Source organism: Schistocerca serialis, chromosome 1 (assembly GCF_023864345.2).
Source record: "Schistocerca serialis cubense isolate TAMUIC-IGC-003099 chromosome 1, iqSchSeri2.2, whole genome shotgun sequence".
Classification (NCBI taxonomy): Eukaryota; Metazoa; Arthropoda; class Insecta; order Orthoptera; family Acrididae; genus Schistocerca; species Schistocerca serialis.
In genome coordinates, this window is record NC_064638.1 from 890,849,388 (window position 1) to 890,921,476 (window position 72,089).

General features: G+C 42.3%; 1 protein-coding gene across 1 annotated transcript; it reads right to left on the bottom strand.

The window, feature by feature from the left end:
- Positions 1 to 7,136: 7,136 nt before the first annotated feature.
- On the bottom strand, positions 7,137 to 50,843 carry LOC126458468 (B-cell CLL/lymphoma 7 protein family member B-A). Its single transcript, XM_050095546.1, has 4 exons — positions 50,607 to 50,843; positions 40,889 to 40,964; positions 17,356 to 17,455; positions 7,137 to 7,668 (listed from the first exon to the last, which is right to left on the bottom strand). Exons 1-4 carry the CDS (start codon positions 50,696 to 50,698, stop codon positions 7,550 to 7,552), a joined length of 387 nt encoding a protein of 128 aa, XP_049951503.1. The 5' UTR covers positions 50,699 to 50,843; the 3' UTR covers positions 7,137 to 7,549.
- Positions 50,844 to 72,089: the final 21,246 nt, after the last annotated feature.

The following is a 72,089-nucleotide window of genomic DNA, read 5'->3' on the forward strand; positions in this document are numbered from 1 at the left end:
TGTGTGTTATCTATTGTCTGATAAAATTTCTTTTGGTTTGTGTCGAATGTTTGGTTTTGTTTCCTTCTATTTTCACTTTTTTTGTATCTTCTAAGTTGTTTGGCCAATGCTTGTAATTTCTGCTTCTTTTCATCTAATTGCTCTATCGCTTCTTCTTGTGAGATTTTACCTAACCTTTTTCGTTTTTGTCTGATATTTCATTTCTTATAAACTGTGTTAGCTGTCCAATGTCTTTTCTCAGTTTTTTCTATTCTGATCTGTAGCCTGTGTTGCCATGATGGTTTTGTGGGTTTCTTCTGTGTGTTAGTTTGTTCTCATCTCTGCCTAGTGTGTATATTTAGTGTAGTGAGTGCTCCTATATAAACCAGTAGTTGTAACTCTTCCATAGTTGTGTTTTCATTTATTTTGTTGTGTATGATTGTGTTGATAGTTGTTATTGTTGTTTCGACTTGTGGGTCATTTGGTGGTCTATGCAAGAATGGTCTAATGCCTGTATTTATGTCTTTGTATTCTATGTATGTTAGCTGAAATTTTTCTTCTATATCTAACATGTGTGTCACTTCGTGTTCTATTTGTGCTTGTTCTGGTGGCTGTCTTAAGATTTCGTTTTCCTCCGATTGTTTAATTGATGCGTGTTGGTCTCTGTTTTTGCTCTGGGATGTTTGAGTCCATTACTGTATTTTCTTCTTCTGATTGCACATTATTTTGTTCCAGTATTTGTTGTACTTGTTTGATGTTTTATAATTCTGACTGGGGTATCCTGTTATTTTTGATTATTACACAGATCTGATCAGCTAGTCATTGTTCTGTTAAAAATTTTAATTCTGGGTATCTGGTAATAAATGTTGTGTATACTTGTGATCTGTATCCAGTTGTGTTGGTTCCTAAGTTTGTTGCTTGGTAATAACAGAACACGAGGTGTTGGTTAACTTCATCTGACCATCTCATCCTCTGTCTTTGTTTTCCTTCTAAAGTGGTTGCAGGAAGCATAGCCTGCAAAACACCTCTATTTGGATTTAAATCATTTTCCATGTGGCTATCAGTGTCGTTACCATTGTGGACGGGCATAGGGTTCAAGCGTCGTCCCCGACCATGACAGCGCTTGTCCGAGGCTTCATTAGTTCTGTCCTGAACCAACTAATCACACTTATTATTATTTCTTTACTTTCTCAGACATTAAGTCTGGTTAAAAATGGAAAGTGATGCCGACCTTGATCAAGCGTCACTTCCTTTTAACTGTACGGTATATGTTACATTGCATTTAGTAACTTTCGGGTAATTGAACATGTATCAATAATTACAGATATTATTATTATGTGCATGTGAACTTTTACAGAATATATCAAACAGTTAAACTCAACTTATTTATGGTCATAGTTCCTGGTCCCAGTAATTAAATAGCAAGGAGGAAATTTTTCTTTCACTGAGCACAAAGAATAGTAATGTGGACCTTCAGACTGGAAATTATGGTCAGCATGTTCTCCTCGCTTTCCGGCCGGCTGCAAAATAGCTTTCCCAATCAAATGACCATTTTCATAATTTGCTCACTGCCCCACAACATTAGTTTTGACTCACCACCACCACCACCACCACCACCACCACCACCACCACCACCACCACCACCACCACCACCACCACCACCACCACCACCACCACCACCATCCCCCCCCCCTTTCCAAGTAAGGATGGATTCTTGGCCCTGACTAGTTCACAGACAAGGAGTAGTGAGCATGTGGTTCCTCATTCATAAACTGCTCCACCACATGCTGCTGGACACTTCCACTTGAGAGTAGTATATGTGCATAATGTACGTGAATTCGAATACACAAGTGCACTTTGTCAGGAAACCTAACTTACTTATACTCCGGGAATGTACAGCCTGCCATTTCTAAGTCTATGAGAGACAGACTTGTTTCATCACTGTCTTTAGTACTTTAGGATGTAAAATTGGGGCAGTTCCTCAAAAGCCCCCTCCCTCTACATTATTAAATACACTTTTAGGCACAAATTATATCTCTTACTGTTTAAAAATTTTATTTTATGCTTTCCAAGTCTTCCATGCAAAGTGCAGCAGGTGCCCCAGAAGTTGTCACTAACAACTGTTTCAACCCAACAGCTATCCACTTCATTGGTAATTAAAAGATCTTGAGGATAAGTATGCACTGCCAGACAAAAAAAGTCAAGCACCATGAAGACTTGATTGAATGTCAAATGTAACACCATCAGCAGGTATGTAAACAATTAGCGTTGTGATTCTCTGTGATTTGTAAGGGAATTACCATCCTACATGTAGTCTGCTGCTAACACCACACCATAAACATCTTCATTTAGAGTGATGCAATGACCGTGTAACAAAAACTGACAATTGTGTCACACTGTTCAGTGATGAATCACTCCCTGGATGACCATCATTGGCAAGTATGGTGGTGACCTGGGAAGTAGTCCAGTTTTCCCAATGCTTTGCAGAGGCACAGTGGTGTTCCTTCTCACAGTGTGGGGAGCCACTGTGTATGGCTTCAGGTCAGAACTGGTAGAGACTGAGGGAACAGACAACACTAACATCCTTTATTCTCACACATTACCTCTCATGCGACAGTACTGTGTTGCCATTTTTGAACAAGACAGTTCTCATCAACACGCAGCACGTTTTTCTGTGAACAGTCTGCATGTGTTGATGTACTCCTGTGTCCACTGAAATCCCCAGATCTGTCTCCGAAATAATGTGGGGACCAGCTCAAATGTAGAGTCCGTTCTAGTGTCACTGCCAGTATGTAGGATATGAAGAATCAATTAGAACAGTTGTGGGCCAGATATCTTCAGAAAAGGCAACAACAGTTTTGTGACCCTTCACAACCTATCAATTTTACAATCACTGATACAAGATCACATACTGTCTCAAACTGTGAAGTTTTATTTCGCTTCCTCCTGCCCTTCTAGATGCATCACTTTTTGTCAGGCAATCCTGTATCCAGCCAAACAGGTCAATTTCCTTGATTTCTGGATTTGATGACCTAATTTTGCACAAGTTCATTTTTTATCCCAAACTGTGACCAACCACCTAACACAATCTTCGACAACTGTAACTTATTTGGCATTTCATTGTTCTTATCCATCACAATCAGGTTTTCATGCAGTGTGTACCAGTTTTTTTAGTACCATAAGGTATAGTTTTATTATTTTGTTAATTTTCTTTATTTTCCTGGGGACAAAATTTTGCACTCTCCCAACAAACTTCCCCATGAAGAATGTTAGTGCAAACATTGAAGAATGAGGTATTAGGAATTTGCCAGATTACATTTAGACAAAATGCCTAACATATACATATACTAACAGGACAACTGCATAGTTTTTAAGGGGAACCAGAAAGATCCATCTCCTAAATATTAATTTTAGCAAATAGAAGGAACATTTTTTTCTGAAATTTGGACTACATGTTCAGTGAATATTTCTCTACAAAGTTATAATGCCATGTTAAGAAATATTTATTGGTTTTTTTAAACAGATGCTTATTTTTTCTCTAAAATTTTGCACTTTTTCTTCTATAACTCTTGAATTATACAATTTGTTATAAAAATGAAGGAAAAGTAGTAAACAATATTGTGTATAAATTTCATTGATATACTGTTAGCTGTTTTTGAGAAAATGTTCCTCAAAGATGAAAATTTTAAAGTTATGGGAAATGGCTTCCAAAGTTTTTTAATACATTCCTGCCCCATATGATGGATTAACAGCATCCTCCTCTTTTTCCAGTGTGGGTGTCCTTTTCACTGGCTTTTTCTTCCCTTTTGCTGCATGTTGTAGGCTTTTGAGTCTTTCCTGCACCTCTTAGTCTTTCTTCATCAATTAGGCACCCTGTGGAAATGGTGGTGTGTCCTGGTTGGAAACCTAAACGTTTCAGCATATTTGATAACGTTTCCTTCACTGTATGTTGCCACTGCATCATACACACGCCGAAATGCAGTGTTTTTATCTGTACAAACACTCTTTTGGGAATCCTAATCCAAATTAAATTATTTACACTTTCATTTGGATTTTGTGTTTTCCCATGTAAACAGTTTTCCAATAAACTTGGCTGTGATAAATCTCAGAATATTGGCTTAATTACATCAATTACAGCATTTAGCAAACTGTTTTTATGGGCCTATTCCTTTCCCGATTGGTACTTACACAATGAGTCATCACCTGTGGGGCACAGTGCATGTTGTGGGTGCTCATTTGTTGATGCAGTATGAAAAAATGAAGCCTATACTGCTCTCCTCATCTGCTCAATGTTTCTTGTATTTTGCCTAATTGCATACCCATAATACCTGTGTGCAATCTATCAGTTGCTTCATCTGTCAATCTTCCTCTTCCTCCAAGGGTCTTACCATCACTAAGCTTTTGGGATCCTGATGTCTGCTTTAGTTTGCGCAAGCGAGCCCCCGTGCAGAAGTGCATATGTCCAATGCACTCCTGTTTTTTTAATGTGAATTTGATTGGCATAATGTTAGAGTTCCTCTACAGCTTTTTATCCCTTAGAATCACTATCTCCTAAATAGTTAGTGTATCGTACATTATACCACTCCTGTGATCTGTGAAAAATTGCTTTTACTCCCTCCACTTCCATCACGCCACTCGCGCCGTGAAAATTTGCTTCACAACTTTCACTATGTTCGTCCTTGGTATTGCCCTTACATCTACAATGTTACTTTGCAACTGTCTCCACTGGTAGCTGTCACAACTCCATTTAGAGATTTATGACCTCTACGTTGGCATGATCCATCTAAAGCAACAGTTAAATCTCTACAATTCCCATTATCTGTCACAGCTTCTTCAACTACTTTCTTCATTGTTGCTTGAGCAATATCTTTAGCAGAAGATCCACCAATTCATTATAAAATCCAAACTTGGTTGGTGGTTTTGGCAAGTTCATAATTCCACATAACATTGTCCCTGCAGCACTGCCCTTGCCAATGCAACGCAAGCCATACACTAGCCTAACATTTATATCATACACCTTCTTTCCACTATTATCAGTACAAGGAATACTGTTAGAATTAGAAAACAGAACTTCTGCAGTACATTTGTTACACTTCGATAACATTCTACATGCCAAACCAATGTATGAAGTTATTTTCAATTCCAGTCCTCTTTCTTTGCAAACTTGGCATAATACGTTGTGTTTCAAAATATTAGAGAGCAAGGAAATGTTAATTATTTCATTCACATCATTATTGTCACTTTCAGAGTTTTAAAATTTTTCTTTGCTGTCACAAGGTGTCTTGCAGGAAGAAGTTCTATCACAGTCATTTGGAGTAGTCGGTGAACCAGTCTGAGCAGTATCTCCCTTTCAAACAACAAAAGATTTCTTCTTTCACTCATTGTGCCTTTTCTTAAACACTCGATTGCTGAAACGGGGCATATTATATCCACAAACCAAATACGTAAAACAGGTATGAGCAAAATTCGCCAAAACACGCAAAATTGAACAGCTAAACAACACAAAGCAAACTCCACAAGTCAACACACACGATATAGCATTTATGTTTACCGACTGGAACAGTCACTTGTCACAGAGATAAAGCCATACAATGCTGGAAAACAAAACACTGTCTAATTCCACAAAGATACCCTGCTTGCAGCCAACGAGCGGCGCCGTCAGAGGTGACACACCAAGTCGCTACAACCATTTACGCGGTACGTCAACTTTACAGTGATTAAAAAAATCACTTAGAAGGGTGAAACTTGATTTGTTTTATTCAGAAAACTCTAAATAATTTTATAATGAAAAAGCCAAAAAACGTTAACTCATTCCTTAATATAAGGGATGGCTTTCTTTCACTGCTAACAGATAAATGCAGAAACTGATATTACCGAAGCCTGTAAGGTACAGAAACTTGCAATTAAATTTTAGAAGACATTAACTTCAAACAGTTTATACAAACAGACAAATATCTGCAAATATATTCCTTGACCGCTAAGCTCCAGCTGAATTTTTCACTTATCAAAACAATGCTCTACTTTGCCATAGTTAAGAGCCACATTAAAAATTGAGGTTCTTCAAACCTACAGACTTTCAATACTTTGTGAAGATTAATACAGTGCAAAATCATCATCTCTACTCTGTCTGGCAATTCAGACCACAAATTACCAGTTGGATCATACCAGTAAATCCCTGATTCTTTAACAGACTCGGACTCCCATGTATAAAACAGCTTCAAATGCCCTATTACAAAGAGTAAATGTGTTAAATATCTGCCTTTAAGCATGAAAGCAAGAGAAAAATTATGAAAGTTTTGAAATAAGTTTGTTGGGAGACATTGTGAAACATTGGATGAATATAAATTGAGTAATTTGTCCTCCACTTTAAGCAAAAGCTAGTTTTTCACAAATCTCCATGTTTATGATGTCACATCTTCTGAACTATGTGGTGTGTAGTGATAATTTTGTACATGTGGTACGAGACTATGTAGCTGCTGCATGCATGGCGTTGCAAATGAAGTTTGTAGAAACGAAGTAATAAATTTAAAAGTTATTCCTGATGCTCAAGTTTGACTGCATGAACAGCCAAAATGTAGTAAGTGATTAATGTTTTGCTTTTATCTTTTTTTTTCTCCTTTGGAGTGTCAGTGAGAAAAAGTTTCATAGAAGTCTGAAATGTCTAAACTTTGTTGATAGTTGCTAGGTGCTCTGATTCTCAAATACTGGATGAATGAAGTCCATGTATTTGTGTGCTATGCTGCAACTGGTACCAATTTACTCTCAGTGGTAAAGATACTGTCTCTTTATCAAAGTTTGCCATGAAATTTTCTCCAGGGTCCCTTTCTTTTTCAACTGTGGCAGAAAAATTATTTCTCTCTATAAAGTTCACAACACTGAAGCAATATTGTAGAAAAAAAGAGTTTTACATAATTCAGCATGGGTCTGAGATAGCAAGCTCATTGCACAGTTTTCCTAAAGTTACACTGAATATAATTTGTAAAAGCAATCAAATGAGCCAATATTTGCAATGTTAATAACTAAGGCACAAATGGAAACAGGTTTTTCCAGTACTGTAAATCAATTTGTAAACGAAGTTTTGAGATTGGGGTTGTGGAAAGTCAATGGAAATTTTTCTTCCCATCACTGATTATTAATCTATTAACTAATTCACACAATTCCAGGCAAAAGATATATATTTACAGATCTAATATTGCATAAAAAAAGACACACAAACATTGCAGCATGTTTCTCATACATAGATGTTCCACAGGTCAATATGTTATGACTAATGCCACAGAAAGTATAAATACAACAGGCACAAGCATGTGCCAGGAAAGTAATTATTCACAGATTAAGTATTGCTTGCAAAGCAAATGTTTGAACTGTTCTCATTCTCTCACAAGAAGGCTAAGAAATCATATAATCAACAGGAAGAGCTTCCAATAGAAAATAGGTATATCACTTGCAAATATTGCATCTAATAGTTTGGAAATACAACATAGTGCAAATAATATCTGTCGATTCACTTTTGAAAGCAGCACAAACAAGTGTGTGACCACATCTTTGGGGTGCAGCAACCAGTCCATATTCATTCAGTTTTTGTTCGTTTGCTGCTTGGTTCACTGCTCTGAGAGTTTGAGTCTTCAGAAAAACCGAGCTGAGCAGAGAAGTCTGTGGGCCCTTGAGAATCACTAACAACAGAAAAACCTGCAACATGAAATACCAATGCCAATTCACTAAGACATTCTACCTCAGTAATGTTTTATCACAACTGCAAGACAGGATAAACCATCAATAGAAGTTACACAGGAAAAAGATAGCCATTGTTATGTAATGGTAAACACTGTGTTAAGCAAGTATCTAAAGTTTCATTAGTAAATTAATGATGGGAAGAACCCTTGAGAGCATCTATTTCAGCAGTTTTTTGGCTTCTCCATTCCAAATGCCTAATGCCTTAAACCTCAGCAAAGGTAACAACCTATGTCAAGAGGAGTAAATTGAGGCCTGCATTTTTTGACAACTGGAAAGTCTTGTGACTGGTGGCCACTACAAAGGAGTACAGAATGAAAGGACCATAAAAATTAAACAAATTTATTATAGTGATGGAAGTGGAAAAAAATTCACAGCAACAATGACATTCGTACATGCAGACAATGGAAAAAAGTTAAGATATGTATTTAAACATATTACTTTCTTGTTGGGCTATTTGATCCCAAGTGGTCTAATTTTGGAAAAGTTCCCACATGACCATCCTGGATTTTGCAGAAATTGTGTGTGAACATTTGCATATGTTTCCAGTGAACACTAGTAAAATTTTAGATTCAGCAGTTTAATACTTGCAGATATATAGTCACTGCTCTCAACAGTGCACCCGTGAGTTTTTGGCAATTTCGAGACAAAATCTTCAGTAATATTTTCTTGAAAGAAACCAAACTACACCCTCTTTTACAACTTTTTGTTCTCTCCTAAGCGATTTCCTGGGCAATTTTCATATAAATAGTTTGAAGCAAAGTATGCCAAAAAATTTGAAGTTTAGTTTTTTATATTTCCCACAAGTGAATGCGGGATGAGCCTGGAGCTTTGCTTGTAATAACTTAGCAATAAATGGTATTAAAATATAAAAATTCATTCTCTTACTGCTTTCTAATAATTTACAAATTGAGGGAATAGTTGACAATTTTTCTAAAAATCAAAAATGGCTATTTTTGGCCCACTTTTTTTTATAAAAGAGTGTACTGTGAACTCTTTCCACTTTCATTAGAAGACCCATGTTCTAAAACTAGTTTTACGCCAATGTGGAGGTACATTGAAAATGGTCCTATATTCTGCTGATGTGCAAGTCTGAAATCTTTTATTATGTTCTACAATTGTTTAGTACACACTGTGGAAGATAATATCAAAAGTCTTGGTGACTAGGAAATGAGTGAGTGACAAAAACTGCAAATAAGTAGTGTTGCCAATTTTTTAAATGTCTACAGCATTTAGTGCTACAAAATTCTTTTTGTAAAAAATAGAATGGAATAAGGAATCCAGCAAAACTAATAGTTTGCTCTTTTTGCGGCTTTAATAATTTGAAAAGTGTAATTTTCTGCATCCTGTCTTATCAAAATTTCTTTCTGAACAAACCGATCAGCAACATCATCTGACTGGCAGTATAGTTTTCCTTATTACATTCTACAGCAAATTAAAGAAAGCTGTAAAAAATTCAAGTAGCTTCAAGTAAACATATGCTTTGGGTCTTAAACTTCTTCCAGCTCTGACCTCTGACACTTATAGAAATCTATCATCAGGTTGTAAAGAAACAGGCTGCAGTTGCACAGGTATCAGGCATGGGCCCTATCATGGCGGGGATGCTGCTTTTCTCACTTTAAAAGGAACCAGCAGTGGTTAATCCACCTTGGACCACTGCAGCACTAATGCTCTACATAAACTGTAAACTATGCTAACACTAAGTATATTATACCTTAAATCAGAATTAAACTTTTACTTCACTAGCATTACACAATAAAAATATACTAATAATTCTCTATAATTTGAATCCTTTCCAAAAAAAAAAATGTCAGGACAACTGCTACGAAATTCACCAAAATTTACACAATGTGTCAACGGTGTCAAACCTGAAGGCAATTTATACGCCTGATCTCCTCTGTCTTGGTAATGCATAGTTAAATTGTGAAAGTCGTTTGGCTGGATACTTGAAGGGACCAAACTACTAGCTCCCGAGTCCCTTCGTGCTCTAACAGACAGATCTATATGACTGTAGATCAAGGATAGCCAACTGCACACAATAGAGGGGAAGAAATCCCAAAGTCTACAAATGTCAGCAAAGCTGAGGTAAGTGACAAAAACAGGGAGATGGAGGAAGAAAGGTAAGCAAGGTGCCCCATCTAGGGACCAGCCAGTAGCCCCTGAGAGCAGAGTGCAATGAGGGGATAAAGACATGCCCCAGCCACTGCCACTTACTAGAGGTACTCGACTCTTAAAATGCCTTGGAAGGACTAGAGACAAGGAAAGAAGGACTAGAGACAAGGAAAGAAGCACAGAGAGGCAAAAGACAATCAAGCCCAGACAGCAGCAGCCTTGTCTGGGAAGAGGAGGCAACTGTGTGTCCTCCCAACCCCTCAATTTATCAATAAGGTTAAACAGCCCTCCCTTAAGGAGAAAGGTAGAAGCCCATTTCACAAATAAAATGTAAAACTAGGTCAGCCATTGGGACATCGTCTCCTAACACCAGGGGCTGCAAATCAGGGATTAAGAGTCTGCTGCAGGGTGGCTAGGTTGGGATAGACCAGCAAAATGTGTACCACCATCGGGTCCTCACTATGGAGGAGATGACCATGAGTCAAGCCAAGGGCAGCCAATGTGGAGATGGCAAAGGATGGTAGAGTTCTTGCAAGAGGCTTCCATGGAGGGCATCCAAGAATACGTAGTCTCCTTTACCACCTGTAGTTAGTTTGATGAAATCAGAGTGAGCCATTCCATATTTCAGGCACCTAAAACTTGACAGAATAATACATATTGGAGGTCTGTTTCTGGAATATTTATCAAGAGTCAGTTTACTGGTAGCCTACCAGCAAGTTTATTCCTCAGGTTCCCCATGCAGTCCGGGGTCCATACAAAGGTCACTGAGCATCCACACTGTCCAAGGGCACACACAGAATCCTGGATAGCAATGACCAAGGGATGGAAAGGGTAGCACTAGTAGAAAGCTTGCAAACTACTCATGGAATCACTGCAGATGGAAAAGGACCCCACCAATGCAGAAAGAGAGATGCTCAAGAGCATGAGGGATGGCTACCAACTCTGCAGTGAAAACACTACAGCCATCCAGCAAAGTGAGTAGTCCAGTATGTCCTGCATGACCATAAGCAATGCCTGTATGACCAGCCAGCCTCAGCACTGGCTACCTGGAAAATAATCCTTTGCTCAGAGTCCCCAAGCCCCAGTCACAACAAGCGAATACTTCTTGGCATGCAAGGGTAGTTTTCAACTCTGAGGCACCAACAATGCAATCCCTACATGGTCAGGAGCTACCATGCATTAGGGGAAACAATGGCTTTCTGAATACCTTTTGACTAGTTACGCCATGAAAAGGAACCAGTGATATGTTCATCAGTGGCAGCTCACATGAAATGTTTTTCCATAAATGCTGTAAATAGTATCTAGATTCAGATTTTCAGCTGTGTTACCCAGGAAGGAATTTGAGATAACCAGAACCATTTCCACACTTATATATCTACTACAACTTTATATATAATGAACAAAGTATGAATGTTGATGTTGTGGTCTTCAGTCCTGAGACTGGTTTGACACAGCTCTCCATGCTACTCTATTCTGTGCAAGCTGCTTCGTCTCCCAGTACCTACTGCAACCTACATCCTTCTGAATCTGCTTAGTGTATTCATCTCTTGGTCTCCCTCTACGATTTTTACCCTCCACGCTGCCCTCCACTACTAAATTTGTGATCCCTTGATGCCTCAGAACATGTCCTACCAACCGATCCCTTCTTCTAGTCAAGTCGTGTCACAAACTTCTCCCCAATCCTATTCAATACTTCCTCATTAGTTATGTGATCTACCCATCTAATCTTCAGCATTCTTCTGTAGCACCACATATCGAAAGCTTCTATTCTCTTCTTGTCCAAACTATTTATTGTCCATGTTTCACTTCCATACATGGCTACACTCCATACAAATACTTTCAGAAACGACTTCCTGACACTTAAAACTATACTCGGCATTCACAAATTTCTCTTCTTCAGAAACACTTTCTTTGCCATTGCCAGTCTACATTTTATATCCTCTCTACTTCGACCATCATCAGTTATTTTGCTCCACAAATAGCAAAACTCCTTTACTACTTTAAGTGTCTCATTTCCTAATCTAATACCCTCAGCATCACCCGACTTAATTCGACTACATTCCATTATCCTCGTTTTGCTTTTGTTGGTGTTCATCTTATATCCTCCTTTCAGGACACTGTCCATTCCATTCAACTGCTCTTCCAAGTCCTTTGCTGTCTGACAGAATTACAATGTCATCGGCAAACCTCAAAGTTTTTATTTCTTCTCCATGGATTTTAATACCTACTCCGAATTTTTCTTTTGTTTCCTTTACTGCTTGCTCAATATACAGATTGAATAACATCGGGGAGAGGCTACAACCCTGTCTCTCTCCCTTCCCAACCATTGCTTCCCTTTCGTACCCCCTCGACTCTTATAGCTGCTATCTGGTTTCTGTACAAATTGTAAATAGCCTTTCGCTCCCTGTATTTTACCCCTGCCACCTTCAGAATTTGAAAGAGAGTATTCCAGTCAACATTGTCAAAAGCTTTCTCTAAGTCTACAAATGCTAGAAACGTACGTTTGCGTTTCCTTAATCGTAAGGTCAGTATTGCCTCACATGTTCCAGTATTTCTACGGAATCCAAACTGATCTTCCCCAAGGTCGGCTTCTACTAGTTTTTCCATTCGTCTGTAAAGAATTCGCGTTAGTATTTTGCAGCTGTGCCTTATTAAACTGATAGTTTGGTAATTTTCACATCTGTCAACACTTGCTTTCTTTGGGATTGGAATTATTATATTCTTCTAGAAGTCTGAGGGTATTTCGCCTGTCTCTTACATCTTGCTCACCAGATGGTAGAGTTTAGTCAGGACTGGCTCTCCCAAGGCCATCAGTAGTTCCAATGGAATGTTGTCTACTCCTGGGGCCTTGTTTCGACTCAGGTCTTTCAGTGCTCTGTCAAACTCTTCACGCAGTATCATATCTCCCATTTCATCTTCATCTACATCCTCTTCCATTTCCATAATATTGTCCTCAAGTACATCGCCCTTGTATAGACCCTCTATATACTCCTTCCACCTTTCTGCTTTCCCTTCTTTGCTTAGAACTGGGTTTCCATCTGAGCTCTTGATATTCATACAAGTGGTTCTCTTATCTCCAAAGGTCTCTTTAATTTTCCTGTAGGCAGTATCTATCTTACCCCTAGTGAGGTAAGCCTCTACATCCTTACATTTGTGCTCTAGCCATCCCTGCTTAGCCATTTTGCACTTCCTGTCGATCTCACTTTTGAGACGTTTGTATTCCTTTTTGCCTGCTTCATTTACTGCATTTTTATATTTTCTCCTTTCATCAATTAAATTCAATATCTCTTCTGTTACCCAAGGATTTCTACTAGCCCTCGTCTTTTTACCTACTAGATCCTCTGCTGCCTTCACTACTTCATCCCTCAAAGCTACCCATTCTTCTTCTACTGTATTTCTTTCACCCATTCCTGTCAATTGTTCCCTTATGCTCTCCCTGAAACTCTGTACAACTTCTGGTTTAGTCAGTTTATCCAGGTCCCATCTCCTTAAATTCCCACCTTTTTGCAGTTTCTTCAGTTTTAATCTACAGGTCATAACCAATAGATTGTGGTCAGAGTCCACATCTGCCCCTAGAAATGTCTTACAATTTAAAACCTGGTTCCTAAATCTCTATCTTACCATTACATAATCTATCTGATACCTTTTAGTATCTCCAGGGTTCTTCCATGTATACACTCTTCTTTCATGATTCTTAAACCAAGTGTTAGCTATGATTATGTTGTGCTCTGTGCAAAATTCTACCAGGCGGCTTCCTCTTTCATTTCTTTGCCCCAATCCATATTCACCTACTACGTTTCCTTCTCTCCGTTTTCCTACACTCTAATTCCAGTCATCCATGACTATTAAATTTTTGTCTCCCTTCACTATCTGAATAATTTCTTTTATTTCATCATACATTTCTTCAATTTCTTCGTCATTTGCAGCATGAGTTGGCATATAAACTTTTACTACTGTAGTGGGTGTGGGCTTCGTATCTATCTTGGCTACAATAATGCGTTCACTATGCTGTTTGTAGTAGCTTACCCGCATTCCTATTTTCCTATTCATTATTAAACCTACTCCTGCATTACCCCTATTTGATTTTGTGTTTATAACCCTGTAGTCACCTCCTGCCTCCTTCCTCCTGCCACCGAACTTCACTAATTCCTACTATATCTAACTTTAACCTATCCATTTCCCTTTTTAAATTTTATAACCTACCTGCCCGATTAAGGGATGGGGCATTCCACGCTCCGATCCGTAGAACACCAGTTTTCTTTCTCCTGATAACGACATCCTCTTGAGTAGTCCCCGTCCAGAGATACGAATGGGGGACTATTTTACCTCCGGAATATTTTACCCAAGAGGATGCCATCATCATTTAATCATACAGTAAAGCTGGATGCCCTCGGAAAAAATTACGGCTGTAGTTTCCCCTTGCTTTCAGCCGTTCACAGTACCAGCACAGCAAGGCTGTTTTGGTTATTGTTACAAGGCCAGATCAGTCAATCATCCAGACTGTTGCCCTTGCTACTACTGAAAAGGCTGCTGCCCCTCTTCAGGAACCACACGTTTGTCTGGCCTCTCAACAAATACCCCTCCGTTGCGGTTGCACCTACGGTACGGCTATCTGTATCGCTGAGGCACGCAAGCCTCCCCACCAATGGCCAGGTCCATGAGGGGAGGGGGGGGGGGGGGGCGCATTATGAATAAAAGTAGATAATTCAGCCACCACAACACACAAAGACTCAACTGTCAGCCTGGAACTTCAAATTTTGTAGATGTTACAAGAGAGAGCACATTTTATTTAAAAATGTCAGTGTAAAATATTTTCCTACTACGAGTAAAGTTTTTATTAAAATTTATAAATAAATATGTAAATGCGATAATTAATACTCCAGACATAAAAATGTCACCACTCAAAATGAGATACTATCTCATTAATCTTATTGTGAAACAGGCAATGTTATTCTCTAAGTATCAGTTGGCAAGGACACACTTGAGTAAAGCCAGATTTACATGGGCAACCTCCTGTTCAAAATCTGTTACTCACGATGTGTGCATGTCTCATACTACAATGTATATTAGCCACTAAAAAACATTGTAAGTAGATCAATGATCAGCTGATCATGCTAAGTGTAGAGTTCTCCAATGCCAAATACACTGAAGAGCACACATGCCCAGAAACAGTGTGCCATCATCTAGTGACAGTGGGACTAAAAAATTAACCACCTTCATGTTAAAGGAATATATTTTGTGCTTTTTGTGTCTTCTTAACCTTCAATTTACTTTTAGTTCTGCTTCTGTGATACAGTGCAAAGGTTGTACGAGAACTTTTTCCCCTGAGATTTGTGCCCCACAAGAGAGACCCAATATTTTAATGCAGTGAAATATTTAGGTTTCACAATAGCGGGACAAAAAAGAATGCAAATAAATGACAGTTTTTAAACAAAAACTTTTTCAACAGTGACAAAGTTAAACCTATTATAGAATATAGTTTCTGATACTATTCGGCACCTAGACACAAGAAACGAAGGGTACGGTAAAGTATGCTTATAAATAATGTTTGCTGTGTGTGTATGTAAATATTTTCCTCGGGCAAATAAATGCTGATGCTCTGATATGTTTGGACAAAGACTTTTTCTTTGAAGTCTCTTCGAGTTTGCTACTGGATACTAAAATCAATTCAATATTTTGGCGATCCAACTGTTGATCTTCAGGAAAATACTGCTTCTGCTGCTGAGTCCCACTGAGAACCGATACCAAGGCTGCAAATCAACGTATTGTATAGGCCTCTATACCATACACTACACATGCACCGCCCATCACACTTGCTGCCCTCCAAGAATGGGCAGGTGGTGCTACCCTTAGTAGAACACCAGCAGCTATGATGTATCTTACTCAGACAATTTTCAAACACACTGACTGACGCACAGAAGAATGTTCTGTTTTGATGCAGGTTGGTACAGGGTTCCACACCCTGCTAAGAGGGAACCCATTGTCTCTTTTAATCAAATTAATCACAACCTAATTTCAATTGCCTCTTTATAAACACTGTTCCAAAACCAGAAGCATTGGCAGCTATCACAGTCGGAAAATTTCATACCATGTCCCTCATTTAAGCAACGTTCTGCTACCGCCAATTTTTACAGCTGTTGCAGCCTTGTATGACGGCAATGGTCCACGCATGTCATGAACTGTGCAAATCTAACAGCCAATGTAAGCCTTCCCACACTGACACAGGATTTTGTATATACCAAGCTTCCAAAGTCACAAATCATCTTCCACAGGGCCAAGTACTGCCCTAATCTCTGAAGGTGGACGGAACACCATGTTAAAACTCCTTAAAATTCTTCCAATCTTAAGACGCCCCCAGCATAAGGAATACAGGCCACCGAGCTATACTCCTCTTCATGCAACTCCAGTGATGCTCCAAACTCCATAGCCTGACAGATCTGCTTTTCAGAGTATCCATTTTCCTTAAAAATAGCCATCCAATGCCCAAGTTGTCTGTGTTGCAAATGGCATATGCTCTGCATATAAGGGTCCACAGGATGTCACTGCATTAGTATGGTGGATGACAACTCTTAGCATCCACACACAAACAGTGTGCAGCAACTTTCGGTGAACACTGTGTCCCAGAGTACAGTCCGGTTTTTTGTAAACCATAACATCCAAGAATTGAGGCATCCCATCACTTCAAACCACAATGGTAAATTTAATCCTGGGATGAAAACAGTTGCAGTGGTCCAAAAATCTGTTGAGAGCATCACATCCGTGCAGCTGGACGAAAAAGGTATCATCTACATACCTTCAGCAGCATGTTGGTTCCAAAGCCGAAGTCCTCAATGCTATATCCTCGAAGTCCTTCATAAATAAATTTGTGATTACAGGTGATAAAGGAATGCCCATAGCCACTCCATCATCCTGTTCAAAAATGTTGCTGTTAAAGGAAAAATGGTCTGCCTAAGTTACATAAGGAAATCCTATTGTTAGCAATTTGGGTGCACCCACTTATAACCTGGCAAAGAATTTAGAATCTGTTCTCAGTCCATACATTGGCAAGTGTGAACACCATACCTCCAACTCTGTGGATTTTATTCGATGACTGAAATCTTTGAGGCTGGGTCCTTCAGATTTATTAGCAGTTTCGATGTGGTATCTGTTTACATGAGATCCTCTGGAAGAGTCCCTTTGATCAGTGAAAAACTGGATAGAGTGTTAGTGAAGCTTTGTTATGTGCTGACATCCACGTATTTTTCATTTTAACTGTTATCATTGCTAGTTGATTAAAAGTAGTCATCTGGGACAATGTTCCTATGGCGAAGAGGATAAACTGTAACACCCTGCCCTTTCTACAAAATGCTCAAATAATTTCCTTTCCTTCCTCCCCCCTGTCCCCCTCCCACTAAGCCTTCTACTTTCAAGTAGCAAATTCTACAATAAAAATCTGATCCTAAAATGGAGGGCATCTCTGTGGATTGTACAAATGAATTCCTTATATCTCCTTATAGTCCATTGCTCACCTAAGTGGAAATCTATTGTACTTACATGTGTTAGAATCTTCAAGTCCAAAGTTGGAATTTGAGGAATCCAGGGCTGCTTTCCGTGAAGGTGTGTTCTCTTTGTTGTGGTCTTTCATCTTCTTTTTCTGCAAACAGAAACACAACATTGAGAAGAGTTTGTATAGGCTAAATACTGTTTAACAGCAAAGGTTGTAGCAGTTTTCCAGCACACTTGACAAAAGCTGTTAACTCTAGAAAGCTCTAGCAATGACTGCTTTAGAAATTTCTCTGAAGGTTTGCTGCAAGACAGGGAAGCATCTTTGCCAGAAGAAAGAAGCTTTCCGTGTTAACAGCTAAGCATAATTTGCAGTTCTGATTAGTGGTAAACAATACTGTCGAAGGCATCTATCAATGTGAATGACATTATCTACAGTAAACCCACTATAGAAGCAACACCTTCCACCAGGAATAATGTGAGGACCACTACAGCAAAAAGTAAATAATAATAATAATAACAATAATAATAATACAGAAAGATAGCAAAGCAGATAAGAAAGCAATACCAAAACCTCAAGTACAAAGTTCAATAAGGGATCCGAAGAGAACACAGCCTGCCAAATTGTGACTTTACCCATTCCGCATGCATTTGCAACACTATTGCAGCCAGTTGCAGTAAGTGCATATCATTTAAAAACAGTAGATAAAATAATACTGACAAAAGTTGGGAATAGTGGGATTATTTCCTTAGATTGCCATTATAGAAAGTGGATGTAAAATGTTACAGTGGCTATCATATGATACTCAGTTCACTAGATAGGTTCACAAATTTGCAATAATGTCACCCATATGAAGTCAGCAAGTCTAAATAGGGGCAGAGGTAATGCGAGCATCAAAACTTCTACTGGATCCAGCAAATGGTACATCTACAAGAGAATGGTCCAATCTGACAAGTTGAAATCTACCCTGAAATTTCACACACACTAAGAATACACCACAATAAATGTACTGTCAAAATTTTAGCTGTGTTTTAAAAAAATGTCACATTTACTCAGTTTTGCTGTAAAAAAAGCTTGTTATAACAGCAGTTTGTACAGCATTTCCTGCACAGTGTGCAACTCTGAATAAGCATATGCAGCCATGGCAAGAGAACATAGTCCACATAGGATGAAGTCCAAGGTGCTCACATGCAATTTTAAGCACTTAAACCATACCTAAAATGTCAAGCCATTAATTTTGTGAAGGGCTTGCAGTTCATATTGTCAGCTAAACGGTTCCCTTCTTTAATTTTTGGTCCTAACTTCCACTGAGGTTACTGAAGATGCACTGGCATTTGAAGCTGTGGAAACAGTAATCCACTGACACCACACACATTGCAGACAAATGTGTCCTAACACTCACCAACAGCACAAGCAACTGTCTTTTTCGCTTGAAATGATAAAGCATGGCATGCAGTTCTTGCATAAAACCTGATGATTGGCTTTATACAGAACATTTTAGGCAACAAGAAGCTGCTTAGAATTCAGATCAGCTATGAATTTCTCTGTAGTCTTACCTATTAATGCCATTATCTCAACACTTTTACTTGAGCTAAACATAATTTTGAGGGGGAGGGATAGTATGGTGGGGATGGCGGACAGTGAAGTGCTGCAGGTTGGATGTATTGCAGGGAAAGTTCCCACCTGCACAATACAGGAAAGCTGGTGTTAGTGGGAACCATCCATATGGTAATGACCATGAACCAGTCATTGAAATGAAGGATGTCAGGTTTGGCAGCGTGTTCAGCAAGAGGGTGGTCTGCCTGTTCTTGGCTGCAGTTTGCCGGTGGCCATTCATGCAGACAGACAGCTTGGTGGTTGTCATGCCCACATAGAATGCAGCACAGTGATTGCAGTTGAGCTTGTAAATCACATGACTGGTTTCACAGGTAGCCCCGCCTTTGAAGGAATAGGTGAAGTTCATGACCAGATTGGAGTAGGTGGTGGTGGGAGGATGTATGGGACAGGTTTTGCATCTAGGTCTATTACAGGGTATGAGCCATATGGTAAGGGGGTCAGGAGCAGGGGTTGTGTAAGGATGGAATAGTATATTGTGTAGGTTCAGTGGACGGCGGAATACCACTGTAGGAGGAGTGGGAAGAATAGCGGGCAGGACACTTCTCATTTCAGGACACAACGAGAGATAGTCGAAACCCTGGCGGAGAATGTAATTCAATTGCTCCAGTCCTGGGTGGTACCGAGTTAAGGGCGGAGTGCTCCTCTGTGGCTGGACAGTGGAACTTTGGGAGGTGGTGAGAGACTGGAAAGATAAGGCACAGGAGATTTGTATTTGTTCAACCTTGCACACGTGTGTGTGTGTGTGTGTGTGTGTGTGTGTGTGTGGCCGAAAGTTTCATTTGTTATTTGTGACAGTCTTTTTTGTTGTGCCTATCTGTAACTCAGCATCTTGACTGTATGGTGAGCAGCAACTTTCCTTTTCGTAATATTGTTAATAATACTGCACTAACTCTCAGGAGCAGTTCTAAACCTTTCAAATAGTTTTTCTTTCCTACTTCTGTGAGCTTCATTTTGACATACATTTCTTACTTTGCGTAAATCTTTCTTCCATTTATACAATTCATGTTCAGATTTTACAAAACTGACTTTGAACACTGCACACTACTTAAGTTTAAATTCTCCCTTCTTTGTTTAACCAAAAAATGTACAGCCTTTTCTGTGTGACAAGACTATTATTGTAGGGCCTACATGTTTTCTTGGGCTCAGAAGGTACTATATTTTTGTTTTGGACTTTAGTTATAACAACAATCATTTGAACCACAATTCAAGGAATCATCTGAGTTATTTCCTGTTTCTGCTAATATTTCCACAATTTCTAACAAAATGGTGACATCATTTGAATCAATGTCCATGAAATTAACTAATAAGTAGCAGACATGTAGTTCCTCAGAAAAAGTAGGCTATTTTGACTACATACCAACAAGGTGCACAGGTATACAGGTATTGGGGGGGGGGGGGGGGGGGTGACCTCGTATGAGGGGTGTCCAAACACTCCCATTGGAGCCGTGAAGCTTTTTTTTTGTGGTGTTAAAGTCACGTTAAAATCTAGAAATTATTAGTTGTCATGAATATGAGTAAATTCTGACTGTAGGAGATAGTAACTGAAACATCTGCCACTTATTAGAAACAAAATTGGATATTATATCCTACTAAAAACTAGTATTTCCCCTACTAAAAACTAGCAATGCAGACAAGCTGATAAAATCTCAGGAAAGAATGACAAGGATAACAATGACTAGACAGCAAACCAACAGATGTAAAAGAATTTGAAAAATTAAAAAAGGTGGAAAGGACAAGAACCAGGCTGGACCACCAAGCAAAGGTAGTCAAGGACTCAATAGGTCAGAGCAGGTGACAGTGCAATCCCTCAAGCAGCCAATGAGGCCAATGTGCCCAATCTCACAAGGAAGAGCAGAAACGGCCATGGGTAAAAGTAAAACAAAATCAGCTGCTTTGGTGTCCTCCACTAGCACCAGAACCAGCATGTCACCAAGTTTAACGTTACACCTTAAGGTGATCAAATTAGGGCAGTCCAGTAGGATGTTGGCCACCATCAGACAGACACCACACTGATAGTGGGGTGGATCCTCACATCACAAGAAGTGGCCATGGGGCATACAAAAGCAGTCACTCAAAGTCAACAGAAAGGTAGATTCCCTGGGAGAAGCACAAAGGGAAGATAGCCACATGGCCTTGGTCCCCTTTATTGCTTGCAGTTTGGAGGAATTAAGGCACATCAGTACACCAATCTCCCAAGTCGGCAACCTGGTAGCCTACTTGGCCAACCAATCAGCATGTTCATTCCCGGGATCTCCACATGACCTCGGGTGTAGATAAAGACTAACATCTAGCTTGGTAGAGGTCAGAAAGTAAATCTCAGAGAGTCACAATCAATGAGTGTCAAAGGTAGCACTGCAGACTATTCAGGGAGTCACTCCCTATTAAAAATGTCTCACTGGTGCAACAATGAAGGTGATAGAGGGCTCAGACAGTGGCCACTAATTCTGCAGTAAATACACTGCATCAGTTTGGCCAGCAGTGTTGGTTACTGCACCTCTTATGTGCATCAGCAAAGTCGTTTGTCAACGATAGAGCAGTCCATATATACCACTTCCAACCTGGAAATGCATCGAAGGTGGCCGGGAGAAGGCAACAAAAAATCATTAGTTTAAAAAAGGATAGGTCGAGACAGATCCGAAGACAGTGTCTACACCATGGGGCCATATGCATCTGCTCCTTGGAAAGAGGTGACAGTGGGGAAGTTTAAGTTCAGAGCACAGACACTGTATGAGAACTGCAATTGTACCTCCAGTCCTGGGCCTATGTTGTTTGAGGTGGCTTGCCCTGAAAGGAGAAATGACACAGTAGTTCGGATGCTCAGGGAAACACCAAATGTGTATCACATAATGTAGGGACCTCGGCCTCTGCAAGCAGGCTGTTCACCAGGCTGGTCCAAAAGGCAGCTGTCCAAGTCCAGCCGTACAATCGTGTATTGGGTCCAGCATCTGCCAAGTTGAAGGTGATACAGAGCCATATGCCAAGTTCCCCTCATAGAAATGGGACAGGATCAGAGCTTTGAAGAGCCACAAAAGGGTAGTGAGACCAGCATATTTGCTTAAGTTGGCAAAAGCGGGGAAGCCACATCAACCGGGCATCAAAGACCAGTCCCAAAATGCGATAAGACTTCACCAAATACAGCAATTTGTTGTCGCGGTAGCGTTATGGTTGTGGATGGGCAGTATGATTATGACATAAGTACATGCCTTGGTAGCTAAAAATCTGAAGCCATTGGTGAAAGCCAAAGACTGTACCTTTCATATATGTCACCTGCAGTCAGCAGACAGCAACACCCACAGTGGGGAGCAACAGTAAATTGTCAGCATACAGGGAGGGTGACACCAGATCCCACAGCTGCAGCTACAACAGACAGCCACTTGAAAAAGGGGCACACAATACACAGCCCGGCAGGACTCCATTCTGGAGGGGTACTGAAGAAAGTACCAACTTCGACCTGGGAAGTACGGTAGGACAACAACTTCTGGACTAAAATCAGGACCTGGCCTCAGAGATACCGCTCGTGTATGGTAATGAGGATCTGATGATGCATTATGATACCATAAGCCTTTTTGCAAGTCTAAGAAGACAATGATAGGGTGTTGATACCAAGCAAAAGCTGACCAGACAGACTCCAGGCAGACCAAATTATCACCAGTAAAACAGCCTTGACAATAACTGCCCTCTCAAGGAGCTGAAAGACCTCGAAACTCAATGTACCAAGATAGCTGCCAATTCACCATATGCTCGAGCAACTTGCAGAAAATATTAGGGAGACCAATTCGGCAATAGCTGTCTATCTCAAGGGGTTATTTACCTGGTTTCAGTACTGGGATGATCACACTCTCTTGCCACTGAGATGGGAACTCACCCTCACTCCAGATATTGTTGAAAATGGCAGTGAAATCATGTTGGATATCCACCAATAGATGTTGGAGCATTTGGCTATGGATGCGGTCTGGCCTGATAGCCATGTCAGGACAAAGACCACTGAAGAAATCCCACTCACTGAATGGAGCATTACTTGGCTCTAGGTGATGTGCAGTGAAAGGTAAGTGAACTTGCTCCACCTGCAAGCTCAAGGACAAGAAATTCAGGCTGATAATTCTCAGATACAGAGGCTCTACCAAACGCTCTGAGGCACCATCTAGGTCAGTGTACGTAACACCAATCAGGTATGCACCAAGTACACCTGCGGCGGACTGGTGCCCATAGAGGTGTCAAAACTTTGCCCAAACCTACAAAGAATGCGTACATGGTCCAATGGTAAAACACTATTCGCACAACGTCTGTCGTTTTATTAGGTAGCAGACTCGGGCATGGAGCCCTTTAAAGACAATGAAGTTCTCCATCAATGTATGTCACTTACGGCATTGGAGAACCAATCTGCAATCTCTAATGGCCATGGAGATTTCTGAAGACCACCAAGGTACCGTCTTCCAATGGGCAGGGAGGGAGAGGGCAATACTGAAGAACAGAGGATCAGTAAGCATCCAGCTGATAGAATGGCTGCAGTAGCACTTTGGATGGCCACACTGGTACCTCCATGTGGTGCGGTGTGAAGGGCGACAGTAGAGGCAAAGGCATCTCTGTCAGCATTGTTGACAGCTTATGTGGGCTGGTGATACTGAAAAGGGACAGGACGATCAGAAAATCATAACTGTCATGTGGGTCATATTTAACTCTACAATGGATAGTGGAGAGAAGGTCAGGACAGCAAATGGCAAGATCAATGGCCAAATAAGATTCTTCTGCCACAATGAAGTACTTGAGGACACTGGTATTCAAGAGACTGGGATCAAGCTCCGCAAGCTAAGTTTACTTTGATTTATCTGGCAAGTGGTCTTAGCTCCATCAGAGCTGTGCTCACACGAACAGCCACAGCCTCCAAAGACTTATCGAGTAGCTCATGTTCACTGTACACAGTGTCCAGAAATTATGTGCAAACTCTGGCCAATGCTCTGTCACTATCAGCTCAACTCGTACAGCATCAATGGCTGCAAAGGGTAGGGGTTTACAATGCTGGAAACCAAGTTTCCTGGAAGGCAATGCAGAAATCTGGGGAAGCACATAAGAGATGTCCCAGCTCAGCCAAGTGGTGGAAAAAGACCAGTACAGTTCCACTGGAGGGTCACACAATCGGTATCCGTTGGGAGGCATGGATAGACCAAGAAGGCCACTTATGTCCTAGGTTCGCCTGTTCCACTGGCTGCGAGGATATGGCATCCCTACACATTGGTTCTGAATAAGGTTTTGTGTGTGTGTGTGTGTGTGTGTGTGTGTGTGTGTGTGTGTGTGTGAGGGGGGGGGCACGGGGAGGGGGGGGGGGGGGAAGAGATCTATCTGATGCCACAGGGGCCACCAGGAACTCTGCCTCATGTACATAGGGACCACCAGAACATCCTGTATTTGAGTTTTCCTTTTTGTCCCTCTTCTCCTTGGATGATTTTTATGTCTGCAAGAGCTTTTCTGCTCTAGCTTCTTGTCCGAGAATTACTTCGAGCAGATAGTTAGAGAACCAACTCGTGAAGCTAACGTTTTAGACCTCATAGCAACAAATAGACCGGAACTTTTCGACTCCGTGAATGTAGAAGAGGGTATCAGTGATCATAAGTCAGTGGTTGCATCAATGACTACAAGTGTAATAAGAAATGCCAAGAAAGGAAGGAAAATATATTTGCTTAACAAGAGTGATAGGGCACAAATCGCAGAATATCTGAGTGACCACCATCAAACGTTCATTTCTGAGGAAGAGGATGTGGAACAAAAATGGAAAAAATTCAGAAACATCGTCCAGTACGCCTTAGATAAGTTCGTACCGACTAAGGTCCAAAGCGAGGGGAAAGATCCACCGTGGTATAACAATCATGTACGAAAGGTACTACGGAAACAAAGAAAGCTTCATCATAGGTTTAAGAGTAGTCGAATCATAGCTGATAAGGAAAAGCTGAACGAAGCGAAAAAGAGCGTAAAGAGAGCAATGAGAGAAGCATTCAACGAATTCGAACATAAAACATTGGCAAACAATCTAAACAAGAACCCTAAAAAGTTTTGGTCATATGTAAAATCGGTAAGCGGATCTAAATCCCCTATTCAGTCACTCGTTGACCACGATGGCACCGAAACAGAGGACGACCGAAGAAAGGCAGAAATACTGAATTCAGTGTTCCGAAACTGTTTCACTGCGGAAAATCGTAACACGGTCCCTGACTTCAGCCGTCGCACGGACGCCAAAATGGAAAATATTGAAATAAACGATATCGGAATTGAAAAACAACTCCTATCACTTAGTAGCGGAAAAGCATCCGGACCAGACGAGATACCCTTAAGATTCTACAGTGATTATGCTAAAGAACTTGCCCCCTTTCTATCAGCAATTTATCGTAGATCGCTGGAAGAACGTAAAGTACCTAGCGACTGGAAGAAAGCGCAGGTCGTTCCCATTTTCAAGAAGGGTCATAAATCAGATGCGAATAATTATAGGCCTATTTCGCTTACGTCAATCTGTTGTAGAATAATGTAACATGTTTTGTGTTCTCGTATTATGACGTTCTTAGATAATACAAATCTCCATCATAACCAACATGGATTCCGCAAACAGAGATCATGTGAAACTCAGCTCGCCCTATTTGCCCAAGAAATTCACAGTGCCGTAGACACTGGCGAGCAGATTGATGCCGTATTCCTGGACTTCAGGAAGGCATTTGATATGGTTCCGCACTTACGTTTAGTGAAAAAAATACGAGCTTACGGAATATCGGACCAGGTTTGTGATTGGATTCAGGATTTCCTAGAAGAAAGAACACAACATGTCATTCTTAACGGTTCAAAATCTGCAGATGTAGAGGTAATTTCGGGAGTACCGCAGGGAAGCGTGATAGGACCTTTATTGTTTACAATATACATAAATGACTTAGTTGACAACATCGGTAGCTCCGTGAGGCTATTTGCAGATGACACGGTTGTCTACAAGAAAGTAGCAACATCAGAAGACTCGTACATACTCCAGGAGGACCTGCAGAGGATTAATGCATGGTGCGACAGCTGGCAGCTTTCCCTAAACGTAGATAAATGTAATATAATGCGCATACATAGGGGCAGAAATCCATTCCAGTACGATTATGCCATAGGTGGTAAATCATTAGAAGCGGTAACAACCGTAAAATACTTAGGAGTTACTATCCGGAGCGATCTGAAGTGGAATGATCACATAAAACAAATAGTGGGAAAAGCAGGCGCCAGGTTGAGATTCATAGGAAGAATTCTAAGAAAATGTGACTCATCGACGAAAGAAGTAGCTTACAAAACGCTTGTTCGTCCGATTCTTGAGTATTGCTCATCAGTATGGGACCCTTACCAGGTTGGATTAATAGAAGAGATAGACATGATCCAGCGAAAAGCAGCGCGATTCGTCATGGGGACATTTAGTCAGCGCGAGAGCGTTACGGAGATGCTGAACAAGCTCCAGTGGCGGACACTTCAAGAAAGGCGTTACGCAATACGGAGAGGTTTATTATCGAAATTACGAGAGAGCACATTCCGGGAAGAGATGGGCAACATATTACTACCGCCCACATATATCTCGCGTAATGATCACAACGAAAAGATCCGAGAAATTAGAGCAAATACGGAGACTTACAAGCAGTCGTTCTTCCCACGCACAATTCGTGAATGGAACAGGGAAGGGGGGATCAGATAGTGGTACAATAAGTACCCTCCGCCACACACCGTAAGGTGGCTCGCGGAGTATAGATGTAGATGTAGGAATGCGAAGCTCTATAACCAGCAACTTACAGCTCTTTCAACCACTGGCTGGTGTCCAGTTGCAGATCAGCAGAATCCTGGGATGCAATCAACCTAAAGGACCCCGAAATGATGAGAGGCTGGGGCAAGGGGATTGACATACAAGGTGTGTGGGGGAGTCACTCCCACAATCACTTGCCGTATCAAGCGATTTGAGTTGCTTCGCAACCCCTAAGGTATCTACTTCTAAGAAACTCATGCTAGCAGCTGTTCATGTTTCAAATTCTGGAATATTCCATTTGTCTTCCCTGGTGAAGGAATTTCGGAAAACTGCGTTCAACAACTCCGCTTTAGGGGCACAGTCGTCGGTAACAGTACCATCGGCACTGTGCAGCGAAGGTATTGACTGCGTCTTGCCGCTTGTGTACTTTACATACGACCAGAATTTCTTAGGATTTTCTACCAAATTTCGAGACCGTTTCGTTGTGGAACCTATTAAAGGCATCTTGCATTGAAGTCCGAGCCAAATTTCGTGCGTCTGTAAATTTTAGCCAATCTTCAGGATTTCGCGTTCTTCTGAACTTCGCATGCTTTTTCCGTTGCCTCTGCAACAGCGTTCGGACCTGTTGTGTACCATGGGGGATCAGTTCCATATCTCACCAATTTATGAGGTATGAATCTCTCAATTGCTGTTGCTACCATATCTTTGAATTTGAGCCACATCTCATCTACATTTGCATAGCCAGTTTGGAAGGAATGGAGATTGTCTCTTAAGAAGGCTTCTAGTGACACTTTATCCGCTTTTTTAAATAAAATTATTCTGCGTTTGTTTCTGGTGGATTTGGAAGTAACGGTATTGAGCCTAGCTACAACGACCTTGTGATCATTAATCCCTGTATCAGTCGTGACGCTCTCTATTAGCTCTGGATTGTTTGTGGCTAAGAGTCAAGTGTGTTTTCGCAACTATTTACAATTCGCGTGGGTTCGTGGACTAACTGCTCGAAATAATTTTCAGAGAAAGCATTTAGGACAATCTCTGAAGATGTTTTCTGCCTACCACCGGTTTTGAACAAGTATTTTTGCCAACATATCGAGGGAAGGTTGAAGTCCCCACCAACTATAACCGTATGAGTGGGGTATTTATTTGTTACGAGACTCAAATTTTCTCTGAACTGTTCAGCAACTATATCATCGGAGTCTGGGGGTTGGTAGAAGGAGCCAATTATTAACTTAGTTCGGCTGTTAAGTATAACCTCCACCCATACCAATTCACAGAGATTATCTACTTCAACTTCACTACAAGATAAACCACTACTGACAGACACAAAAACTCCACCAGCAATTCTGCCTAATCTATCTTTCCTGAACACCGTCTGAGACTTCGTAAAAATTTCTGCAGAACTTATTTCAGGCTTTAGCCAGCTTTCTGTACCTATAATGATTTCAGCTTCTGTGCTTTCTATTGGTGCTTGAAGCTCAGGGACTTTCCCAGCACAACTACAACAATCTACAACTACAATTCAGACTGTTCCTTGATCCAATCACATCCTGTATTTGCCATGCACCCTTTGAGATTGCAGCCCGCCCCGTACTTTCCCGAGGCCTTCTAACCAAAAAACTGCCCAGTCCACGCCCCACAGCCTCCGCCACCCGTGTAGCCGCCAGCTGAGTGTAGTGAACTCCTGACCTATTCAGCGGAACCCGAAACCCCACCACCCTATGGCGCAAGTCAAGGAATCTGCAGCCAACATGCTCGCAAAACCGTCTGAGCCTCTGATTCAGACCCTCCACCCGGCTCTGCAACAAAGGTCCGCAGTCGGTTCTGTCAACGATGCTGCAGATGGTGAGCTCTGCCTTCATCTCGTAAGCAAGACCGGCAGCCTTCACCAAATCAGATAGCCACTGGAATCCAGAGAGAATTTCCTCAGATCCAAAGCGACACACGTCATTAGTGCCAACATGTGCCACCTGCAGCTGGCTGCACCCTGTGCTCTTCATGGCATCCAGAAGGACCCTTTCCACATCAGGAATGACTCCACTCGGAATGCACACGGAATGCACACTGGATTTCTTCCCCTCCTTAGCCACAATATCCCTAAAGGGCCCCATTACGCACCTAACACTGGAGCTCCCAACTACCAATAAGCCCACCCTCTGCGATTGCCCGGACCTTGAAGGCTGAGAATCATCCTCTGAAACAGGGCAGGCAGCTGCATCTGGCTCAGCCAGAGACAGTACCTGAAACCTGTTTGTCAGACACACCGGGGAGGCTTTCTGATCAGCCTCCAGGGACGTCTTTCGCTGCCTGCCACGCCTTGGAATGACCTCCCAATCAACCACAGGCGAGGGCTCAACCCCACTGCGGGCAGCAACCGGGGCAACCACAGGGGCAGACCGATCTGGGGACAGATGGGATGAGGTTGACATCCCCATGATACCCAAGTCCGGCTCCCCACAGTGGTGCCCACTGGCAACAGCCTCAAGCTGCGCGACCGAAGTCAGTGCCGCCTGCAGCTGTGAGAGAAGGGATGCCAACTCAGCCCTCATTTGAACACAGCAATCACAGTCCCTGTCCATTCTAATCGATGTTGAACAACAGTTACTGAAACACGAGTCCGTGCCTAGATAACGCAAGGAAAACACGCAAAGAATGTATGAACTAACCTGTACAAACGCCTAACGACTGCGCTACAATCTGCCTGAATGTACAATTACAGTAACTAAAACTCGAAATTACACCTCCTATACGAAACTCACATGCAATTTAAGTAAGAATCTACGAAGTAAACACAGAAAAGAAGCTATATACACTCCTGGAAATTGAAATAAGAACACCGTGAATTCATTGTCCCAGGAAGGGGAAACTTTATTGACACATTCCTGGGGTCAGATACATCACATGATCACACTGACAGAACCACAGGCGCATAGACACAGGCAACAGAGCATGCACAATGTCAGCACTAGTATAGTGTATATCCACCTTTCGCAGCAATGCAGGCTGCTATTCTCCCATGGAGACGATCGTAGAGATGCTGGATGTAGTCCTGTGGAACGGCTTGCCATGCCATTTCCACCTGGCGCCTCAGTTGGACCAGCGTTCGTGCTGGACGTGCAGACCGCGTGAGACGACGCTTCATCCAGTCCCAAACATGCTCACTGGGGGACAGATCCGGAGATCTTGCTGGCCAGGGTAGTTGACTTAAACCTTCTAGAGCACGTTGGGTGGCATGGGATACATGCGGACGTGCATTGTCCTGTTGGAACAGCAAGTTCCCTTGCCGGTCTAGGAATGGTAGAATGATGGGTTCGATGACGGTTTGGATGTACCGTGCACTATTCAGTGTCCCCTCGACGATCACCATTGGTGTAAGGCCAGTGTAGGAGATCGCTCCCCACACCATGATGCCGGGTGTTGGCCCTGTGTGCCTCGGTCGTATGCAGTCCTGATTGTGGCGCTCACCTGCACGGCGCCGAACACGCATACGACCATCATTGGCACCAAGGCAGAAGCGACTCTCATCGCTGAAGACGACACGTCTCCATTCGTCCCTCCATTCACGCCTGTCGCGACACCACTGGAGGCGGGCTGCACGATGTTGGGGCGTGAGCGGAAGACGGCCTAACGGTGTGCGGGACCGTAGCCCAGCTTCATGGAGACGGTTGCGAATGGCCCTCGCCGATACCCCAGGAGCAACAGTGTCCCTAACTTGCTGGGAAGTGGCTGTGCGGTCCCCTACGGCACTGCGTAGGATCCTACGGTCTTGGCGTGCATCCGTGCGTCGCTGCGGTCCGGTCCCAGGTCGACGGGCACGTGCACCTTCCGCCGACCACTGGCGACAACATCGATGTACTGTGGAAACCTCACGCCCCACGTGTTGAGCAATTCGGCGGTACGTCCACCCGGCCTCCCGCATGCCCACTATACGCCCTCGCTCAAAGTCCGTCAACTGCACATACGGTTCACGTCCACGGCGTCGCAGCATGCTACCAGTGTTAAAGACTGCGATGGAGCTCCGTATGCCACGGCAAACTGACTGACACTGACGGCGGCGGTGCACAAATGCTGCGCAGCTAGCGCCATTCGACGGCCAACACCGCGGTTCCTGGTGTGTCCGCTGTGCCGTGCGTGTGATCATTGCTTGTACAGCCCTCTCGCAGTGTCCAGAGCAAGTATGGTGGGTCTGACACACCGGTGTCAATGTGTTCTTTTTTCCATTTCCAGGAGTGTACGTATCTTTCTGCGTTGTCAATGTGCACCAACTGGGAGCTCAGGCCACACTGTAATATTAAATGGTGTGAACTTTCACAGCAATTGCTTGCGTGGCCATGATAAGAGGGACAGGAAAGGAGTGGCATCTGGCATCAATGAAAACAGCCACTCCACCTTTACCCTTGTCTCCAGTCGTATCATCCTTCCTGTATGGGTTGTAACCCCGTAATGCATGTGTGTCAGTGATTTTAAGATGCATTTCTTGTAAGCAGACACAGAACAGTTTCTCCTGGACCAGGAGCTGTAATTCTTCCAAATGTGAGCAATATCCATTTCAATTCCACTGCAATACACAAGTCCCTGTGGAAGCCATTTTTTAGCAATGGTTGTTCTTTTATTTCTCCCTTGGAGGCAGTGATTTACCGGTGAAGTCAGGGGGAATGTTAGCCAGTTCCCAGTTCCTCTGATTGGAAGTCCATATCCTCTGAAGCATAGACCCCATCAGAGAGGGAGAGAGCTCACCGATCTGAAGGTTTAACTATTGCCTTCTTGGACTTTGAACTACTTTTTGAAGGACTTTTCTTTCACTGATGAGAGGAGATGCTTGCCTGGGTTGCGGGGATGGCTTAGTTGGCTTCTGGTGGTGGGTAGTGATATGTGGCTTAGGTGCTAAGCCCATTGCTGATGGCTTCCAAAAGTTCAGTTTCAAGTGGTGCATTTCCTCCACAGCTACACCAACAAGTGCATGTGCTCGTACTTGAATCTGTGTTCTTAGTTCGTGTGAAGGCATCACACTTGGCAAATGGTGTCTTAAGGGCTGATTTAAAAGAAGTAGCAAAAACCAGAGGTCCTGAATTTTCCTTTCCTCACTGTAAACCTCACACTTTCTACACCACACTGGATGATGCCCCAGAGCAGTGTACAAGAACTGCCCGATTCGCGAGCTGAGCCTCCACAATTGTCACACATAGCACTCCCTTAACATCACACAGTGGCATGGCCAAATCTCCGATATTTGTAGCATTGCATTGGGTTAGGAACTAAACGGGTGAATCTGAAGACAGATATAGCCTGCAAGGATATGTTCAAGGTAAGTCTGGCATACTAAACATTAGAATAAATGTAGCCAATTTTTCCAGTTTGCCACTGACTCTCCTCATATAGTTCTGCACTTCCAAAATGTCCATATTTTTCCATTCTTCAAGTAACTCCATGGGGTCCATCTCCATTATATCAGAGCAGGTAACCAAGCCCTTACCAAAGTTAAGGGTGTTATGCGACTCCAACTGGGTAGTCATCTAATGCCTTACATCTCAGGATCTTAGATATTTCCGTTGGATTAGCAGTTTCAACTAGAAGTGTTCCACTACAAAGTAGAAACTTCTTAGGAACCCAGCAATACCTTCCAATGCCTCGAAAACATAGAAAAGGGAGAGCTTATCAAAGGTTCCCCCCGTTCGCTTGATTACAATAAAAGTGTTATGACACACTAAGACTCTAAGAATTCTTTTCAGGAAGACTAACCAACCAAGCATTCTTCGATGAGCAGATGTTTGTACTACCCGACAGTACACCCATCTTGTCAGTAGTAGTAGTAGTTTGGTGACACCGTTCCATAGGGATCCCACGAGACACTAGGGAAACAACCATTGACCCAGGCACAGCCCTGCATACCTGAGCAAGCCTTGTACAACTGAAAGGGGGGGGGGGGGGGGGTAGCAGTGCCCCACAGGTTGCCCATTAGAGACTGTTTTACCTCAACAGTCATCAGCACATAGCACACCTTGAGGTTGAGGGATTTTTATAGAGGTGTGTACCTTCCTCATGGTCCAGGCAGTGAAGCCAAGACCTTTATTCTCTAAAACACACAACATTCCACCGCTGCGCCACACAGTGGCCGCAGAAGCATGCCCGTAGCTTAAGGTAACAGAAGGCTAATGGCGCTTACCAGTCCCCAGCTCAGGAACCCAGGGGTCACCAATCCTGTGCTCAGCAAACCAATGCTGAATCTCTGAGGGGTCCTGCTGGGAGAGGTGGAGGGAAGAGCACCATGTGGATGGAGTAGCCTTGATTGCATTATTAGACAGTGAGGTAGCCTTGGAAGAGTTGGTCCACAACTGAGAAAAAAGGGATTTAATGTAAAGCTGCAAATCTGTCCCAGGACATTTCAAAGAGATTGGGGAGGAGGGGGGAGGTGTCCCTCCCCCTTCTGCCCAGCCAACAGATCTGCAACTTCATTACCTGGGAGACCTATGTGGCCAGGAACCCAAAATAAATCAACCAACAAGCAGCATCACCAAGATAAGCAAAAAGGCCATGGATGGCAAAGACCAAGGGGTGGCAGGAAAAGCACTGAGCAATAGCCTGAAGGCCAGAGTTCACATGTAACAAAATTCATGTGAGGGAGGACCATTGCATAAAGCAGAGGGCCCAATATAGAAGGCCATCAATTCTGTGGTGAACTCACCATACGTAGCAAGCAAGATATGCTGTTCTGTGCCAACAGCAGACATGAAAGCATACCCCCAAATGATCAACAGATTTAGAGCCATCGGTGTGAGAAACAATGGGATCCTAAAATTCCTGTAAGGGTGTTCAGAACAAACAATAGGACACCACTAAAATCATGGAGGTATCCAGACCCCAGAAGAGATCCATCCAAATCCAGGGCCAAGGAACCAACCAAGGGGGCAATGGCGAGGGGTTGATCAAGAGAGGGGAGATGGAAATTATGGCAGACAGAAGCGAGGTGGAGCCCAACTAGTAAAACTACCTGAAGCCCGGCAGCAGGTGAGTGACAGCCCAAAGTTGAGAAAAGAACAGAATAGGAGAGATGAGGAAAAGCGGATAGTGATTGCACAGGAAACCAGGAGCTGGGACCGCCTAAGCAAAAGGGGAGGGTTCCCAGTATCAACCAGAAGACTAATGATGTGGTTAGTGTTAAACCAGTGGCTAAACAGATACCACAATGGTAATTCAGGTCCAAGAGGAGCAGTGTGGAATGGGCAGCTGATCCATGAACTTGACAACCATAGTCCAGACAAGACAGAACTAATGGCCAGCAAAGGTGGAGAAGTGTGGAACGACTCTTGCCTCAAGAGGTGTAGACAAGGGAGTGAAGGCCATTGAGTTTACAAAAGCAGTCAATCTTCAGATGTCAGATATGGGGAAACCAAGTAAGCTTGTTGTCAAAACGAGGACCCAATAAACAGAACTGAGGGACCACAGTCAGGTGCTGCATGTCAAGGTAGACATCCGGATCAGGATGGACCATAGTACGGTGACAAAAATGCACCACCATCGACTAAAGGTGAGAGAATTGAAAACGTGCGAGTGTATACATGTAGAAGTATGCAGGATGACACCCTGGAGGCTGTTTTTACGCAGAGGCAACCAAGTGGGAACTAGCCCAAATGCAGAAATTAACCCCATACAGAGCAGGGGTGACCAACAGTCTGCCTGAGGCCACAAGTCCATTAACAGTGATGAGAAAAAGGACACTTAAAATGGAGCCTTGTGGAACACCAATCTCCTGGGTCTCCAGAGACCTGAGAAGGATACTGACAGACACTGAACAACCAGTGGGGCAAGAACTGGTGAATAAAAATCAGGAGGGGGCCCTGAAGACCTAACTCATGGAGCCTAAGGAGAATGTGATGGTGCCAAGCCATGTCATAGGCCTTACAAAGACCTAAGAAAACTGCAACAAGATGGCAGCACCGAGAAAAGGCCTGGCGAACTGCAGTTTGCAGTTGAATCAGATGAAGGCTGGCCGTCCTGAAAGCCGCATTGCTAAGGAGATAAATGATCCCAAGTTTCAAGGAACTAATGGAGCCAGTGAGCCAACTTATGTTCTAATGACTTGCAGAGGACACTGATCAGGCTCATTGACCAGTAACTATCAAGGGACAATGTATTCTCGCCAGCCTTAAGAACAGGAACCACAATACTGTCTCTCCAGTGAGAGGGAGAAGAGGGAGAAGAGGATTGAGGTGTTGCAGCAATTGGTTATGAACAGAATCAGCACCGTGGGAAGAAGAGAAGGTCAAAAGAAGTTCCCATTCAATGAAAGGTTCACTGTAGGATTCTGCCTGACAAGGGGTAAAACATAGGCAGGAAACCTCAGCCTGCTGTTTCTGGAGGAGGAAGGTGGATGGATAGGAGGCTGACATTGGTGCCATCACAAAATGGGCTGCGGGAACTGATGGATCTGCACTAAGGCCACCTGCATGGGCAAGGCATGCAACAATAGACTGTGCTGACAACCTTGGAGAGTGCACAGTGTTGCCCACGACCAATAAAGGGTCAGAAGAACCTGGAGGATACAGAATGCTGCTCTGCTTATGTAATGGGCTCTGGCATGAAGACATTTAAAGATAATAAGACCAGCAGAGGACAGGTGCCTCTTAAAATGTTGCAAGGCGTGACGACGATCATAGTTGGCAGTGGCAATAGCCGTGCCCCACTATGGAAGTGGCCAATACCGAACAGGGTCCATCAAACGTGAACGGCAATACCAGCAGCGTGGATTATCTTATCAGACAGATCACAGACAATGTCAATACAACCTGACAAAGAAGACATATACAAGACATGGGAGGTATACAGAGGCCAATCAGCATGATGGAAATCCCAACAAGGTAAACTGGTCATCAGTAGGCACGAAGGGAACGAGAGAATAAATGGGAAGTGGTCACTATCACATAGGTTATCGTGTGGTGACCAGCAAAAGGAAAGAGAAGGGGAGGGGAAGAAAGCAAAAGATCAATGGCACAGAAAATGCCATAAGTGACACTAAAATGATTAGGGGAACCATCATCATTAAGAAGGCACAGGTCCTAATCTGCAAGAAATTGATCGCTGAGGACCCCCAACAAGATGAAAAAGCACTGCCCCACAAAGGGTGATGGGCATTAAAATTCCAAAGGGGGACAGAAAGAGATAGTTGCTGAAGGGAAGGAGGGCAGTTAGGGCAGCATGTGTAGGTGACCTGTCAGTGGAGAGGGGGGGGGGGGGGGGGGGAAGAAGAAATTGCAAACTGTGACCACAGAGTCCAAGTAGACCCAGATGGCAACTGTTTCCAATGCGATGCAAAGTGGGAGCCATGTACTAACAATGTGCATACGTATCAATGTGCTACCACCACCAGAAGCTCTCAAAAGCCCGACCCGGTTCAGACAAGAAGCATGGAACCCACGATGTGGTAGTGAGTGATTATCAGTACAATGAGATACATGCAACAAGTGACTGCAACTCTGGGAAGTTACAGTGTATCCATTACAGTTCCACTGAATAAGCTTGGAGCAGGTATCCAAATGGGAGACAAACAGGCTGGAGCCAATCATGCTGAGGAGAAGATAGGGGGACAGTACTGTGGCGACAGACGGGGTAGGGGAGAAAGATGTAGCACAGGTGAAGGTAGAAGTCATCAACACAGGGTGAAGTCTAACATATTTCCGGCAAGCCTCAGTGTAAGAATCGATCAAGGGACTTATACTCCTGTATTTTCTTTTCTTTCTTATAAGCCAGGCCATCTTGGTGAGCATGGAGAATGACAGTCATGACAACTAACACACACAGGTGGCAGAAGACTTGGGGCTCCCCCCCATAGGGTGGATGTCCACATTCACCACAGAGGGTCCACTGTACAGCAGGAAGACGTACCCAAAATGCAAGCACAAAAACACCTCATGGGTGGCAGGTCATACGGCTTCAAGTCACACTGGCAATGCATAACCTTTACCTTCTTCAGGAAGTTATCTCCATCAAATGCCACAATAAAGGCATCCCTGTAGGTGCGACTGTCCTTACGATCTTCCTGAACATGCCAAACAAAGCGAAAGCTCCAAACAAAGCGAAAGCTCCAAACAAAGCGAAAGCTCCAAACAAAGCGAAAGCTCCAAACAAAGCGAAAGCTCCAAACAAAGCGAAAGCTCCAAACAAAGCGAAAGCTCCAAACAAAGCGAAAGCTCCAAACAAAGCGAAAGCTCCAAACAAAGCGAAAGCTCCAAACAAAGCGAAAGCTCCAAACAAAGCGAAAGCTCCAAACAAAGCGAAAGCTCCAAACAAAGCGAAAGCTCCAAACAAAGCGAAAGCTCCAAACAAAGCGAAAGCTCCAAACAAAGCGAAAGCTCTGTTGTTCCAGATGGGCCCAAAGTTCCTCATCAGTTTGAAGGTTGAGGTCCTTATGAAAAACGACTCCCTCAACTATATTCTGCCAAGGTGCAATGGACACCTGGACATCGTCAAGATCAGAAGCGTGAAGGGCTGCAGCTTGGACAGCAGAAGTAGTTTTGATCAAAAGCAAACCCAACCTCATCTTACTGAGAGACTCCTCTTTGCCAAACTTGTCTCATTTTCCACAAAAATAGCATAGTGGAAGTGAACAGGTCTCTGGCATTACTAGTAGTACAAACAAGGCAGCAGAGAAAGTGTTGTACCCCAAGCCAGTGAGCCTGGCTCTCCTCCCAGAGTGTTGCCAGGGAAGGGAAGACCACAGTAGGAGAGGGAATGGTGGTGCTCCTCACAGCTGACACCTGGGGAAGGGGCATGCGGACAAGGAGCATTCATGTGTTACAACTGATGTCCACAATCCCTACAGATGGGGCTGACATTAGAATGCGAAGATGTGTCCAAATCTCGAGGATTTCCAGCACTGCATGGGAGGGGGAACATAGGGTTTCACATTGCATCAATAAACCATCACCTTGACCTTTTCAGGCAACGAGTCTCCTTTGAAGGCCCAGACTAAAGCCCCAGTATCAACCCTATTGTCCTTGGTCCTGGTTCAACACTAACGACAAAATAAGCACACCCATCACTCCAAATTGTCATGTAACTCATCATATGTCTGTGAAAGGGGGTTACAGTGGAAGACAATGATACCTTGTAACATACCAAGACTTATGGACAGTGACAAACAGGAATGTCACCCTGCTTGTCATAAGCAAGCAGCACCCTCAACAGTGGTGGATGCTATTTTAATCAGAACTGAACCCCATTTTATTTTCAAACTTGCTGCTACTTCACCAAACCTGGCCTAAAGATGGTCAACAAAGAATAATAGCTTTGTCATCAAAAATAACTATCAGTCCTAGAACAAAGTACAAATTGTACCAATTGCCTTGTCTCTTAGCCCTATCTTCCTCCCACAGCATAGCCAGGGAAGGAAACATTGTGGGGTTGCGGCCATGCAGCCACAAGCAGGAGAAAGTTTGATCCACTTCATCTGCATTGGAGTCACCCAATCCAGGTGGGGCCTCTCTCCCTGCAGGCACCACCCAGCCACGACAACAGCAACCTGGCTCATTAACCATTGCACGAAGTCCCCCTGCCCCAGCCACAATGAGCACATACTCCTTGGCATACGTGAGGAGTTTCCAACTCAGGCACCAATAGTTCACTCCCTGCATGGTCGGGGGTGGGGGCTACCACTGTGCAATTACTTAATTGAACCCCTTCCTGGGCCGACTTCAGCAGTGGACCAACCAGGGGACAAACAGGTCGTGCTGGATGTTCTCTAAATCTCCATTTCCAGCCCCTCACAGTGATGCCCATTAAGAACACCTCAAGCTGCGTGACCAAAGCCAGCCTGGAGCTGTGAGCATAGAGTCTCCAGCTCTGCTTGCATTGGGACACAGCAATCAGTTCCTACCCATACTCAAGATGGTGGAAATGTACACTATAAAAACACAAGAAATGAAAGATTAAACTACAGAAGAACACAGACTAATCAACTTGTTCCTACTTAGAAACTTTTAATATAATGCACAAATGAAGTCTCCACAGCTGCTACTGCACTAACAGATGTCAGCACCCTTTTCAACCAAAAATGAGATACTGATTGATAGTGTGAAATCTTACACTAGATAATGCCACCAATAGTTGTTTCTTAGAAACACCTGAAATCTCCAGACAGTACCTTTAGTTCTAGCCCATAATGCTGCTAAGCTCCAATCTAAAGCTTACAAAAATAATGATAATGGATTAAGAACTGGTTTCCATGCCATTTGGTTTCCAGATAGGTTCTGTATAAATGGATGTGTCTGTAGTGTTCCCAACATAGTCTATGCACATAGTCCAGTCAATAATGCAAAATAATCAACAAAACCCTACAAGAGTAAGTACAGGACAGGTTTATAACAGGGTGCAATTTTGTCCCTGCTCCTTTTTAACACATTGGCAATGGACTTCAACTGCCAATCTACACCATACTGATAAATGTAGTCATGCAGAGAATGAAATACTGGTATAAGAAACAATTTGAAGGCTAAATTATTTGAGGCAAATGGATTAAGTAGTTCAACAAGTCATTCACCAAGAACAGATAACAAAAGCCTTGCTGTCTGAAAATCTGAATGTGTGACTTACATGTGGATCATAGTCAAATATTTGTCTTCGATGACAAGGCCCACGGGAACTTTCACATCAAACATTACTGAAGAGTACAAAAATGTAATATATATGCTCCATTTGCTAATGAGGATCAACTGGGGAGCAGACTTCAACACTGGACTACAGTTTAGCACGACCCCATTTCAGTTGTGCCCGTGTGTACTGTTTTGTTGACTTGTGATTCAACATTACATCATCTTGACAAATGCCAATACAAAAAAACATTTTAGTTTCACTTGGTGAAGCGAATCCAGACCAACAAAAGCCCTACTGATGGAGATGATACACCATAATTTATCGCCAGCAATCCAGTACAAACATAATGAACTGTTTTTCTATCTTAACAACAAATCAAATTGTATACATCTTTAATTACAAACCACTGATGCTTCTTAACAATTTCTTGATTATTACTTACATAAGTAGAAACCAAATTGTTAGTGAAGTTTTTCCAATCTTAAAAACAATTGAATTGTAGATATTTTTAAATACAGACCAGATAATGCTTTGCCTGGATAAAGTGAAACTCATCTGACGCAAAAAAAACTTGTACTTTTAACAATCGAATGAAAATACCCTTAGGAATTTTAAACCAACTACGGACAATATGGTCACACAAATGAAGAATTTGATGCCTACTACCTGTCCACTGTCTTTCAGTTGGAAGACTCATGTTTCATTTTTACAAACTGACATTTGCAGTACCCTACACAATTATCTCTCCAAATGATGAAGCATCTTCAGGCCCATAATTACTAATACTTATTAAAATATAATTACTAAACAAGGATGAAGAGATACTAGTATTTTGTTGTATTATAGGAAAATTTACTCTCTCACCTGCCAAGCCATCCTATCCTGCAGATTTATAAAAAAATGGAAATTCCTATAATCATATTTAATTTCAGTTCAGTGCTTATTCTCATGAAGCATTTATACAACTAAAGAAGTAATCACCCCATTTTATAAGAACTGCAGGAAATGCTACCATTATTCCATGACTGCATTGCAAGATAGAGAGATACCGAAGAATTACAGAAACAATTTATTTTTTTGAGGAGGAGTCCATCCATTTTGGAATAAGAATTAGCCACTGCTACCAATTTCTTATGAAGAGTTAGAGCTCCAGCCATGAAAGTGCAGAACAAAAAATTTCAGTACCTCTTCAGAAGTAGGGCAAGAGCTTACACACAGATATAGCTTTCACTACCAGTGAGTCACTGGTATAGCTGCAGCTGTTCAAGGAGTTTCAGAAAACATACTAACATCAGTCATGTCTGCTTCAATAAAAATCTGTATCACAGTCTTTTACCACCCTGAAAAATGGACACCAAGCTTATCTATTAATTGACATGAAACCACAAATTCTCCAAGGCGAGAAACACTACAAATTAAGGGTCTTTTGTTGACTACTGTAACATTACTGTGGAGAAACACAAAAACTCTGAAAATCACCTGCCAATAGAGAAATGAGTAAGAAAATGTGTGGAATTACTTGCAAGTTGTAAATGGTTAACCTGCCTTGTAGTATTAGTTACGAACATAACAGCACTTACTTTAAGAGACCACCTTAAATGGTTATTACTAAACTCACATAAAGCAACAGAATTTACAATACCTACCTGTTCACTACTGGAAACTGGGACCCATTTGTAGATTTTCATAGTTGTGTCTCCTATAGTCACCCATTTCTTTTCCCTATAAACAAATCACACAAGTTTATTCTAACAGCATTCACAAATACAGGGTGGGTCAGGAGGAAAGGTACATGCTTTGAGGGGTGATAGTATTAGTGATTCTGAACAAAAAACTTCATATGGATATATGCCCTACTCCAAATGGTTTCCGAAATAGAACAAATTTAATATCACTTTTGTATGTTTTTCTTGGATAACTTTAAAACCGCACCCTCCAGTGAAAACGTGTCACAGTACAAAATTAAACTATATTAAATTTCCTACAAAAAAGGCCCCATTCATGTTTTTCTGTAGAACTAATGGTTTGTGCGAAGAGAGCACGAGAATGCTGAAAAGCACTTAACACACATGCACTGTAGTTTACACAGTTTTTGTAGGCCAATTTGAAATAGCATATTGAAGTAGCACATTGAGACAAACAGTTTGATATGGGACATTTGTGGCCTAGCAGTCAGGAAACTATCTCAAATTGGCCTACAAAAACTTTGTAAGCTACTGCGCACATGCGTCGAGCAAGTTTATCAACATTTTCGCGCTCTCTTTGCACAAACCATTAGTTCTACAGAAAAAATGAATAGGACCTTTTTGTAGGAAATTTAATATAGTTTCATTTTGTGCTGCGACAAGTTTTCACTGGAGAGTGCGGTTTTCAAGTTATTCAAGAAAAATGTACAAAAGTGATATTAAATGCGTTCTATCTCTGAAACCATTAGGAATAGGGCATACGTCCATACAAAATATTTTGTTCAGAATCACTAATATTATCACCCCTCAAAGCATGTACCTTTCCTCCTGACTCACCCTGTATATATCACAGCTGAAAACATAAAAACAATAGTGCATCTAAATGTGCAGAGAACTGATACTGATGACTCTGAAGATTTTTTAAAAAAAAAACAACCTGTTTGTAAGCCTTCTGGACGATCATTTACAAAATCCTTAGTTTAGAAATTCTACTTTATTAATCAGGCCTTAGGCACATCAATCAGTTTTATTCATAACACAATCTTATGTAAGAGAACTTAATGCATTATCCAAAATAAAATTACACCCAAAGTAATGATAAAGACCTTACAGACAGCACAATAATAAACATGAGTAAAAGCATACAGGCAAATGCTCTCTTCAGGACCAAAGCTTTCTTTATCTGACAAAACAGCTGGGTGGGTTAAGAGACTAAACAGCAAGGCCATCAGTCCCTCAGTCAAGAGGAAATCTGGGATAAGTGGCATCAGCTAGAAATTTGATCAAACAATTATATTATGTAAGGGTGGTAAAACTGAGGCACTGAAAGAAATATTGAGGTAGGGAGCAGTATGCAGATCCGAGCAGACAAGGGCTCCCCAAGGTTCATCGGTGCTGAGTGAAAACTCACCCATCTCTGATCCCTCACCAATCTAAAGAAAGGCTATGACAATAATAAAATAAACACAGCTTTCTCACTTGCAGATTTGTCATACTGTAAGTAAAATCACTAAAAACATAAATAAATAAAAATGTAATCAGTTGGAACAATAATCGTAAAATAAGTTGAGAGAGAAAACCACATCAGGAAGTGGGTGGTAATCAGGTGAGTGTAGCTCTGAGCTCAGCATACAATGGAGGGTGTCCCTCCCACAACTGTCCTACCCTCAATCTGTCAAACTGTTAAAGATGAGAATAGAGCCCACTTGCTGCGAGAAAACACAAAAACCTGTTCAATTGTACTTTCATCAGCAGCTAGTATGAATGATAAGGAATCCATAAGGTCTTGCCTTTATTGGAGTGCTACTAAAAATATATAAAAAATTCATCAGAAAAAAAATGGGGCCAATTAAAACAGAGCAAAAGAAGTCTGACGAAGATGGCTAGCTAAGGTGACAGCGTCAAGGACTCCCCGGGCTAAGCATGTGGCTGGAGATGTCCCAGCCCTCCGACCCCTGCCCCAAAACCAATTTAAAATTTCAATCTGAGGATAGAAACCACTTTCTCAAAGTAAACTACGAACCAGCTCAACTGACCATACCCATCCAGCAATATTAGAGGCACAGAATCTGGAAGACCAAGTATGGCACAAAGCCAAAAGGAGGGGGGGGGGGAGGGGGGGGGGGGGGGAGATTTCATCAGGATCTGAATTACTATCTGTCATGATCCACAACTACAATGTGAGGAATGACCCACTACGTATGATAAAATTATGTTTTAATCTGGTATGACGAATGGTGGATCTCTTTCAAGAGGAAAAAAAGGAGAAGGGCCATGTAGCTGCAATCTCCCTGCTAGTGCAAAGTTTATCAAGGGGGCAACAGCAGACCAGATGTTCCTCTCAGATTAATTAAGAGGTCTTATCTGCATCTGCCAATCTGTACCTGGAATCCTCCTCTAACCGAACAGCCAGCCAGTTCGGTCCCTGGGATACCAACATGACTTTGGACTCAAGAAAGAAAACAGAACAGGTAGTATGAATACAGTCAGAACAACATGAGCAGCAGAAATCACACGCTAACACTGTTGACAGAGGTCCATTTAATAACACATAGGGCTTTCTTAATTACCATCAGCTCTGCTAAAAAAGAAACTACACATGAGAAGCAACAAATGTAATTTCTAACTGTTGAGAAATTATTTACATCCATTCTTGAAAGTAAGCTTTCAAGTTTCAGTTTGCATTTATATTCAAGCATTTGCCATTTTATTTCTTTCACCATCTCCGTGATCATTTCCCTTGAGAGAAACAAACCTGCACCCATTCTCATTGCCCTTCTTTGTATGCACTGAATAACCTCTGTTAGTCCCATTTCGTACGGGTCCCACACACACTAGCAATTTTCTAAGACTGGTCGCAAGAGTGATGTGTTTAAGCAATCGCCTTTGTTGACTGATTGCATTTCCGTAGTATTCTGCCAAGTGATTGTTCTATTTGTAGCCTTATGAATTGTACACCCAGATATTTGTATGAGTGGACCGATTCCAATTGTGACTGAAGGTGTAGCCATATGACTTTTTCAATTTTGTGAACTGCATAATTCTACATTCCTGAACATTTTAAGCAAGTTGCCAATCTTTGTACCACTTCGAAATGTTATCAAGATCTGAATGAATATTTGTATGGGTTTTCCACAGAGCACTTCATTACAGAATACAAAAAATCCAGAGATTACTACTGTAAGAAACAAATGAGGAAAAACACTTCCGACTTTCATGAAGAATTATTTATTATCTCCTAGTTATAAATTTTGGTACTGAACTGGCAAAAGAAACAAAATAACTTAAGCAACAAACTCTTGTTTTTTTTTTTTCAATGAATATTGTTTCTCCATGAACACACTAAACTACTGTCCACTATTCAGCTTCTGTGGCACGTCACCAGTCTTGTCAGCAGGAAAAATCCTTAAACAGCCAAACTGAATCCCACACTATTAATACGGTCTGCACGGTCATTAATATACAACATGGACAGCAAGGTTTCCAAAGCACTTGCCTGGGGCACATCTGAAGTTACTTCTACATCTCTCAACAACTCCCTCCCAAAACTCCCTACCAAAAAATCCTCTTTCATCACAAATGTTGCACGACACCTCATATGATAACACTTTCGATAAAATGTGTAGAAGTGGTATTGAGTCAACTGCCTCTCCAAAATCTAGAAAAGCTGCACATACCTCACTGCTTGATCCAAATTATTCAGTTCGTCAGGTGAAAAAAGTGAGTTATTTTCACCAGGATCAGTATTTTCAGAATCCATGCTGGCTGACACGAAAGTTCATTATGTCAAGCTCAAAATACATTCTAAGATTCTACAGTGAATGGACGTCAAGAACATCGTACAGTAGTTTTGTGGGTCACTTCTGCTGACCTTGTAGATCGGTGTGACCTGTGCTGTCCTCCAGCCAGAGGCACAATTTTCTGTTCAAGGGATCTTTGGTATGTTATGGTTAAAGAGGAGCTAACTCTGCCGCAAATTCTGTATATAATCTGATAGGGATGCCTTTGTGTCCTGGAGCTTTGTTCAATTTTAGTGATTTCAGCTGATTCCAAATACCATGGTCTCACTCACATTGCCAAGGCTGTTGAGAGTCCACTACATAAGTTTCGCTGTGAAGTCCTTACACTTCCTCAGTACTAGAACTGTTGATAACATATATATATATATATATATATATATCCACCATACTTGCTCCGGACACTGCGAGAGGGCTGTACAAGCAAGGATCACACGCACAGCACAGCGGACACACCAGGAACCGCGGTGTTGGCCGTCGAATGGCGCTAGCTGCGCAGCATTTGTGCACCGCCGCCGTCAGTGTCAGCCAGTTTGCCGTGGCATACGGAGCTCCATCGCAGTCTTTAACGCTGGTAGCATGCCGCGACAGCGTGGACGTGAACCGTATGTGCAGTTGACGGACTTTGAGCGAGGGCGTATAGTGGGCATGCAGGAGGCCGGGTGGACGTACCGCCGAATTGCTCAACACGTGGGGCGTGAGGTCTCCACAGTACATCGATGCTGTCGCCAGTGGTCGGCGGAAGGTGCACGTGCCTGTCGACCTGGGACCGGACCGCAGCGACGCACGGATGCACGCCAAGACCGTAGGATCCTACGCAGTGCCGTAGGGGACCACACCGCCACTTCCCAGCAAATTAGGGACACTGTTGCTCCTGGGGTATCGGCGAGGACCATTCGCAACCGTCTCCATGACGCTGGGCTACGGTCCCGCACACCGTTAGGCCGTCTTCCGCTCACGCCCCAACATCGTGCAGCCCGCCTCCAGTGGTATCGCTACAGGCGTGAATGGAGGGACGAATGGAGACGTGTCGTCTTCAGCGATGAGAGTCGCTTCTGCCTTGGTGCCAATGATGGTCGTATGCGTGTTTGGCGCCGTGCAGGTGAGCGCCACAATCAGGACTGCATACGACCGAGGCACACAGGGCCAACACCCGGCATCATGGTGGGGGGAGCGATCTCCTACACTGGCCGTACACCACTGGTGATCGTCGAGGGGACACTGAATAGTGCACGGTACATCCAAACCGTCATCGAACCCATCCTTCTACCATTCCTAGACCGGCAAGGGAACTTGCTGTTCCAACAGGACAATGCACGTCCGCGTGTATCCCGTGCCACCCAACGTGCTCTAGAAGGTGTAAGTCAACTACCCTGGCCAGCAAGATCTCCGGATCTGTCCCCCATTGAGCATGTTTGGGACTGGATGAAGCGTCGTCTCACGCGGTCTGCACGTCCAGCACGAACGCTGGTCCAATTGAGGCGCCAGGTGGAAACGGCATGGCAAGCCGTTCCACAGGACTACATCCAGCATCTCTACAATCGTCTCCATGGGGGAATAGCAGCCTGCATTGCTGCGAAAGGTGGATATACACTGTACTAGTGCTGACATTGTGCATGCTCTGTTGCCTGTGTCTATGTGCCTGTGGTTCTGTCAGTGTGATCGTGTGATCATGTGATGTATCTGACCCCAGGAATGTGTCAATAAAGTTTCCCCTTCCTGGGACAATGAATTCACGGTGTTCTTATTTCAATTTCCAGGAGAGTGCGCGTGTGTATATATATATATATATATATATATATATATAAAGCAAAGATGGTGTTACTTACCAAACAAAAGTGCTGGCACGTCGATAGACACACAAACACAAATATACACACAAAATTCTAGCTTTCGCAACCAACGGTTGCTTCGTCAGGAAAGAGGAAAGGAGAGGGAAAGACAAAAGGATGTGGGTTTTAAAGGAGAGGGTGAGGAGTCATTCCAATCCCGGGAGCGGAAAGACTTACCTTAGGGGGAAAAAAGGACGGGTATACACTCGCACACACAGACATATCCATCCACACATATACAGACACAAGCAGACATATTAAAAGGCATAGACATATTTTTCCCACGTGGAATGTTTCCCTCATGACAGTATTTCCCCAACATAACGATATCAAACTGGCAATATTGAGTGCCAATATCTTTATTTCATATTTTTTTCAGAATTGTCAAATATTCGAAGTTGTTCGTTTGAAATTTTAGTAGAACATAATTTTACTTTCACTGTGTGAAAGAGTCTTACGACTTTTTGAGCTTTCATCACATCCAATCTTTCTCTTTTATGTGTAAAGCAATTGTATGTGGCACAAAGGAAGTCCAATTGCACTCAGGAGTGGTGTTGTGAATGGAATAGCAAGATTTACAATGTGAAGAAACAGCGTAGCAGTTGCAATAAGAAACAAAAATCTAAATGATAAGATAGATCTTTATTGTGGGCGGAGATTTCTGTGGGAAAAAGCTGGCAATCAGCACTACCAACAGAAACTACAACATTTACCATCACCACAATGGCAGAAATGAAACGAACTGGGAAGTGTTCCAGACGAAACTGATGTGACGAAAATGTACGATTGTCAGCAAAGTGGTTGTCACCAAGTGTGAACGTGCATTGTTCTTTAAATTTTTGCTCTTAGGGGGATAGGTAAGCTGCTAGCTTGTTGATGTACAGAATACCTAATAATAAATCAATACTTAAACATACGGCTCTAAAACCAGCAGTATATTTACAATGTGCAGCCAATATTTTTGTAGGCAGGTACAGCGTTATTTTTTCATCGATATATTGAGGGCCGATAATGATTTTCTTAAACATTTTAAAAAATATCAACACTTCTATTTGGTGCAGTCTCAATCTCATCCCACGCAATTTCCATGTTTTGAGGGCCCTGATGAAAAACCTTCGTTCCATTTATTTGTTTCTAACAAAGAGGTGCACACCTGGGTACAGCCACGGTTCCATAGGCAACCACAAACATGGTTCCATAAATGTACTGACCACTTTATTACATAGTGGGATAAATTTATTAAAAGTTACAGCAATTTCTTTAGAAATAATAAGTTTATTTTTTTCCATTTGTCCTGTTTTCATTTGACTGCCCCTTATGCTACAAAAGCTTTTGTTAGCAAAATTCTTTCAACAGCAGTTCATCACTGTATAGTCTGGCTTTCTTCAAGCTAATGTTTAAAGGGTGTGTACAAGATGGGGGAACAAAGCAAGTTTATTTTTTTCCCCCTGAGGATGAGTGAGTGACTACTGCCCTCCCCTTGCCCCTGATTACATACACACTTCTTGTATAAGAAGTAACGGAGGTTATGCACAACACTATTTTTTTCTAATTTTGAGTACTCTTTACAAGCTAAGCTGCAGCACATCCACATACTTCACCTCATCTTCACTGATTCACAAATTACCAATGTGACGTCAAATAGAACAACTAACACCAGTCGGTAAAACCACCCCAGATGGTGTCTCCTAGCCCATAACAACATACAATTATTTCAATTCCATAAGAGAAAGATGTACTACCGCAAATATACATTTCCACATCATTTTTTTTAAATTATCCTCACAATATCTACCAATTTTCTTAATTTGGACTATGTACGTTCTTCGCTTGATTCCAGGAGATGAGGAAAGACCATGATGTCAACCCAATGGAAGGTAAGCAGGAGACACCAGAAAAAACACAGAAGCAACAGAAATGCCTGTAGCAAAGAACTGCACTGCACAGAAGAGTCTTTATCCAACAGCAGAAGACAAACTGCCCCTTCAACCTAGATTTCCATGAGAATATTCCTTACCCATGTACTGCAGTAACTCAGATACATGGAAGTTACTGATAAATATCAAATGCACATAGAAAGGCAAGAAAACAATACCAGAAAATAGTTTACAAAATTTCCTTCACCTCGAACTAACATTTCAAATGATATTTTAGGAAAATTGAATCAGGAACACAAAGCAATGGACAAATAAATAGTACAAATGATCAGCTCAGCTACTGACAACTTCTTATAGCTGAGAAAGTGAATTACTTACCATTGCATAACCTAACAGACTTGTTAGAAAGACTTTTCAAATTATATTAATCTGCATACAAAGATAACTTTCAGATATTCAGTGCAAGTTACCTAGTCAGTTTGTCCCGAACTTTCTAACAAAATATTATTCAATTACAGTTAATTGTGGTACACAAGATTAGCATCTCTGCAGGTTCTTTTGTGTTCCACTATAGTGCCGACAGCAAGTCTGCCCCCTCCCCCACTCTTATGTGCTGTTGTATGGCCAATAAGGGAGGGATCGTATGTTGCATCTGGCTGCTGCCAAACAGTGGTAAATAAAGCCACAGCTCCACCTTGCACTGGCACCCAGCTAACTAGGATGTATCACCTGCCTAACATTCTTTGAACACAATTTGATGATACCCACACCTTGTCTATCCCAACCTGGTGCACTGTCCACTCATGTAATTCACAGCATCTGTCAATAACTACATGTTTAATGAAAGTGATATGTGAACACTGTAAAATTCGCAGCCAGAATTACTGAACAAAAATGCAACACATTTTGATTGAAATTTCTCATCATTAGGGATAAGGAGTGATCCATAACAGCTTTGGAGAAAATTTATTAGGCGAGACGGCATTCAGTACTAGTTATTCGTGATTACTAGTTTCAACAGTCAAGACCATCTTCTGATAAGTAAAGTCTTGTATTTACATACAGTACATAAACAAGAGTTATATTAGCCATTACATATGAGAATATGGAAATTCTACATTTAGTATCTTTAAAAAACTTAATACGTCCTGTGTGGAATGTGCTACACAATAACCAACAGAATGTCAACATGGTATAAGAGATACAGTCAAAATTGAACAGGACATATAAGAAGTGTGGGTTTTTTTTTTTTTTTTTTTTTTACGTATGAAAATCTGGAATTTCCATTTCCTCATTTGTAAAGACGAATAATGATTTTACATGTACTTAAAGTAAATGCATCACTTCACCGAGGAGAAGACGACAGACTTAGGCTTAATTGTTGAAACCAATAATCCGGAATAAGTAATACTGAATGCAACCTTTGCTGTTAAATTTTCTCCAAAGCAACATAATTTTCGTCATGACTACGATTTTGTATAAACCCATATACCATCTTTTGCACTGGTGGGCTAATGAATAAATTTACGAAATGTAGCCAGAGCACAATTTTTTTTTTAAATTATAAAGCTGCATATAATCCAGTTCACTGTGAATTACTGCAGTTGCTTAATGCACTGTTACAATTCTGCATGAAATACCAAGAGTAATTTGCTTGAAGAATGCCGTTCCAAGTTTATTTAAGGTACTCAGAATTAACCATGGCAGTGGAAAGAAGTAAACGCGAAACTCATATCTGACGTTCTCTTAAGATCTTAATGGTCGTTTAAAATCCATTACGAAAGATTGCCGACCACTGTAACCTGTGACAACAGGAAGAAAATCGTCGCATCAAATACGTCATGTAACAATGATAAATGTTAAACTGGTTCTACCATTGCAGAGTTTATACAGGGTTATTTCCATTGCCCCTCAAAATTATGCACCTCAAGAATACCTCCACACCACGACCACTTTTCGGCATATCCTCACATTAGAGAAAATGTTTGAAAGTATTTCTAACTAAAATTCGCCATTACCGAGATTTTTATCTTCCGCTTTCTCTTTTGCGGCACTTAACACCGCAATCAGGAAAAATTTAAGGCACGAAAATACACACAGCTTTTGTTCAGTTATAATAGTATTTTCGAAGTTGATCAGCAAAAGCACGATTAACAAGTCTTTTTCAACTTACCAATGTCGAACTTTGTCGACGACTTGCATGACACGTTTAATGTCATCTTTAGCTCGGCTTCGGGTTTCAGCTCTTACGGATCTCGACATCATTTTGGAAAATGATGCTCAAAATCTAATGTCGGCTGTGCCAGATTGCATTTGTATCACCGCTTCTAACCTTGGCTTCAGCAGACTACAACTAACACTGTACACAACAAGCGAGACCACTTCGATATTGGATGTTCCTTGGTATCACAGACATTCCAATAGATACAGGGATCAGTAATATGCAACAGCGAAACACCCTTGGACAGACGAATGTGCTTGCGTTTACCTGCTTTTACTGATTTTGACCATTATCTCATAGCGATATGTAATTTATGTATGATTTGGACGACTGAAAATCGATACACATTTGACAGAACATAACATCGAACTATTCCACAAAACAATTCCAATAGCAACATTCACACAGGCCGTCAGTGAAAAGGTACTAAAACATTCATCGGCAAGAATGTTTTGAGTCTGCGAAGTACCACGAGTCGTAGAAGTATTTATTTATTCGTCTTTTGGCCATTCATCACAACTGTGTAGGACACACACGACAGCACAGATCAGCATCCACGCAACGCTTTTTCCTTCGTTCAAATTGGCGCATGCACTTACATTTCCAACAGCGCAAATAGGTATGCCAATTCGTGATTGCGTAATTTCCAAAAAATGCAGACCGTGCGCACAAGCGTGTTGCTTCGCGCGTTCGGTGGGAATTTCTTGCAATGCTTAGCAAAAGAGAGGCGGCTGGGGCCCATGTGTGTTTCATCATGTAGTATCTTAAGAGTTAATTTATGTCCAGACGATGCCTCTTTCTTCGTGCGCAATCGCGGACACAAGTGAATGAGGGCGCATGTACAAAAATTACGGAAAGAATGCACATACGCATGGGCATTTTCGTGTCCACTAGTTGCCTCATTAGACAAGCAGTCTGCTTAGGATACCCTAATTTGTTTGGTAGATTGGGCTGCATTTAATGTGATGAAAAGGCCACAAAAAAGAAAACACAAAGGCGACAGTGAGATAAAAAGTATCAAAATAATAAGGTACGATTAATACAAAGTGACGACAACGTTCGGACTGGCAAATTCCAGAAGGAGGTCACAGCGAGGTTTTAGACTTTTTGCTTGGGAAACTGCGGCGATAATTTTGGCAACAACACTTCATTAGCCGGTAACCGACTACTTGTATCTCTGTCTGAACTATTTGTTTCGCATTAAAATAAATAAATAAAAAGTTTATTGGTTATTTCTGAAACTGGAAAATATGTTAGGAAAGTTCTTAGTCGTTAAGTCATTTAACTTTCAGTGCGTCATTTTTAATTTATTTTATAAAAAGTTGTGCAAACAACTTTAACCATGAAATATTATGTGCAGATTATCGTCTTCGGCCTCAACAAATTTGGGAATGTTGTACACGCCAGTATCCACTAGAATAGAAGCTGTGTTTTCAAGTTTTGAATTTCGCCTCATCTGTGCCCTTCATTTCACTTTCTTGTAGTTTGTTGAGGAGATAACACACTCCTCAGTTGTAATGTTAAGTTGCCATAACAGGAATATTCATCCACAGTTTTCATATTCATTTCACATACATTTGTAGACTTCTTATTCTCTGTGTTCCTACTCTGAGGCGTATGGTATCTTACTCTTTGCAGTGAGATTGGAGACTCCTTATCTAATAATTTATTTGACGCTCAGGACATAACAACTCAATTTTTATTCAAAAGATGGCGTGTCGAGACCTTCCGTCTACTCACCCAACAACCAACAACACAGAAGGGTTATGCAGGCATGGACCTCACAGGGGACAGCTCTTCAGACGACTGGCAAAGGATGGACGCACACTGCCCAGCCACCAGGTGACAATCCAAGCACTACCAGAGGTCATTGGCCTTGTGGACCTTTTCTCCTCTACAGGCCTCGTGACCAAAAGTAGTACTGCAGTATCCTGGAGCCCAGGCAGTATTTAAGCTAGCGCCCAGACTACTCTAAGGAGTTTGCTCTGAGTGAATTTCCTGGACCAGGCGCCAATTTCGAAAGCATTCCCACAATCAGGATCACACTCCGGAGCTGCCACTACGACGCCACAGCCAACCACATGAGCCTTTGCCTACAGAAGCTGCTAGTCACGAACCTACACCATTTGTCGCCTCTACAGCAAAAAGATGTAGCCTCTGAAGCCTAGACCAACAACTGAACTTTGTAGTATTTGTCTCTGGTTTTCATTCTCAATGTGCTGAATTTAAAAAATGGTTCAAATGGCTCTAAGCACTATGTGACTTAACATCTGAGATCATCAGTCCCCTAGACTTAGAACTACTTAAACCTAACTAAACTAAGGACATCACACACATCCATGCCCAAGGCAGGATTCGAACCTGCGACTGTAACAGCAGCGCGCTTCGGGACTGAAGCGCCTAGAACCGCTCGGCCACAGTGGCTGGCTGCTGAGTGTAAACTTTGGCGTATCCCTTCAAGACTTAAATGTTTCCTCATATTCTCGCAACTTTAACTTTTGCATATCCCTTCTGAACTTCTCTTGTGGCATGCTTAGTGTATGGACATTGGATTTTTGAACTTAATTGACTGTAACACTTCTAGGCCTTCAGCCTTCAGGTATTATTGTTCTTTCAACATTCAAGAAGCCGCTTGTTTTAAATTATTGTGTTACAAATTAGCTCCTGTCAGAGAAGACTGTCTCTATGTGTTGCAATAAGCTTCATATTCATTTATACCTGGGAATTTTTCATACTCCGCCATTGGTGGACATATCAGCTGGTGATGAGGTATATTTTTTTTTTTTTTTTTTTTTTTTTGCGAGTCAGTGTTTCATCTGTGTGCTCTGACCTAAGTAGACTGTGTTTTGGCTTCTATCGTTCCACTTACTGTCACGTTGCTTCCAGCATGACGGAACAGGTGGATGTCTCTGCCCAGGTGTTGTTATTGTTCCAGCATATGCAGGACACTCACGAAGTCCTGATCGATTGGCAGGCTTGGCTTGGTCCTGGACTTGATTTTCGTGCATTCCCCCAATGAACGACTACACCAGATCCCTTTAAATTGAAGGAACCTTCCTTCATGTCGCCTCCAGAGCTCCCCAACTGCCTCTTCCGGATCGATTCCATGCTCATGAGCTTCTGGACAGTTCTCCCCAGCATTCTAACAGTTTTTCAAGAAAGTGTGGGCAAAATACATTGTTGTTGTTGTTGTGGTCTTCAGTCCTGAGACTGGTTTGATGCAGCTCTCCATGCTACTCTATCCTGTGCAAGCTTCTTCATCTCCCAGTACTTACTGCAACCTACATCCATCTGAATCTGCTTAGTGTATTGATCTCTTGGTCTCCCTCTACGATTTTTACCCTCCACGCTGCCCTCCAATGCTAAATTTGTGATCCCTTGTTGCCTCAAAACATGTCCTACCAACCGATTCCTTCTTCTAGTCAAGTTGTGCCACAAACTTCTCTTCTCCCCAATCCTATTCAATACCTCCTCATTAGTTACGTGATCTACCCACCTTATCTTCAGCATTCTTCTGTAGCACCACATTTCGAAAGGTTCTATTCTCTTCTTGTCCAAACTGGTTATCGTCCATGTTTCACTTCCATACATGGCTACACTCCATACAAATACTTTCAGAAACGACTTCCTGACACTTAAATCTATACTCGATGTTAACAAATTTCTCTTCTTCAGAAACGATTTCCTTGCCATTGCCAGTCTACATTTTATATCCTCTCTACTTCGACCATCATCAGTTATTTTACTCCCTAAATAGCAAAACTCCTTTACTACTTTAAGTGTCTCATTTCCTAATCTAATCCCCTCAACATCACCCGATTTAATTTGACTACATTCCATTATCCTCGTTTTGCTTTTGTTGATGTTCATCTTATATCCTCCTTTCAAGACACTGTCCATTCCGTTCAACTGCTCTTCCAAGTCCTTTGCTGTCTCTGACAGAATTACAATGTCATCGGCGAACCTCAAAGTTTTTACTTCTTCTCCATGAATTTTAATACCTACTCCGAATTTTTCTTTTGTTTCCTTTACTGCTTGCTCAATATACAGATTGAATAACATCGGGGAGAGGCTACAACCCTGTCTCACTCCTTTCCCAACCACTGCTTCCCTTTCACGCCCCTCGACTCTTATAACTGCCATCTGGTTTCTGTACAAATTGTAAATAGCCTTTCGCTCCCTGTATTTTACCCCTGCCACCTTCAGAATTTGAAAGAGAGTATTCCAGTTAACGTTGTCAAAAGCTTTCTCTAAGTCTACAAATGCTAGAAACGTAGGTTTGCCTTTTCTTAATCTTTCTTCTAAGATAAGTCGTAAGGTTAGTGTTGCCTCACGTGTTCCAACATTTCTACGGAATCCAAACTGATCCTCCCCGAGGTCCGCTTCTACCAGTTTTTCCATTCGTCTGTAAAGAATTCGCGTTAGTATTTTGCAGCTGTGACTTATTAAACTGATAGTTCTGTAATTTTCACATCTGTCAACACCTGCTTTCTTTGGGATTGGAATTATTATATTCTTCTTGAAGTCTGTGGGTATTTCGCCTGTCTCATACATCTTGCTCACCACATGGTAGAGTTTTGTCATGACTGGCTCTCCCAAGGCCATCAGTAGTTCTAATGGAATGTTGTCTACTCCCGGGGCCTTGTTTCGACTCAGGTCTTTCAGTGCTCTGTCAAACTCTTCACGCAGTACCTTATCTCCCATTTCATCTTCATCTACATCCTCTTCCATTTCCATAATATTGTCCTCAAGTACATCGCCCTTGTATAAACCCTCTATATACTCCTTCCACCTTTCTGCCTTCCTTTCTTTGCTTAGAACTGGGTTTCCATCTGAGCTCTTGATATTCATACAAGTGGTTCTCTTCTCTCCAAAGGCCTCTTTAATTTTCCTGTAGGCAGTATCTATCTTACCCCTAGTGAGACAAGCCTCTACATCCTTACATTTGTACTCTAGCCATCCCTGCTTAGCCATTTTGCACTTCCTGTCAATCTCATTTTTGAGACGTTTGTATTCCTTTTTGCCTGCTTCATTTACTGCATTTTTATATTTTCTCCTTTCATCAATTAAATTCAATATTTCTTCTGTTACCCAAGGATTTCTACTAGCCCTCATCTTTTTACCTACTTGATCCTCTGCTGCCTTCACTACTTCATCCCTCAGAGCTACCCATTCTTCTTCTACTGTATTTCTTTCCCCCATTCCTGTCAAAATAATCATACAAAATACATTGTATGCAAGAAAAAGCAGATCTTAGGCCACAGCATTACAGATGATACCCAGCAGCACGCTTTCTTTCTGGCATACACATGCCCAGACATTTACCATCTTCTGCAACATCTTAACCCTGAATTGGAACGCCACACTCTGCCCTATGACAGATTTAAGTGCAGTTTGCTAGAATATTTTGACTACTAGGTGCATGTGGCAGCAGCCCACTACAAATTTTTCAGCTGCCATAAACTTAATGGGCAGTCTTACCGCAAATCGATCACCTGTCTCCAGGGTTTATATCACGACTGCTGTTTCCAGCATAGTAATCCTCAGTTTAAGCAGTCACAAGTAGCTTCCTTGGTCGATTTTCGTGCATTCCCCCAATGAACGACTACACCAGATCCCTTTAAATTGAAGGAACCTTCCTTATTAACATCTTCCACATTATCAGAGCTTATGAAGTCTCTCAGACCGTCAGACACCTTGCAGATACCCATCACAAGTGTTTACTGCCCAACCAACACACTGTCCTCAGTCCCAGTCATTTCCACCACTCAGACAGTATTCACACAATGCATGTGAAGACTCAGCAGCCAGACGCCACCTTGGCCAGCTCCCTTCCTACATACAGTGTTCTGTTAGTCACCAGAGACACCAGTGCCACTAGAAGCGCGTTAAGTGCATCACTTACATGATATTCCGAACATAGGGCTGAAGTGTGCCAAGCAGTGCTCAAAATGAATGTCAACTGTACATGTACAGACCTCTCAGATGCAGGGGTGGGTGACATGGTGGACCTGTTCTTGAATATATCCTACATACAATGTGGTACCCCAGTCAGAAGAATCTCTATCCCTCATGGTAGCCATCAACAATGTGCCTATCGAGCTGCGGATAGATATGGGGTGGTTCTCCACAACTATCATAGATTGGCAGTCTTACTATCACACCGGGTCCCCTTCCATTCAACTCTTTGACATTCTGTTGTGTAGTTACAGCAATGACATCGTTAAAGTCAACAGCCAATTTACAGTTCAAGTTCAATACTATGCAACCAGTCTCACAGCCAGGATTTTGATTGTCCAAAATCCTGGAGCCATCAGCCTCCTAGGCCTGAATCTGCTCAATGCTCTTGGCTCAGAAAGCCACAAATACGCCCCAGTTGTTGTCACTTGGCGCCAACCCCTATCCTAAGACCTCTTTTCCAAGTATAGCTCAGTGTTCACGCCACTTTCCTCAGCTGTCAAAGATTTTGAGACACACACAGTTCTTGTTCCATAAGTGATGCTGAAGCACTTCAAAGTCAGAAATGTTGTATTCAGAGACAAACTTGAGCTGGAGCTACAGTGGTTACAGGATGAATGTATTCTCACTCCTCTTCCCAACAGCCAATGGGCCCCACCAAACAATGCAATGTGCATTTGCAGGGATGTCAAGATAATCATTATACCCAATCTGTCATAGATGCTATCCTACTTCCAAGGTAGAGTACATAACGACCAGTCTCATGAACAGCAAAATGTTTGTCAATTGGTATGTCTATCTTCAGCTTCTGTTGGTCAAGGATTCCTGATGCTTCTTAATAATCAGTACTCCTTTTCAACTGTTTAAGTATAATAGACTTCCGTTTGGCATTGCCAGTGCTCCAGCCATTTTTCAGCACTACCTCGAGACCCCACCTGCAGTGTGCCAGGCACGGTGAACTATTTGAATGACATTCTCTTTGTAGACAAGGATTTGGCTAAAAACATCCACACGCTGTTCACGATCGTCCAATAGGCAAACCTCAAATACAATAAAGACAAGTGCTGTTGTTTCATTCACCAAGTGGGAACTTGGGTCACATTGTTAGTGCACAGTGCATCCGCCCTACCTCATAGTAAACTAAGGTAGTGCAGAAACTTTCAGCCCCCACAAACACCAGAAAGGTGAAATCAGTGTAGTGGTAGCTCAGATATTACTGTGAATTTATTCTGCTTGCAGCAGCCATTGCAGAATCATTACGTTTCCTCTTTTACAAAGATCTCCATTGGCAATGCGCCCCAGCATGTGATAAAACCTTGCCGGCCGGAGTGGCCGAGCGGTTCTAGGTGCTACAGTCTGGAACCGCGTGACCGCTACGGTCGCAAGATCGAATCCTGCTTCGGGCATGGATGTGTGTGATGTCCTTAGGTTAGTTAGGTTTAAGTAGTTCTAAGTTCTAGGGGACTGATGACCTTAGAAGTTAAGTCCCATAGTGCTCAGCGCCATTTGAACCATTTGATAAAACCTTCTGGGATTTGAAACGACCTTGTCAACCCCTAATCCTGGCAGCTGATGCATCAGATTATGGCTTGGGTCGGTCCTTTCACATATGACCGACGGTGTGGAGCAGTCAATTGCACTTGTGTCTAAGGCTCTCTTCACTGCACAGAGTAACTATAGTCGGATGGAAAAATAAACCTTAGAAATCATACCTGGCCTAAAAAGTCTTGTGGCTATATCTACAGCTGCCGTTTCACGTTGTTCACAGACAACAAACCCTTACTCCCTCTTTTCACAGTGTTGGCAAATATTCTGACCAAAACAGCAGGCTGTCTTCAGTGGTGGTCTATTTTATTCAAATTATAAGTGTGATATTCAACGTGGTTCAATAACATAACATGCTAAATCTGACCTCTCGCATCTGCACTTGGGTCAGGACCCTGCCTTTGTCACAGATCTCAAAGTCTGCTTCTATCTGGATATCAATGCCCATTGGACACCCAAGCTCGTCACATGCTGCATGCTGAAGACTGAGTGCTCTGCAAGGTATTCTGCCTGGTGTCGCCAGATGACAAGCAGCTGCAACACACAGAGGTTCAGGTCTACTGGTACTGCTGGAATGAGATGTCCACGGTATGTTCCTGCTCCAGGAGACAAACACTGCACCAAATGGTTCAAATGGCTCTGAGCACTATGGGACTCAACTTCTGAGGTCATTAGTCCCCTAGAACTTAGAACTAGTTAAACCTAACTAACCTAAGGACATCACACACATCCATGCCCGAGGCAGGATTTGAACCTGCGACCGTAGCGGTCTCGCGGTTCCAGACTGCAGTGCCTAGAACCGCACGGCCACTTCGGCTGGCAAACACTGCACCAGACCAGAATCATGATACTGATAGCCCTCCAACAGTTCATCTTGTCTCTCTTCCACATCGGATACTGGGGTGCTGTGTTCACCAATTACCTGCCCCACCAATATCTCTACTGGCAGGGCATGGATTCAGCGATCACCCACATGGTTACCTCCTGCCCAGTCTGCCAGAGCAAGCAGGCTGCAACCTCCATGTCGTTTTTTTTCTTTACATTGGTCAGGCACTTGTGACCTCTAGTCCTGGTTACACATGGATTTCATGAATTCGTTCCTGGAATACTCCTAGTTAACCGCTATAGAGGCTGGCAAGGATTTCCCCTGTCTTATGCACGTCTACCATGCCTGCAGGGTAGACCATTCAGACCCTGTCAAGCATTTTTTAAGTTGATGGGCTTACAAAACTATTGTCGTGGATAATTGTCCCCATTTTGCTCCCACTGAATTCTCCACTTCCTGTAAAGCAAATGGTATAGTGCTGATGCATATCCTGATGCATACTGCACCCTTCCACCCTGCTTCTAATGGACTAGCCAAATGTTTTGTCCATACTTTTAAATCCAAGCTGTCCAAGCTCCACTGCTATCAACCTATGGATAAGGCCCTTATGCTCTAGCTAGCTTCTTATCATTCCATTTTCTGGACATGTCAACCGCAGCAGAAAAACTCCATGGCTGGCCATATCAGTCGCAATTTTCTACCATCCATCCCACCAGCGTCCAACCCTCGTCTCAGCAGTCCAACCATCACAGTTTCTCTCTTCAAGATCCCATGAGGGCCCTTGTCTTCAAGAAAGGCCACCTGCACTGGTTTTCTGCGTTTGTTTCCAGTCTTCAGGGCCAGGCCATCGCCAAGGTGATGCTACAAGAAGGCACAGTGTGTCACAAGTACACTAATTAATTGTGGCCTCACCATTGTCCTCTTCCTGGGTCCAGTAGTCTACCATCATGATGCCCATCCCAGTCATCGCCAGCATGTCTCGCCTGTGACCAGCTCCCTGGAGGGACCTTTGCTGCTCTGAGCACTATGGGACTCAACTTCTGAGGTCATTAGTCCCCTAGAACTTAGAACTAGTTAAACCTAACTAACCTAAGGACATCACACACATCCATGCCCGAGGCAGGATTTGAACCTGCGACCGTAGCGGTCTCGCGGTTCCAGACTGCAGTGCCTAGAACCGCACGGCCACTTCGGCTGGCAAACACTGCACCAGACCAGAATCATGATACTGATAGCCCTCCAACAGTTCATCTTGTCTCTCTTCCACATCGGATACTGGGGTGCTGTGTTCACCAATTACCTGCCCCACCAATATCTCTACTGGCAGGGCATGGATTCAGCGATCACCCACATGGTTACCTCCTGCCCAGTCTGCCAGAGCAAGCAGGCTGCAACCTCCATGTCGTTTTTTTTCTTTACATTGGTCAGGCACTTGTGACCTCTAGTCCTGGTTACACATGGATTTCATGAATTCGTTCCTGGAATACTCCTAGTTAACCGCTATAGAGGCTGGCAAGGATTTCCCCTGTCTTATGCACGTCTACCATGCCTGCAGGGTAGACCATTCAGACCCTGTCAAGCATTTTTTAAGTTGATGGGCTTACAAAACTATTGTCGTGGATAATTGTCCCCATTTTGCTCCCACTGAATTCTCCACTTCCTGTAAAGCAAATGGTATAGTGCTGATGCATATCCTGATGCATACTGCACCCTTCCACCCTGCTTCTAATGGACTAGCCAAATGTTTTGTCCATACTTTTAAATCCAAGCTGTCCAAGCTCCACTGCTATCAACCTATGGATAAGGCCCTTATGCTCTAGCTAGCTTCTTATCATTCCATTTTCTGGACATGTCAACCGCAGCAGAAAAACTCCATGGCTGGCCATATCAGTCGCAATTTTCTACCATCCATCCCACCAGCGTCCAACCCTCGTCTCAGCAGTCCAACCATCACAGTTTCTCTCTTCAAGATCCCATGAGGGCCCTTGTCTTCAAGAAAGGCCACCTGCACTGGTTTTCTGCGTTTGTTTCCAGTCTTCAGGGCCAGGCCATCGCCAAGGTGATGCTACAAGAAGGCACAGTGTGTCACAAGTACACTAATTAATTGTGGCCTCACCATTGTCCTCTTCCTGGGTCCAGTAGTCTACCATCATGATGCCCATCCCAGTCATCGCCAGCATGTCTCGCCTGTGACCAGCTCCCTGGAGGGACCTTTGCTGCTCCACACACTACACCAGCACCAACTCTGATGGAGGTGGACCTCAGCCCCCTATGCACTCCAGCTGCCAGTGGGGACCCAGCCACTTCCAGAGATACTGAGATGAGTTACTACTTCTCCTTCCCTTTGTATGTGGGTGAGGGGGAAAGAATGCTGTGTCAAGGCGTTGTGCCTACTCAGCCAGCAACCAGTAGCACACATGAGCTATTCTGACATGTACCTTGCAGGAAATAGCTCTTCAGACGACAGACAAAGACACCAGGCAGCAGTCCATGCTCTGTCAGAGGTCATTTAGCCATGCAGACTTTTTTCGCCTCTGTGGGCCACATGACCAAAAGTAGTAGAGTGAGTTTCCCAGGGTGGGCGCTGATTGCGAAAGCAGTCCTACTATCAGGACTCACTCTGGAGCTGCTGCTAAGAAGCTGTGGCTGTCCTTGTCGATCTTCCCCTCCAGGAGCTGCCAACTAAGGATCTACACCATTCGTGGCCTCTGTACCAAAGAGACATGGCCTCCAGTTCTGTGACCAGCCATTGGACTTAGTAATATTTATCTTTGTTTTTCATTGGCAAACTTTTGTGCGTCCCTTCAGGCCTCTCACTTTTTCTCACACTCTCAGTTCTTTCACTTTTGAATGTCCCTTATGACCTTTGGTAGTTGCACACTTATTGCATGATCATTGGACTTCGAAACTTCCAGTTTATTGTGACATTTTCAGGGCTTCTGCCTTCAAGCATTATTATTGTTCTTTCAATATTCAAATAGTGACTTGTTTTCAGTTATTATGTTCCAAACAAGCTGTCGTCAGAGAAGATTTGTTTCATAGCTGGATATCTTTCATGTGCTGTTGTCCGTGGCCATATTAAATAACATTTAGAAGCAGCGGTCCATGTGACCTCTCTTAGTCTGTAATCATCTACAATTTTCTGCATGCTTTCTCTGTAGTCAGCAGACATTGCTGCATATTAATCAAATGGCTCTGAGCACTATGGGTGGGACTTAACATCTGAGGTCATCAGTCCCCTAGAATTTAGAACTACTTAAACCTAACTAACCTAAGGACATCACACACATCCATGCCCGAGGCAGGATTCGAACCTGCGACCGTAGCGGTCGCGCGGTTCCAGACTGAAGCGCCTAGAACCGCTCGGCCACACCGACCGGCGCATATTAATCGCCTTACAGCATAATCTCAATACACTTTACGAGGAAACACACATTGACCTATACTCCGTTCATCATAAGAATAAACCTGATGGCCGGCCGAAGTGGCCGTGCGGTTAAAGGCGCTGCAGTCTGGAACCGCAAGACCGCTACGGTCGCAGGTTCGAATCCTGCCTCGGGCATGGATGTTTGTGATGTCCTTAGGTTAGTTAGGTTTAACTAGTTCTAAGTTCTAGGGGACTAATAACCTCAGCAGTTGAGTCCCATAGTGCTCAGAGCCATTTGAACCATTTTGAATAAACCTGATGTAAACAAACACAAATGCATGATTGGTCAGCAGCCGTAGCTCTCGTACACTGGTGTTGTTCCACTCTTGGAAATAGGTCCAACTTAGATATTTTATTACTATGTCGTTGCAAATGAAACTTTAAGACATTTGGATGTATTAACAGCCATCAACGTTTTTCTTAATCATACTTTAGCTACGCAATTTTTATTTCAAAAATCGTGTTCAGTCATGGTCTTGTGGTCTGACTGTCTCGCTGTTCATATGTAAAGGGAATAGGGATGACACCACTTCCTGCCTCTTAGTGATACACCCGCGCAGAAGACCGTTAATGGCTAGAAAAAAGTAGTTCTTTATGTTTTTCACAAGATTACAGAGAAAAATTAGCTTTGACGTTTTCCGAGGAACAGTATGTAATAAATACAAAGCGAACTGTAACAGTTACTGTGGCGTAATCGGTCGTTTGTTAATCATAAGGGCCAGCAGGCGACCATACGAATCTCATTGGGTTCTACAATGTTCTGTTTGAATACCTAAATCATTTAAATATGAAATTTATCAAATATATGCTAATTAACTCATACTTAACTCCCATCTTTTCAGGAAATATGCACGTTTTCTAGTTTCCAAAATACATGTCACACGCAAAATTCTGGTTTTCATGCAAATACACATTCTTCATTATCGATATTTTATAAAAGAATCTTAAAGATTTTGAAGTTAAGAAAACATTACACAATTAATTTTTTTTTTTTGTTGAGGAAAATGAAAGCCAAATATTCTTTGTTTGAATATGCCCATTGTTTTGTAGGGCACATGTGGTCTCTCACGAGCCAGAGTGATAAGCGTCATAGAAACGTGGAAAACAATAATTCTCACTGGGTCGAGCACAGTGTACAGTCATGCTCAAAAGTATCCGAACGACCTGAATTGCATTTCGCCTGATTCGCATGCAACCCACATAACGCAGCTGTCTAGCAGGTCCTCTAATCGCTCCTTGGTACAGTCGTTTGACTATTGAAAATGGTTGCAACAAGTCACCACTAGAAAATACTGCTCGGTATCGCAATAACTCAAGATGTAAAGTAATACCACGATACTAGAAATATCAGGGAACACCTTATCATAGATAAGACGGTCCTTAAGGCTTGTAAGCTCACATTTATTGTAATAAATGACATACCTGAAATGTTACCACTCTCATTTTTATGTCAGATAGGTAATGCACGTAGTAAGTTCGTCGTATTCATGATTTCCTCTTCAAAGTAACATACCGTACTTGTTATTTAACACAAAATGACATTAAAAATTTAAGTTATTCACGAGCAGCTAGAAGCTGTAAGAAACACAGTTAACTAATTATTGTGTACCACATAATAATCAACTCATTTGAAAATTCAGAAGAGAAGAAACTAAATATTATGCCCATTAAGACAGATACTAAGTTGCAGATGTGGGCTCTGTGCAGATCTGCGCTTTTTCATCTTCAGATCTATACAAATAATGTATACTAACGAGCGTATTCATTTGCTAACTGATACTGTCTAACATCGAGGTATATCACTCTGTGTATGCCTAGTCAGGAATGACAGTTAGTTTTCGTCAGTCACGAAATCTTAGTCTGCATGACCTGGGTTTGAATCCATATGCAGAACGAGACGGTTCGTCGTGTCATTTGAAGTTCATACATATTCCCAATTAGCTGCTCGTGAATAACTTAAATTTTTAATGTCATTTTGTGTTAAATAACAAGTACAGTATGTTACTTTGAAGAGGAAATCATGAATACGACGAACTTACTACGTGCATGACCTATCTGGCGTAAAAATAAGAGTGGTAACATTTCAGGTATGTCATTTATTACAATAAATGTGAGCTTACAAGCCTTAAGGACAGTCTTGTCTGTGATAAGGTGTTCCCTCATATTTCTAGTATCGTGGTATTACTTTACATCTTGAGTTTTTGCGATACAGAGCAGTGTTTTCTAGTGGTGACTTGTTGGAACCATTTTCAATAGTCAAACGACTGTACCAAGGAGCGATTAGAGGACCTGCTAGACAGCTGCGTTATGTGGGTTGCATGAGAATCAGGCGAAATGCAATTCAGGTCGTTCGGATACTTTTGAGCACGACTGTACATGCTGCACTTTTACAGTTGTCACCTAAATAGTTATCGCATACATTTACCGTAAGAAACCAAACAATGATAGTAAAACTCATTGCTTCACAGTTACTGACTGTGGCTTGACGAAAGCAAACAAGCTGCTGAGGAAAAAACTGTACGAAGAATCGCTTCTAAAACAAAGAGACACGACATACTAAGCGTTAATAATAACATTAAAGAACGTAGCCAAGTTTTCTGATAGGATCATTAACTATAAAATTAATTTTGAGTCGTACTCATGTCTTGCATATTATCATCATATGAAAATGGGTCGTCTGCCTCCGCTGCTGTCGAGCTTGAAATGCAGATCATAAACTTTTTTTTGGAACATCGGTTAACAACAGTTAAGCATTTTGTGCCCTCCCAGGCGATGACAGAGATTGAGGGAGCGAAGCGCCGCCGCGGCTGCCTCTGCCGGATGCCAGCTAGTGGGTCCTGGAGAGCTCCGACTAGCGCGGCGTTCAAAGGCAGCAGTCTGCCGAGAAATCTTCCACAAAAATGTTGCTGGACGGAACCGTTACAACCGGTGTGTCAGAAAGTGAAATATAGTACCATGCAGCTGTTCTAACGTTACACTCAGAACTTCAGCCGAAAGGCACTATGAAACTTTAGGCAACAAGCGGTTTCGACCTCGACATGTTGTATTTAGGATAGGCGTTGTTTACCGCTAGACCCAAAGAGATAGAGAATACATAGATAGGCTGTGGCACATTACTGAACACTCCCTGCGGTGCCACGCTGTACTACACTCCTGGAAATGGAAAAAAGAACACATTGACACCGGTGTGTCAGACCCACCATACTTGCTCCCGACACTGCGAGAGGGCTGTACAAGCAATGATCACACGCACGGCACAGCGGACACACCAGGAACCGCGGTGTTGGCCGTCGAATGGTGCTAGCTGCGCAGCATTTGTGCACCGCCGCCGTCAGTGTCAGCCAGTTTGCCGTGGCATACGGAGCTCCATCGCAGTCTTTAACACTGGTAGCATGCCGCGACAGCGTGGACGTGAACCGTATGTGCAGTTGACGGACTTTGAGCGAGGCCGTATAGTGGGCATGCGGGAGGCCGGGTGGACGTACCGCCGAATTGCTCAACACGTGGGGCGTGAGGTCTCCACAGTACAACGATGTTGTCGCCAGTGGTCGGCGGAAGGTGCACGTGCCCGTCGACCTGGGACCGGACCGCAGCGACGCACGGATGCACGCCAAGACCGTAGGATCCTACGCAGTGCCGTAGGGGACCGCACCGCCACTTCCCAGCAAATTAGGGACACTGTTGCTCCTGGGGTATCGGCGAGGACCATTCGCAACTGTCTCCATGAAGCTGGGCTATGGTCCCGCACACCGTTAGGCCGTCTTCCGCTCACGCCCCAACATCGTGCAGCCCGCCTCCAGTGGTATCGCGACAGGCGTGAATGGAGGGACGAATGGAGACGTGTAGTCTTCAGCGATGAGAGTCGCTTCTGCCTTGGTGCCAATGATGGTCGTATGCGTGTTTGGCGCCGTGCAGGTGAGCGCCACAATCAGGACTGCATACGACCGAGGCACACAGGGCCAACACCCGGCATCATGGTGTGGGGAGCGATCTTCTACACTGGCCGTACACCACTGGTGATCGTCGAGGGGACACTGAATAGTGCACGGTACATCCAAACCGTCATCGAACCCATCATTCTACCATTCCTAGACCGGCAAGGGAACTTGCTGTTCCAACAGGACAATGCACGTCCGCATGTATCCCGTGCCACCCAACGTGCTCTAGAAGGTGTAAGTCAACTACCCTGGCCAGCAAGATCTCCGGATCTGTCCCCCATTGAGCATGTTTGGGACTGGATGAAGCGTCGTCTCACGCGGTCTGCACGTCCAGCACGAACGCTGGTCCAACTGAGGCGCCAGGTGGAAATGGCATGGCAAGCCGTTCCACAGGACTACATCCAGCATCTCTACGATCGTCTCCATGGGAGAATAGCAGCCTGCACTGTTGCGAAAGGTGGATATACACTGTACTAGTGCCGACATTGTGCATGCTCTGTTGCCTGTGTCTATGTGCCTGTGGTTCTGTCAGTGTGATCATGTGATGTATCTGACCCCAGGAATGTGTCAATAAAGTTTCCCCCTCCTGGGACAATGAATTCATGGTGTTCTTATTTCAATTTCCAGGAGTGTAGTTGCCATATTTCGGGAAGTCATTCTGCGAGTTCGTGTATGTTTTGTCAGCTACACAGTTGCCGAGTTGCTTTTCGAAGTCGCGCGCGCCGTGTGCTCAGAGTATAAATGTATGCACCTATCTAGAAAACGAATGAAAACTGGTGTAAATATTCTTGTACAATGTGTTCTGTAACTGTTGTGTGTTTTGTGTACAATGATGTATTAGTTTACTTATGTAATAAAGCTTTTTTTAGCCAAGTTCTAAGCATATAATATTCCGAGTATTCTGTCGCGATGGAGAAGCTAACAAAGGCGTGCATCATACGTTGTAATATTTTCGAAACGTCAGGAGAATATGATCGTAAGCTTTTCTTTTGTGGCTGATACCTTAGTTGCTAGTTGGAAAGTATTGTCGATTATGACTATTTTGTATGATTCAGTTTTTATATGAGGGCTGTTGGGAAAGTAAGGTCCGACCGGTCGCGAAATGAAAACCATAGTGAAAATCAAAAATTTTTTATTCGCAACAGTTAGCCACACAGTCCAGCTACCTCGCTAAGTGGTCGCCGCTCCGACTTTGTCGTGGCTTTGTTAAACTTTCCAGTGTCCTCGTCACAGAATGCAGCCACCTGTCCTATCCGCCAATTCTCTAAGCTGGTCTGCCTTTCGTTGTTTGTGCCAAAATGTTGTCTCTGCAGCCAGCGGTTCAGGTGAGCACAGATGAACAACGGAGTGAGCCAATTAAGGGCTGAATTGTGGGTGGTCAAACACTTCCCATCGAAAATAATGCAGGAGCGTCTTCATTGCCCCCGCAGAACGCGGCTGAAAATTGTCTTGAAAAAAGAAGTGCATGACATTTGTGTTATGTGGGCTGTATAGCTTCAGGCGAAACCTCTCACTAGATGCACATACTTGGCGGGAGACACTGTTGTTTTCGGTATTTCTATGGGATCACTTTGCCTTCTGAACTGGAAAGAGCGACGTGAAGCGATCGACATGCACACTAAAGACACTGCCCAACACATATGTGCAAAGTTCCATCAGACTTTCACAGTGGTTTCCACTTTGCGCCCAATAGGACCTTACTTTCCGAATACGCCTCATAGCTACAGTAGGCGTTACCCCAATAGCACTCTTTTTGTTGCTTTGTGTAACCTAAATGAAATATGCATTCAAATTAGAAACATGGATTACAGGCAGAAAGCTCCATAATTCTGTTTGAATAGATAGTTATTTCTTTTAAATTACAGCTTCAGATCATAATAGTACCCTTTATACGCAAGGTACAAAGTACAAATTACTCTGTGAATCAGTCTTGATTTGATTTTATGCAAGGATAGTCATTTTGCAAAGTTTTGACCTACAACAATTAGTTACATATCTTTAATTATAGCTTCTGACTATAGTGTAGATAAGGTATAATGTGCAAAGTGTAAATTAATCTGAAACTGAATATTAGAAATGGAAACGTAGAAGGGTAGTCATGGGACTAAAGTGCGATACAGGATTCACCCCTCCTCCCTTCATGAAGTCTTGGTTGTGGTGATGTAACACCTATTTTCAACTTATTTTGTATCTGTATCGATATTTCTATGTCCATCTGTAGTACTGCTTATATAGAATGTTGTATCTATCATGGAAATTCTTTGACTATGTATATATATTTCACTTATGTGAACTTTTGAACGATGTTGTTTAAATAATGTTTGTGAACTTAAGTAACTACTGAAATGATTGTTATATAATGTACTGTAAATTACTTGGTCCATAGTTAGGGAACGTAGTGTTGAACGGAAAAGATGTGGGGAAGCCCCACAGCTACGAAAGCAGCCTGGTGGAGTGGAAAAGGTGTGGTTGACATGCAAGTGGCAACTCCTCCTTTGTGACGGTAAGGAGTCTGGGCTGAGCAGTGCTGTGGTTAACACCTCGCTAGCAGTAGCGCGTCATTGTGGCTCATATTCCTAGAGTTTTGAGGCCAGAAGAGCTTAAGAGCAGTATTTATGGGCCTCAGACGCTGCATTTGGTAGTACCATGGTCATGGCATGGTTTCTGGCCCTATAAATATAATTCCGACCCCAAGAAGATACGTAACAGGGCGAGGCCAACAGTATTGCTATGATTGCATCGCCGCCAGGGAAAGAGCCTTGTAAATTACGCCACTAGTACCACCAGTCTTCCACTAAATTGTTTATATTTGGCACTCTATAAATGGACCAGGTATTTGAGAAATTTGGTTTATCTCATAATAATAATTGTAGTTTTGCTAAAAACTCTATCTTACACCCGTGATTATCCCAAGGCTCAGATCTGGACAGGAATCCTAGCCTAGTGAATTCCGAGTGTCTTGATTTATTATGAGAAAGTGGTTGAACTTGACTTTAATGTTGTGTTGTCATTTGCATAGCCAATTATATTTTTGAGTAGGTCAAAAGACTGCTTATCAAAGCACTTTTGTTATTTAAAGAGTTATATTTTGTTGCGCTTTACTTAATTAATAATTAATGATAAGAATACTTACACTATTTCTCATACACACCTGTGTAGTTTTGTTAATGAACATGGTTCTTCAAACCATGAAAGTTTAAGGGTCCTCATGTACTATGCTAGTTAGTTAATGAAGTAACGCAAAGGCTCCTTCAGAGCCAGTGTAGTTAGATTTGCATTCTATATAGTTGCGTCAAACCGAGTTTAAGAAAGAACCATCTACTATGTTATCTATTCTAATGCACGATGGTTAATGTACAGGCATAGAGACGCTGTAGTAAGCAATTATGATCATTAGCAGACCCCCTGATTTAAATTCAGAATCATTTCAAGCTTTTCCTTGTTCAGCATTGCTACTAGTTTCATGTGTGTTGGTAACTGGTTTTATAAACTGTTACACCTAGTTCATTTAAATTACATGTTCTTGAGAGGCATATGTTACTGTTCACAATCATGAAATTCTGCTAGACAAGCTCAAGTATTGTGGCATGAGTGGGACAGTGAACAAATGGTTTAATTCATACCTAACTGGAAGAGTGCAGAAAGTTGAAATAAGTAGTTCTCGTAACATGCAAAGATCAGCATATTCCTCAAACTGGGGAACTATCAAGAATGGGGTTCCACAAGGGTCAGTCTTGGGTCCTTTGTTGTTCTTATTATATATTAATGACTTGCCATTCTATATTCATGAAGAGGCAAAGTTAGTTCTCTTTGCTGATGATACAAGTATAGTAATCACACCTGAGAAACAAGAATTAACTGATGAAATTGTCAATACTGTCTTTCAGAAAATTACTAAGTGGTTCCTTGTAAACGGACTCTCACTGAATTTTGATAAGACACAGTACATACAGTTCCGTACAGTGAATGGTATGATGCCATTAATAAATATAGACCTTAATCAGAAGCATATAGCTAAGGTAGAATATTCCAAATTTTTAGGTATGTCCATTGATGAGAGATTAAATTGGAAGAAACACATTGATGATCTGCTGAAACGTTTGAGTTCAGCTACTTATGCAATAAGGGTCATTGCAAATTTTGGTGATAAACATCTTAGTAAATTAGCTTACTACGCCTATTTTCACTCATTGCTTTCATATGGCATCATATTTTGGGGTAATTCATCACTGAGGAATAAAGTATTTATTGCACAAAAGTGTGTAATCAGAATAATAGCTGGAGTCCACCCAAGATCATCCTGTAGACATTTATTTAAGGATCTAGGGATATTCACAGTAGCTTCTCAGTATATATACTCTCTTATGAAATTTGTTATTAACAACCAAACCCAATTCAAAAGTAATAGCAGTGTGCATAATTACAATACTAGGAGAAAGGACGAGCTTCACTATTCAAGATTAAATCTAACTTTGGCACAGAAAGGGGTGAATTATAGTGGCACTAAAGTCTTTGGTCACTTACCAAATAGTATCAAAAGTCTGACAGATAACCAACAAGTATTTAAGAAGAAATTAAAAGAATTTCTGAATGACAACTCCTTCTACTCCATAGAGGAATTTTTAGATATAAATTAAGAAAAAAAAGAAAAAAAAACCAAAACAAAAATATTAAAAAAATATAAAAAAATAAAAATAAAAATAAAAAATAAAGAAAAACAAAAAAACACAAAAAAATAAAGTTGTTATATTAACTTAAGTATGTTGTTAAATTAACCTAATTATGTCATGTATAGGAAAATTCGACTCGTTCCACATCATTACGAAATATCGTATTCATGATCCATGGAACTAGTATTAATCTAATCTAATCTAATCTAATCTAATCTAATCTATCTCATTGGTCATTTGTTAGTTAGTAGCACATTTATCTCCAAAGTTAGGTTACTGTGACATAGTACGAACAGATATAAGAAAAGAGTTTAATGTGTCATGCAAGGTTAGGTTATCCTTAGCACGGCTCTCTGCTTTATCGTTTTGCTTGACACAAGATGCCTAATTAGGCTGGCGACCTGTTTTAATATGTAATATTACAATTCGCTTTTGTGCTGGGAGAACGTCTGTTCCCGACCCACCGTTTACTATTGGGTATGCTCTGCTGGAGTGTTTCGGAAACCAATCCCAGTTTCATTGTTCTGTTTCCATCAGATCCATTAGATTATCCCACAGTGACAACTTTCAAAAATTCCTCGCAGAGGTATAACGTTAGGATAGATTGCCATTTAAGGTGGTCGGTGGTACCGTTACAGTGAGATTGAACTATAGCAAAACTTAACATTTACGTTCGCCCCTTATTTAATCGCACTTTGACATATTTAACGCACTTTCGTCATAAAAACTATATGTAGGGTAAATTTAGAAAACGTCTATTAGAGAATGGGCAAGTTTTCAACTGTTTTGATGCAACTGTGTACATATACCATAAAGAAACTACAAATAATGTGAGGGGCATCTACTATGTATAATGCTGCAAAATTTGGCTCAATATGTAATTATATGTAAGCAGAGTAGTTTGATTCATGAGAAAGACAAAGTAGTATTTTGAATATTATTTTAATAAACTTAGCATCAACCACAAACTTCACTGTATATTCGACTGTCTGGGTGGATTAGGTCGTAATATACCTGCTATGTGGGATGGTATCTTCCTGTTCACTGCAGCACAGTTTTTGCTTTGAAAGT

Bases quoted from the DNA above. Each gene is read 5' to 3' on its own strand.
- LOC126458468 (XM_050095546.1), bottom strand. From the start codon at position 50,698: ATGATGTCGAGATCCGTAAGAGCTGAAACCCGAAGCCGAGCTAAAGAT. The intron at 40,965-50,606 runs GTAAGTTGAAAA...ATTTGTTTATAG, and splicing joins GTCGACAAAGTTCGACATTG to GGAAAAGAAATGGGTGACTA. The intron at 7,669-17,355 runs GTAAGTACAATA...TTCATGTTGCAG, and splicing joins ACTTGAAGATTCTAACACAT to GTTTTTCTGTTGTTAGTGAT.